Source organism: Mizuhopecten yessoensis, unplaced genomic scaffold (assembly GCF_002113885.1).
Source record: "Mizuhopecten yessoensis strain PY_sf001 unplaced genomic scaffold, ASM211388v2 scaffold4477, whole genome shotgun sequence".
NCBI classification, from domain to species: Eukaryota; Metazoa; Mollusca; class Bivalvia; order Pectinida; family Pectinidae; genus Mizuhopecten; species Mizuhopecten yessoensis.
The window spans coordinates 22,184-75,770 of NW_018405566.1; the positions used below are offsets into that span (position 1 = coordinate 22,184).

At 34.5% G+C, this 53,587-nt stretch overlaps 2 protein-coding genes across 4 annotated transcripts; one reads left to right on the top strand and one right to left on the bottom strand.

The window, feature by feature from the left end:
- The first annotated feature begins 9,715 nt into the window (after positions 1-9,715).
- LOC110449075 (beta-1,3-galactosyl-O-glycosyl-glycoprotein beta-1,6-N-acetylglucosaminyltransferase-like) lies at positions 9,716-14,556 on the top strand. The gene is made up of 4 exons (XM_021495668.1): positions 9,716-9,804; positions 10,747-11,818; positions 12,351-12,577; positions 13,991-14,556. Exons 2-4 carry the CDS (start codon positions 10,986-10,988, stop codon positions 14,275-14,277), a joined length of 1,347 nt encoding a protein of 448 aa, XP_021351343.1. The 5' UTR covers positions 9,716-9,804; positions 10,747-10,985; the 3' UTR covers positions 14,278-14,556.
- Positions 14,557-17,190: 2,634 nt separating this feature from the next.
- Positions 17,191-50,580, bottom strand: LOC110449066. 3 transcript variants are annotated; one of them, XM_021495654.1, is made up of 15 exons: positions 50,425-50,580; positions 36,623-36,874; positions 34,173-34,505; positions 32,769-32,933; positions 31,485-31,634; positions 29,802-29,906; positions 29,149-29,274; positions 27,726-27,747; positions 27,361-27,434; positions 24,142-24,163; positions 22,389-22,509; positions 21,647-21,800; positions 20,127-20,142; positions 19,496-19,560; positions 17,191-18,149 (listed from the first exon to the last, which is right to left on the bottom strand). In XM_021495654.1, exons 1-15 carry the CDS (start codon positions 50,483-50,485, stop codon positions 18,094-18,096), a joined length of 1,722 nt encoding a protein of 573 aa, XP_021351329.1. In that variant the 5' UTR covers positions 50,486-50,580; the 3' UTR covers positions 17,191-18,093. The 3 variants fall into 3 exon arrangements, with proteins under 3 accessions (XP_021351329.1, XP_021351327.1, XP_021351328.1); XM_021495652.1 differs by having other exon boundaries at positions 36,467-36,874; positions 50,425-50,579; XM_021495653.1 differs by lacking the exon at positions 31,485-31,634 and having other exon boundaries at positions 36,467-36,874.
- Between the last annotated feature and the right edge of the window lie 3,007 nt (positions 50,581-53,587).

Genomic DNA, 53,587 nt, shown 5'->3' on the forward strand with positions numbered 1-53,587 from the left:
ACTTGTAAATGCATACATACACTTTATGAAACATTTCAAAAGGATTATTCGTCTCGTGAATGTTCCTTTTTTACAAAAAGGTTTGTCCCGTTGTTTAAGAAGTGTGTTTAGCCTCATTTGTACTCGGCTCCGTACTGGGCACACTTATCTTACACATGTACACTGTACCTTTTAAAACGAAAGATCCACCTTCATGCCACGCATGTGTCACTCAATTTACAGTGGAATATTTTTTAATAGAATGTTCCGAATTCAAACACATTCGTGGTAATTACTTTCGAGTCCCGAATATGAAAACTCTTTTCAGTTCCGTGGACTCGAGGGCATTATTTAACTATTTGAAATAAATCGGTCTATTTTATAGGCTGATTTTTAACCCCACTTACGTTATTTATATATCACATACTCCATATCATCTATTTATTGTCTCTTTTGACACCTTTTTAATTTTTAATTATTTACACGATTATGCGAATGCTTTTAAAAATGTTATTTTTTTTCTGTTTTATCTTTGTTACTCACATGTTTGTTAAAAATAAATAGATAAATCACCGTGGCCCTAAATGACCATAGTTGTCGATGGGCCGTTAAACTAAAACAAACCGGTAATAGATATTTTCTGGTGTCTATACATTATGCCTAGATGACAACAAATATTTGAATATTAGCATCTGTGCAATTAACTTCTGATGATGAATAATTACTGCTAAGGGGATTCAACAAGTTTCAACACGGACTTCGAATATTATTCATTGGTTTTATAGTGCGGTAAGAAGTTACCCGACAGCCCCTTTGCAAACGTTGCATCTCGGTTTGACCACCTGAGTTTATAAACTTGTTTCAAAGCCGTCATGTGATGTTATCGGCGCTATTTTTAACAGGGCTTTCCCGAACAATGTAAGTGATCAAACTGGACATATGGAACGGACTTTGAATATGGAAATATCAAGAAAACATAATTTGCAGCAGAGCAGACAACATGTACATTCAATAACTGACACATTGGTGTTAACGGTTCATTAATGAGAGACATCGAGGTCTCCGTCTTCTAATGTGATCAAAAGATAACGAAAATCAGGTGTATACCTACCTATCTGGTAGTAATAAAAATGCCATTCATTGCATATCCTTTGGTGTTTTAGGCCACACTACTATAGGTATTGTGATGTTTAAATAAAAGTCGCCATCCTAACCAGACAGACGTTATCTACCGTGGTGGTTCCGGACGTATGGAAGAAACAAAACAGCAGATTATTTTAAAAATTTAAAAGAAATCCTAATATCAACAAATACTTACCTGTATACTGAAAAGATTGTTTTCATTAATAAATCGTATAATCCACATATTTAAAAATATATTAAGTAATTTGGCTATCTTTTTTATATCATCTTTTGGAATTGTTTATCATATCACTGTGGGAGATTTGGGACCTTTCTATTTAACCGACCAATCTACCAGCTTCAGCATGGCCTAGTTAAGCATGAACGCATAAAGTACAACGCATAAAACATCGCATATCGCAATATGTCCAAAAAGGTTCCTTTTTACAACAAGCGGTTTAAATCCTCTCATATTGGTAGGTGCTAAACGATTCCGGGTCATATCCGAACTAGTTTTCGCTCTTTACCATTGTCGATAGAAGATATGTATTCTCTGATTTAGTAATTTACATGGATGTCTTAACCGTCTTTGATAAAAGGTTGATTATCTGTACCGACCCTGACGACAATGCTAATGTTGTCGATTAGGTAGGCAAGACATGCTACAGGAGAACGAAACAGCACGGGGGTACTGGGCAATAAAAACAGTTAAACGAAAACGTATTTTACAGAACAATGTGGAGTCTTAGTTGAGAAACATCAATCTTACGACAGTGTAACAGCTAAGGTATATGAACGGAAAATACTGCCTTACTGGCAAGCTAGCTTTTCCTGTGATGCAGTATAACACCCGGGGATCCGCTCACTAGTTCAGCAACGTCGAGCTTGGTCAGTAGTTGGATGAATGATTTTCGTCAGGAGCCAATTACACTAAAACACAACCTCCGGAATACATAAACACATACACGCATTTATTACATAAATGGAGGCATGCCCTTAAGGTAATAGGATTGTGTCGCCATGTGTAGAATTTCTGCAAATTTTGTACTTGTATTGCTTCGAAGTAAAGAAAATGTTCTGCCACAAAAATAATATAGGTTGTCAGAATTTTAAGGATTTTAAATGGAAATTTATGTAAAAAGGAGCTAGTTTTGAAAAAAAATATGAAACACACAATTTTTTGTCAAATAATGTCAATAAAAATGATACTGACATAGATTAGTATTGCATTAATGTATATCAATTTCATCATCAATGATGAAATTGTGTAAAATTAGTTATCTTTAAACTATTAAAAATTGACATTTTATAATAAAACCATATACACATAGTAATTGCATGTATGAGTTATCGTTCTTGAAAAACTTCACAGCAGTGAAATAAGTAGCCGGTTTCCTGAAGTACAGAAACATGGACACATGTGACTCATTGATTAAAAAACTTAATTGATGCCTGGATTGCTTTGAAATACTTAAATATTGAAATAACACACTGTTCTGTCAATAATAAACATATAATATTCATCAGTTTAATATTAAACATTAGAATATGCGGAAATTGTGATACTGTCTCCCTACATTGGATTTTCAACTAGGGATGTACTTCCTATTTCCGTTTAGCAATACACTCCTATGACCTTAAATTGCATTAGCTGTTTGAAGGACGTTTAACAAGATAACGCCAGACGTATCCCTATAAGCCAAACCGATAAAATTCTACTTACGCATTGTTCTTGATAACATTGCAGGAAACTGTCATTACTTGTAGATATCACATAAGTTAAATATATAACTGACAGTTTTTTTTTATAACAAATTATACCAAAAGAAAACAAACAGTAATACAACTTGGGGACAATAATTCCCTAAGGTCGCCATTACCCCAGGCAGTCGGCATACGAACATGACTAACAGAAATTATAATTTTACTCTGCAAAGTAAAAATGTGGCCGTATATGATAAAACAAACTTTTGTTTCCCCTTTAAACATGAACAGGTAAAACGATCTGTATAAAACAGATTACAGGTAACATATGCTAGTATATCAACCACACAATCAAAAACGTTAATAAAAGATTAACATATGTTTCAGGTCATGCGTGTGAGTTCAATATTTACGTATAGTGACGACTTTGAAAAAATAAAAATGGCTTTCACTTAACTGTATCAATGACCAACTTAAAAATATAATCCTTAAAACTCAACAAGCATACTGTTACTGTACCACGTGTGTCTAGTGATAGTAATCGGATCTGTTATTCGATAACACAACTGTTTCATTCTGTTTCCTTTATATCATAGAAGGTGGCTAAGCCTGTTTGTGTGTATTCTTTTGTAGATGATTGTAACCACGCAAACACTCAATAAATGTTGGATGTTGAAAAGAATGTCCGTGTTTTCTATTTGCACTACGCCACCTATTTGTAGACTTGGCTCAAAGTATGAACAGAACCTGAAATTGAACATCATACTTAAACTTACCTATACTCGCTAGGAGGTTATATCATACTGGTGTATATAAGTTTCAGGCTTTGTGGAAATTACACAGCGATAATTTAGTTTGGCCTCCAGAAGTAGCAGATATTGTGAATTTTATATCTTATTTATCACTGGAAAAGTTTGCATGCAGCTCTTTAGGTCATGTCACGGCAGTTGGCTAATATTTATAAAAGTGTATATCGCCAACACAGACTTATTTGGTCGAAAAGATACGACAATGTTTAGGTCATTTAAGCCTTTAAAATATGTCCGATTACTGATTACTCCTTTCATACAGACAATGTTATAAGCACATTGTCAGTAATGTGTAATAATTATTATGAAGTATGTTTATTTCAACTTGCCTATTCCTGGTCTTTCAATCGGGTTTTAGGGTGGGTGAGCTAGTGATTACTGCGGCGGAGCATGGTTTGAAAATGTACCATTAATAGGATAGGCCTGCGAAATCTCTGTCGGTTGGTTTGCAGTCATCAGTATCAGTATTAAGAACTTCGGTAGGTCCCGGCCTAGGAACAGAACCCATTGCCTTTCTCACCTGGCCAAACATTCAGCATTCAAGCTTGTTTGGTTTGGTTTAGTTTGGTTTAGTATTTTTTAACGTCCCATCAACAGCTCATATAAGGACGGCCTCCCCTGTGTACAAGATGCATGTGTGTAGGGTATGCGTGTGTGTTTTGGGAGGCTGCTATATGTTCGTGTTTGTCTCCTTGATACCGCGGAACTGATGCCGACTTCAGAGTGCTACCTCACTGGAACATACTGCCGACGACACCCAGCAAGACACTCCACCCGGTCACATTATACTGACAACGGGCGAACCAGTCGTCCCACTCCTAAATTGTTGAGCGTTAAAGACCGAGCTCATCTATATATAGTGGACCATACTAAAACATTGCAGATCATGTACAACTTTAAACTGCAGCAGAAGTGTTTCACTTGCTCTACTATTATTGAAATGTTAGTCTTAATAACGATATATTTTTACCAAAAGTGTGCTTGTTTATTAAATCCTACTCTGAAGAAATGAGTTTTCTTAATAATCAAAATAGTCCCTTACTGGCTACCATTAGCAGTATAAAAATAAGTAACGATGAACTTGACCCAACAGCCCTGAAACTGAAACTTGTCTGATATTATGGTCCTTAACTAGTGTTTCAAACCGATGGAAATCCTTCAAGGAATGAAGCTGCTACAGCGCAAACAATGATCACTGCAAACCAAAATTGACCCGTAAGATTATAGGAAAGTTTACGATTAAATAAATAAATAAATAAATGTTATACAGATCACAAAAATAAATAATTATGATATTATTGTTACAATTTTGTATTATCATGGTTAATTATACAAAAACTTGAAACGAGATTGTATAATTTCCAATGCTTGTAATCACGGACTTATGCAAGTCCCTTGTGTATCTCTCCTTCTCTCGATATTGTAACGAGGTTAAAGACCTATATAACTATTCAGTTTCTGGTTAATGTGAATAATATGTGTATACGGTTTTATTTTTTGATGTTCAATATGCTACTTGTATTATACTAATTGGGCAATTATCTATTGGGAAGCTATCTATAAACTCGTGAGGCACAGCTGCTGACGGCTACTTTAGTATAAGTCATCATTCTCTTTCATTTGGAGATTTTACAAACTACGCAATGATGGACAAGGGGGAAAATCTCTTACACACACACATTAGAGTATCTGAATACGAGGCGTAGTAATTTGAACCAAATATAGTTCGTAACTTTCACTGATTAAAAACACCACTGTTAAAGATCTTAACATATTTTCTTTGATTTTTGTCTTATACAGATATATTTTACCATATTATAGCATTGATCATATCATGAAATAATGAACACATTATCTAAAGATCTTTCACGGAAGGAGATAAAGTGGTTTTTTTTTTGTTTTTTTGTTTGTTAAATTATTCGTTCCAAAAAGGGTAGTAATTTGAGATTGATATAGTTCATGGTGCTCACTGAAAAAACTTGCCTTTTCGTGAAATTTTAACATTTTTCTTTGATATATTGATCGTTTTCATATGTATTTCATCATTTTATAGCATCTATCATACCATGAAATAATCAAGACAGCAACTAAAGATCTTCCGCGGTAGAAGAAAGTCTGTTGTTTTGGTTTTGATTTGCCCAGGCTTGGCGAGGACCGGTATGAATGCTGTACACAGCATCCAATAAAATCCAAAGAATGAATTCAAGTATACAGGGTCTGTTCCTCGTTGTCGTTAGATTGTCAGTGAATTTCATCAACATATCTGGTGTCCAGCAGCTTCGCTGCATTTGCTTGTTTCATCTGTCAACAAAAGTGTTTTAGTATGTGTTGGGAGAGTTGTCTGTCTTTGTACAGCGAAATATTAACTGATCCGGATATTTGCCAGCTTTGGTTTAGGATTCATACGTTTAAATCAGCAAATCCGCAAATTCCTCTGACGATTTTAATTCCTACCTAAATTATGTTCCGGTTAAATAAAATGTTTGTAATATGTCTTCTATTGCTTGAAATCTACAGATGTTTAACTTTAAAAAGGTATAGTTTTAGTTGAATTAAATATGTGATGGCGGATTTATAAGGTGTCAGAACCTCACCGGTTTGGTTTGTAAAACTTCCTGTTGTCAAAAGCAGAAGCCTGTAGCGCTCTTGTGTACCATTGAAACCTACGTCAGGTACATTGTATGTATCTATGAATCTACACAGTTGACGCTCGTGTTGGACTTCATATTGTAACGATATAAGCTAAAAAGTTAGTAATAACATGTAGTACATGATTAAGTTGTGTTAGTGCTTTTTGATTACTACAGTACGTGCGACAAAAATAAATATCATAAGCTCTAAAGAGCTATTGACCGACACACCGTGTTTTTCAATTTGTGTCTAATTGATAAACAGTCTTGTCTACGATAAATCACAGTCAGCAGTTTTAGACTTTCAACAATTGTATACATTAGGTAATATAATAGAGTCGGCGATATATTGTTTATTAAGGGATATAATACAGTCGTTGCCTGTTTCAAACCGTCAAATAATTCAAATCTACTAAATAGAAATGACAACATACCACTTATAATTGAAGTTTATTTATACCAATAGACACAGGATTACATACCAATAGTACATGTAATGTTTTCCAGAACAGTGACTGTATATGTTGGTGGAGTAACTACTGTGGATACACTATTAGGCAAACATCTTGTATCTGATGAAATAAATGAGTGAGTTAAAACGAAACTTCTTGTGTCTGTTGATGATAAGTTATCGTTTGAACACGACACCTCCTGTCACTTCCGATAACATGTTGTTGTTTCAGCACGTTGCTTTTCTCTCTTTCTGCGTCAGGTGATGAAAACCTCTGACGGAAACCGACAGACGACACTTTACTTAATAACAAAACATACGAAAACATTTTCTCTTTTGTTTCTCAATATCATAACAAAAGACGAACTTAATGACTGAAAGTCTTCCTGGTATATGGATTTTCTTGATTAACCAATCGGAGCTCCTGGAGGCCATTAAAAATATTTCAATAATTATGTAGTTATCCCAATTTCGAAAGTAGTTGGATGAAATTTGTTCAGAAAAATCTTCAGGAAAAAGATGTTCAAAAAGGACGAAAGGAAATAGTTAAAATTGTGTTTGACGTTAGTTCAAACGTTAAAGACAACAAAACGAAGACGTTAAACTCATCATGATAGAAATACACATCGATCAGTACACTGTTAAAGAATTGTTCAAATGAAATGAAAGAATGTCGACCTTTGAACCAACAACGATAGATTTAATGTCACATTTTTTTCTAGAAGGTAAGCCCGATAAGTATCTACAAATGGTATAATTGCAGGAGAACTGTTTAATCAATATTTTTTCTAAAACGTTGCAACGATATTGACAAAGATGATGCGATCGTTTTAACTTGTAAAGAACACCACAGTGTTGTATATGTTATTATTACTATTTATCTAAACAAATGATGCTTTGATTCGTAGTTCCGTAAATTAGAATAATTTTTAAAAACTCATTGCAATGTTAATTATAAAGAAAGCATCATGTGGAGGAGTTATGTCAGAAGGATTTTAAAAGCTGCTGCAGAAATCTTTACTCCTGTAATTACTTCCATTTCTAAGCACGTGCTCCTGAATCAGACTTGTAATAAGAAGAAGGCCCAGGTTTTTTGTATTTTTAAGTTGACCAATCAAATTGATTAGAACAATTTAAACAGGAGGTATTTTATCTTCATTGTCTAAATTATTTGGTAAAAGTTTTAAACAGAAACCTGACGTAGACAACAAAGTAGTTTTATTTATTATCAAACTCAATTTAAATTTTATTTAATTTTGAAATAATTTTACTACTGTACTAGGTTAACTATATGAGCAGACATAGTTTTCAGATTTGATTTACATGTATCTGCTTTTTGTTTTTTCCTCATTATCATTTTTACCTTTTTGCTATATGCTAAGAAATTAACCTGGATTCTAAGGTTACTTGTTAACGGGATTAATGATTACATTATAAATATTTATATAAAGATTTTTTGTTCTCTATTATCTGAACTAATAACATACTAGAGCACGCAATACAGTCAAATTCTGGAAGGAAAGACAAAAGAAAAGAGGTGATAAGGAGTTCAAAAAAACTAACTTAACATGTCAATAACGGTGAAAAGTTATTGAATAATTGAACTGTTCAAAAGCTCCTCCTCTGTACAGCTGAGATACAACTTGGCCCTTATGAATATCAAGGTTATGGATTTGAAACTTCGTATGCACAAGCCTTTCGATTATGAAGAAGTATTTAAAGTGGATAAAGAAAGGACATGTTTTCCACATTTCCAAATAAACATAAATCAGTATTTGCCTCAGGAAGTGACAACACATTTAGCATGATACACTAATTTAAAAGTATAAACAAGCAGATTTCTCCCTTCGTGGTTGCGAAGTCAATAATTAGGTTAATAGGTAATTAAATAAAAAGATTTTTAAATTGGTAAATATATACATATCTAAGTTTACTTTGACCCCAGTTTAGAACTATTGAAATTGGGATAGCATTTAGGTACCGTTGCTATAGATCAAACTGGATGCTTATGCATGCCATTCGGTTGCTATGGAATAACAGATGGATGTAACTTCAAATTAAAATATGATGCTATTTTTTTGTACAAGCCAACATTTGTCTATCTAGTGTATAATAACTAGGGAATGTATTTCTGGTAAAAACAATGGTTGCAAAGGTCAAAAGTTGGTTGCTATGGAAAAAATATAATTTATAACTATTATCTTTCCACAATATTAACAAAAGTTCACTATAAAGTGAAAAAAACGACCACAAGTTATATATTGGGTTGCCAGGGCTGTTGCTAAGCAACGCAATATCGGAATTCTTGGAAACTGCACTTATTGTAAATGTCAAACAAGGTGGGACAAAAAATGGCCCTTAGTGCACCTCCCTCATTTAGTATGTTACCACATATTTTAACCGAAGTCATTTAAAATAAAGAAATAGACATAAAGAAAAAAAGAAAAAGTCTTGCACCTTCTTTCAGTTCGATGACAATACTAGTCTCTAAATGATATATATGGCATTAAAGAACCATAAAGTTATCAGCGATGTGACATGTTTGTTGAGGTCTTTTTCAACAGATGGTTTCCATAACAAATACATCCCGGTTTTTTTGAGAAAACAAAAGCAAAAAGCTGTCAAATTCTGGTTATATTCGCTGCTAATCGTATACTTAATACCCTGGCAAGGAAGAACCTAAAACCAGTAAAAAGTTCGTTTTGATGCTTCAGCCTTAGGTCTGGAACCTTTCTTCCCTATCATGGCAATTTTGACTGGCTTATAGATACCCATCACGCTTAACTTTCATTTCTATCAACTGCAGTTTAATCCGTTAAAATGTCCAAGCGACATAGTGACTGCCATAACGTTCCATTATAAGTACGATAATACGGACATGTTTAATATTAGAGACCTGGTCTCTATATTATCACAGTTCACCGATAACGTAGCGGTGCTTATCATGTATTTACTGTCGGTGTATTTATTGATTAAACTTGTTGAATGAAAGTTAACTCATCGGTGGCCTACACGCACCCCTAGGTTTGACAGGAGACAGATATCGTAAAGGAGACAGGGCACTACTCTCCTTCTGGACCGTCACTTATCGACTCTTGTAAGCTCTAAGGTAACACTCTATTCAAATTGTTTCCGCTTCTATTTATTTTTTTAATAATCCTTATACCAGATGTTGTTTTATTTGATCCTTTTAACACTTTTATTCTAATCTGTTTCAAATTAATTTTCATTTCACATAATCCTTATGCCTAGTTATGTCTTACATAATCGGTACATCAAACTTGTTTCTCCTGTGTAGGTTCGGGAAAGCATTAGGCCTGCTTTATCTAGCTGCACAATATTTTCAGATGTGTTTAATGTGGGGCCTGCGGCAAAATTTGGGTTTTTTACTGAGGAAAGCAAAACCTATCATTGCAACACTCTGGATCTGATCATTTCTCTGTTTTCTTTCTTTACGTCGGTTAACCCATGGAACAAGTTTTAACATGACCTTAGCTATTACGAGACCGTTACCTAAATAAACAGAACATGCTTCGCCTTTTCCTTAGAGTTATTTCTTTTCAACATAACCCTTATAATATTTATTATTTTACGAATTTTTTATATCAACTTTCTTTCACTTTATTCCTGTATCAATGATTGTTTTAAAATCATAGTTTAATTATTTGTTAAATATAATGTTTAACTGATGTTAATATAACTTTCTGTGTAACATGATCTGTTTATCGATTTATTGTTATCCATTATCCATGCATCAACTTCTATTTTCTGTTTTTCAGTGTCAATCACTTTATTATCAGTAACAGTATTAGTATATCAAAACATTATGTTAAATGAGCTTTTAGGTTAATTGGACTTGAAATACTATGAAAGCTAAACCGATTTATACTTGTTTTTTTTTTTTTTTATATCTGATAGCAATTAGTACATATAATTATCTGTTTTTCCAGCTCTATTCACCTTTCCGCACCTAACTATTTTGTACATGTTTTAAATCTACTTTTAATACATCATAATAATGTTACAGCTAGTGAATTTCGTTCTCTTTCAGACAAACAAAGTCAAACAACATTAAACCAGTCCGGGAATAAAATTCCATAAACTAACAAGCTTTTAACGAACACCCATAGCGATCTATATTTCCGGGTAACCGCTGCACAAATTCCATTAAAAATGTGTTACCAATGGTAAGAAAGGCTTAAATCTCGCTGCATGTGTGCATTAAGTTACATATAAGAAATCTGCACAGATGCCTTACCATCGTCAGGACATTAAAGGTATTATATAGAGATGGCGAAATATACAAAAATCAAACGCTACTGTATTTTTGTATTTCTGTTTGCTTTTGCAATGGAATTGCTACAATTCCTTCATACCGAATCATGGATCAAAGTCAAAAGTATATGTCCATCAACCATCTGTTCTAAGCATGGGCTACTGTTGTCTTGGATGGGATCTAATAAATCCGTGACTCATGTGTTAGCTGACGAGCAAGCGAAGCAATCACATGATATTTATCATGACCGTTTCCATTTTGTTTTTCCTGATTTGCCAAGGCAAAGCGTCCTACCAGTAAGTTGTCCGTTGCTCTTTGCTGGTAATAAAACAGAACAAAAGCGTGCAATGTTATTCAAGAGATCGTTACAAACAACATCGTCAATATACTACCAGGAACAGGTACAAAACTGTACAATATTTAAACAGAGTTACATCACGAGTTACCTAACCCGGGAGGAAAAGGAGTTTCCATTGGCATATAGTTTATTAGTATACAAAGACCTAATGCAAGTCGAACGACTTCTAAGGGCAATATACAGGCCACAGAATGTTTATTGTATACATATAGATTTAACAACTGCGGAGGATTTCCGAAAAACATTATCAACGATTGCAGATTGTTTTGATAATGTGTTTATAACAAAACGATCGGTGAATGTAAGATGGGGGACATTTACAGTTCTGGAGCCAGAAATTTTGTGTATGGAGGAACTATGGAAATACAAAACATGGAAGTACTTTATCAACCTGACAGGACAAGAGTTTCCCCTACGAACGAACGGAGAACTTGTCAAGATATTGAAAATATATAATGGCACCAACGACGTTGCTGGTACACTGAAAAGGTATTCTGTTTTCTATTGATATTATTCTAGTCACTACAAATACGCAGTAAAGAAACACCTTTTTCATTACTCAGGCAAGTCGATGCAGAAAGCTGAACACAATTTCACTATACCATATATATAGATATAGATATACTCCCAAACGGTACTTAGCGTCCAGGTAACGAATATCCGGTTCAATTGTGGTTCGAAAAATATTCGGGAAAACAGTGAAATAGTGCCTTCAAACCCCTTATACTATTACAAACTTAAACCTTATGGGTACAACGCTATTGTGTGTAAAATAATCCATCAACATAGTAAAACAGTTGAGGATAATAATTTTAAAGGGAAGGATTCGCATTAGTAAAGTGGCGTCAATGTTTTCTGATATTTACACAGGCAGTGTTACACACAAAAATTGTTAAATAATTGTATTAATAATCGATGAAATAACAACAAGGGTTACATTTTATTTGTCGTATATTATTTTGTTATTCCACCAAAAATTTCTGTTTTTATTTTTGTTTCAAAGTTTCTTTTTACATTTCAGGGCTAATGTACGGAGATGGGCTAAAGCAGGAACGCCCCCTGCTGGTATTACCCCTGGGAAGGGGGGTGTCCATATCACAGTAAACAGACACTTTGTAGATTATATACTTCATAATCAAACTGCACAAGCGTTTTTGAACTGGTGCAGAAATACATCTGTTCCAGACGAGACGTTTTTTGCGTCGTTGAACCACAATGCTCACCTTGGTATCCCAGGATCTGCTAACGGTAAATAGAGAATGTAATTTACATCATACATTTTAGGGTGCATATTGTAGGTATATCAAGGTGTTGGTTAATGTTGAAGTGTATCGAGTGATGTTTACACATCCTGGGACTGGTTTTTCCGATGTAAAAACGCAGACAAAACATATTTGATACGTTTGTTAATACAAAGCGTTTGCTTACGGACATATGGTCCTGGGTTATGTACACAAAGAAAACGTATGAGAAAACAAAATAAATAAAGATTCCAAGTATTGCAATTGATGCAGCAGATTTATTTAAATCGATTCTGTAGGGGTTTAAAACATTAGTCGCCTCTTACGATAACAACAGGTATATTCTTTCCTCAATCCCCGACCTGCAGGGGTGGATCAGGGTTTAAACCTCTGATCATTGTTCGTTTTATTGTCCCTCCAACTAACTGATCTACCTTGTCATCTTCAGTGGACTTTCCCAGTCGTGCAAAAGGTATAACAAAATGCATGTTATATGTAAAACTACAGTGAAAGTATCTATAACATCGATTCCAGTGATACAAGGATCCTTAATGATCTAAATACGGTTCCCAATTTTATATCTGTGAAAAGTAAGTTCGGTGTATTATGCCCATGTAGGTTCAGGGAAAGAAGATACCTGCTGTGTACCACTGCAGTTTGTTGTAAGAGGTAAGGAACGTGGGGTCCCAGCAGAATCGGGGTTATTATACTGTGTCTTTTGCCTGAGGGACATTAAAGAAACCAAAAATAATATGCTGCCCCTATTGTAATACTTGGGTTGTCTGTCCTGTTTAAAATCCATTTCTTTTCGGTGCTGCCTTGGAAATCGTCTTTTAATTACCTTTACTGTTGCGAGGGAGAAACAAACAAAGCTTAGTTGGTTCTAGATTCGAGATATCCAGGCTGTGTTAGGCAGGTTTTAGGGTCGCCATTATGGTCTTATTAAATAGTACTGTCGGTTATATCGCCTTGTGTGTATATGTGCTGAAGGCGGTATATTAATGTATTTGTAAATGAAGGTCGATGTTTTATTACGTTATACGTGTCGTGTTGTTTTGTTGTCACTTCCCTGCCCTCGCTTTGAGGGCGCGGCATTTGTTGATTTTGTGTGCTGTCGATTACGTTGAAGACTTTTACCCTTCCAGAACATCTGGTCCTAATATCCGTGTACGTTTCGACGAATCCCATTGTAAAGCTTTCCTTTTCACATATCTCTCCCCTAGCTTAATCTATTGTGTAGATCGTTTAGCGGTAATCCATATTGTTTTTATCTCTACAAGGTCATGAGTTTGCACCTACTTTGTCCCTGTTATATTTTCCTCTCTTGTTGAATAGGAATACCTTTGAGCAATCGTTAGTTACACAACAATGATCAAAACATTACTGTAGCAGAATTTTAACGTCTCGTTTAAATTTTCAGGTTACGTGGAACCGTATATAAAGAACTCAAGATTCAAAAATTGGGGAACCCAACCTTGTGCTGGAAGGATGGTACGATCAATTTGTATATTTGGCATCGGAGACTTGCCTGTACTTTCCAAAAGAAAGGAATTATTTGCAAATAAGTTTTACATGAACTATCAGACTTTCACATTCGACTGTATGGAGGAGCTTATCTACAACAGAACAAAAGATGGTTATTTCAAAAAGATGGACGTAAATACGACGTATTACGAAAATCTGCAGTTTTTGAAAAATCGCATTTAATGATGAGTGGGAACCGTTGATGACTCCATAATCCAATACGATCCAAAGAAAGAGTGAATCCGACATTTACCGCACATGTTTTGGTGTTTAAGGCCACATTACTACAGGTATTGTGATGTTTTCATTAAAGTGCCAATCCTAATAGTAGACACGCTATCTACTGTGGGGGTATAGAAGAAACAAAACAGCAGATTATCTTAATAATTTAGAAGAAATCCTGACATAAACAAATACTGACTCGTATACTTAAAAGTTTGTTTTCATTAAAAAAAACATATAACAAACATATTGCATAATGTATTATATCATCTTTTGAAAATATTAATGTGGAAGGTTCTGGATATTTATATTTAACCGACGAATCAGCCTATTTCAGCATAAATCAATGCAATAACAACAACGCATAAAGCAGCACATGCTGTTTTGGCGACAAAATCATTGACAGAAAATATTATATCGAACTCTGTCCGAAATCTGTCAAACAAGTTTACACCAAATGGTTTGAAATCCGGGTCATATCCAAACTAGTTTCTCTTTTCACCGATGTTGATAGAAGATATGTATTCTCTGATTAAGTTATTTACATAGCCGTCTAAACCGTCTTTGATAAAGGTTGATTATCTTCTCCGACCCTGACGACGAGGCGATTCGCGTAGGTAGGCAGGACATGATAAAGGCGAAGGAAACACTACGGGGATATCGGGCAATACAACAGATGAAAGAAAACGTGCGTTACAGAACTGGGTGGTGTCTTAGTTGGGAAACATCAATCTTCAGACAGTCCAATTGAATTAACTTTAATACGAAGGGGACTTTACCTAAAATTGAATTTCTTATATTTTCTTCCTAAAATGCATATCTTGTACAAACGTCAAATAAATAGCTTGTTAGACATGTGGAAATGTATACATATAACCCAACCCTTCTCAAACAATATTACTACCGAAGGACAATAAGTATCCGAGGTACCTGTGGATGATAACAAAATATTGTTTTTCCAAAGGACACGAACAAGTAAAAGCATGTGTATAAAAACGATAAAAAGATAAATATATGTTACATATACATATAGTAACGATTTTGTAAAAAAAAACTGCTTTCACTTAATTGTATAAAAAAAGAAATACCAGAATAAAAAGTATCCATAAAAACTCAACAGGTATACCGTTACTGGACCACATGTGTCTAGTGACAGGATAAGGATCTATTGTGAGGTCGGAAGAACAAAATTAATTATGTTTCATTCTGTTTCTTTTATATCATTTGTTGTAAGTGGCTTAGACTGTTTTGTGTGTATTCTTTCATAGATTATTGTTACCACGAACACTCAATAAATGGGGGATGTTGACAACAATTAGCATGTTTTAAATTTACACTACACCAAGTAATTTTGCATATTTGGCTCAAGATACATATACTAACTGAAACTGAACTCTGAAAGTAAACTCAAACTAAACCGTATTAAAATCCGTATTCCCTCCTCTTACGATAAAAAACTTCATGACCGACATGAAGCAATATTGCATCTAATAATTAAAGTTTGTCGGAATTTGTAAAGTTTTTCGAAAATCTTTGTCACATCATATGAAAGTTTCCATTGGTCTGTAGTTGAACATGTTTCATTGTGAGACTGATCAGAACAGCAAGGTTACCTTTCGACAGTATAATACACTCAACAGTACAAACATAGTTGGCTACATACAGATGTGAGATATCACAACGCTTCGCGATTTTCAATGCGCGTACTGTGTGTGAAGGGAGTGTGCCAAATATGCACATCGTGTGCCAACGACAGACATATATCTTTTGCGCATATCTGTGGGGGAATGGACGATCCCCATTCTTGTCAGTTTTACGGCCATTAACATGCGTTGTAAAATTGGGCATTATACAAATTTATCTGAAATTAAATATCTACAATGTAACTTAAGTCATTCGAGTCTTCCGTATTTTACTCATTCCGAAATATTGAGCAACTTAATTTCCCATTTGTCCGGATATCATCGCACAACAGGGTTAACGATTGTTAAATCGCCTTGATATGTGTACAATATGCGGGTGATGTGTGCTCGAAGTATCCACGATTTGTGCACGTTTTTTATGGTGCGTTGTGCACTCACAAACTAAATACAGTCGAATGAAAAACACAGCCGCTACAATTAAAAATAGTCGGCAGTTTAATACATTCAGCGTATTCATACTGTTTGCAATGAAATACAGTCTGCGCGGTATGACAGGGTCTGAATTATAAAACAATCGGTGGTTAAAGACAGTTTACGATATATTACAGCCATATTTATAATATAGTTGATTTTATCACATACCTGTTGAATCTTGTTATAGTAATACAAGCAATTTTCAGACCATGAAATACAACGTTCTGTATTGCACATGTTCAATACGGAATGTTGTATTTACCTACTAGCCGGAACTACTTTTTATGGGAATCCCCTTGTCATGTCGAACTGAAAAGTTCCCGGTATTTGCAAAAAATATCAAAGTTTATAAAAATCTTTGTATCGATCTCTACCAAATACGGAAGGTATGTGATAAAAGCATTTATTGCGCGGACGTATATATTCACTCGTGCGCTCCGCGCTCTCTTGAATATATATTCGTCCGCGCAATAAACTCTTGCTTTCTGATTCGTTAGAAAAACACAAATGTGTGGTCTTGCATATGTATACTACAGTACTACCAAATGATATAAGACAATCAATATTAGTATACAGTCCAGTCTGCTAGATGTCACAGTCATCTGTTTGAGACTTCGACATTTGTATACATTTGGCGGTATAATACAACCGGCGAGATATTATATATTAAGGGATATAATACAGTCGCTGCCTGTTTTAAACTGTCGGCGAATGAAATCCAATTTACTCAATTGAAGAGACAACACACCAGCTATACTTGAAGTGGAAATATTTATTATACCAAGAGACTCATGATTTCATAAAAATAGTAATGTTTTCCAGGACAGAAGTTCTAAATGTATGTGGACTACCTGTTGTGTTCGTATAAACTTCGTGTATCTGATGAAGGTAAATAAGAGTTTTAACACGTCAATTCCGGTATCTAAAGGTGGCAAAATGATGGAACACGACACTTTCTATGGCTGTAGATGATAAATAATTGTTTGAACCCAACTTTCTCTGCAAATAATAATAACAACATGTCCTATGATGAGAAATATGGTTTGAACTCGACACTTCCTGTGACTATTGATGATAAAAGATTGTGCGAATACACTTCATGTGTCTACTTATGATAAATGAGTGTTTGAAGACGACACGTCCAGTGTCTTGTGATTTTAAATACAATTTGATAACGACGCTACTCGTGTCTGCTGATGATATTCTCGAGTTGAAACACGGCACTTTTTGAGTCAGTTGAACACGTATGATCGTTTGAACAAGACATTGCCTTTGACTGTTTATGATAAATATGATTTGAACACGTCACGTCCTGTATTTGTTGAGGACAAATGATCATCATGTGCTGTGACTTTTGATGATCAATAACTGTTTTATCAAGTTACTTCCTATGTCTTGTGATGATTAACTATGGTTCGAACACGAAACTTGCTTGGCCTGATGTTGACAAATATTTGCTGTAAAGCACACTCCTATGTCCAATGTTGATAAGTGCTTGTTGAGCAAGTGAAATACCAATTCACAAATTCAGTCATTTTATATAAATAATTGTTTGAACTTTTGTGCCAGACAAAGGGACATGCTAATTGATCACATTACATATATAAGACCAGTGTGTTTGTAGGGAGTATGAATTGATGTTTGATGACGCTGAGGGGAATCAACTGATTTCTGCCCGTACTTCCACTGGTCTTCGAATATCCACGTATTCTGTTTCTGCAACAAAAGTACGATAGAGACGATATGATGATATTTGTTACCTATATAGATATAAATCTGCTGGGTAATCTTTTGGGGAAAATGAAAAATAAACGGAACAGAAAATCAATGAATTGGAAATAGACCTAACGTACTTGTAAGAACTATTTTGACCTGTTGACCTACACTTTACATATGTTTGTGTACCAGATCATAATATGGGACCAGGGAGTATATTTTAAGACTAGAACAAAGAGGGTTTTGTTATCATTATCATTTTTCTCCCGTTTTTGTGTGTATGTTTTCACAGTGAATGTATAAACGTACATAGCAGTCTATGTATAAAATCAATAAACGCCTTGAATGAGTTTCAATTTCACATAAATCCAATTACTTCACTAGAACTTGTGTTAATGACAGTTTTTGCTTGTTTCACTACAGAGCCTTCTGAATTGACATTCTTTATATCAATACATCTCCAGAAGTAAGATTTTTTTAACGATTTCTAATCACATTACCAAGATTAAATCGGAATATTCGCAAAGACCACATTAGATGACTTAGAGTTTTCTATCGTCTTATTCATCAGGTCCATTGTTTACACTACACTATCACAAAGTCATCACTTCATGACCTGCTTTTAATCTGACGTCATAAGTGAGTGATATTCTATAAAATTATCCGCAATAATATAACAGAACAAATCTTTGTATGCGGTTTTGGAATTATTTGAATCTTCAGGAGGGTTTCGGGGTCAAGTTGAAGTATTTACAATTACAACCTGTACGTGTACATTACACAATACAATTGTGAAACGTTACACATCAATATACGTGTTTAACATGTTTACAAGTTGTATACACATATTACTATCAGTGAAATGTGTTAATATTATACATGTATCAAATCAAGCAATGAATCTTTAAATAAATGATTTTTTTATACTATAACACGGATTGCTAACACTGACAACTTAAAAAGCCCCGGTAGGTAATTATCCCAGTTAATCAGCTGGCGTGATAAAGGACTTTACCACTATTTATTTATTATATTTTTACATATCAAACATATCAATAACAATTCCTTTGTTTAACTCATTCACCCCTACATTTTTAAAATGGACTTGCCCATTATTTTGTTTTGTAAGGTTTCAATGTGACTTTAAGGGTTACTGGGTTAATATGTTTATGCTCCTTATGTCTTTTCGTGAAGTTCTCAGATCAACATAACCAATAGGAAGAAATCGATCATCTGTAAATGTACTTAGTTTGATTCCAGAATCGAGAAAAGGTAAGTTTGAAACAAAGAAACCATAACAGAGTGTTAATGAATTGATTTAAGGAACCGTTAATACAACTACGTACCTGGGACGCGCATGTCCATATATTCACAAGGGCTACCAACGTCTTCTGCAGGTTTATCATCCGTTCTAAAGCAACATTATTTAAACATTTAAATTGTTATTTAAGAATTAAACATAAAGGAAGTCTATAAAAAGTTGCGCATTATTTGTTTCTACAAAGGTTATTACAAAAAACGGATTCCCACAATAGTCACCTCTCATAACATGCAGTAGGATACAGCAGGTCCTGTCCCCATACCAGCACAGAGTTATTTTGTTTCTTTTACAAATTAAGACAATATCATTGAAGGAATTTTATGAAAATAAACCCCATATAAATGCTGAAGAGCATTAGCAGGGAAAGAAAAGTATTATAATAACATAACAATGTCAATTCAAGGATGAAGACAAAAGGTCATTCTATAGAATAACTTGTTGTAGACTGTCTACCAACTACAAGCTTCTTAGCTTTTTCATCAAAAACATATATATAACTAATAAAAACTAATTTGATGCAAAAGATTGTATCATATTTTTGTTTTGTTTTTGTTCCAAAATGCTACGATTTTATTATTGCGTATTTTTCCCAAAAACTCCATGAAAAGCAAGATATATATATGCATGTTACAAATGCTCAAAGAAGAAACACTTACTTTTCTGACTCGCCCTCTACAAAATAATATAATACAAATACGTTTCACATTAATGTAAATCAGGTCGATATCCTAAATCTGTCATCAAATCTATCCTATATTTACTATATTTAACTGTTAAAAATATATAATTATCTCGTAGTTACATGTCCTTTTCCTAGGTGGTGACAAACTTTTCATTATGGCGTCATTCGTGATAAATAGAAGTCGAGGGTGGGGGGAGGTGGGGGTGTATTCACAGATAACGTTACAAGACCTATCTCAATTTATAAGAATCAGTGGTCGTAATAATAAACCAAGGCGAACAAAACCCCAATTAATATAGGAGACGTGTATCACAGTAAATCTAAAAGCTTAGGTAAACAAGATATTTTGAATAGCGTTTACCAATAAGAATCCAATTAACTAGCACACAAGAACAATATGAACCACAATACACGACCCCGTCAACACACAACAACAAATACACGACCCCGTCAACACACAACAACAAATACACGACCCCGTCAACACACAACAACAAATACACGACCCTGTCAACACACAACAACAAATACACAACCCCGTCAACACACAACAACAAATACACGACCCCGTCAACACACAACAACAAATACACGACCCCGTCAACACACAATAACAACATAGGCCACAGTTTTGTCTAAAATGACAGTTTATACCAAATAGTAACCACATAAAGGAAGCCAAGGGCTGTTCAATTCATTGCCAATATTTGTACTGTTCTGAATCATGAATGTGGAAGCTGATATATATCGTAATATATGTGTGAGCAGTTTTTGGTGTGCCCATCTCCATATCATTTCAGAAGATAAACATGGTGACATCAGGTGTTGACAATTGCAGAGCCCGCGGCAGCCATCTTATAATTTGGGTTGATTCGATAATTCACATAAGTTACAAGAGGCAACCAAGGAAACGGTGTAGCATGTTAGGTTAATAATGGACAGGTAGAACTAACAAAGAAGATTGTTGAAGGCAACTGTCAAATCAACATTCATTTAACTGTTATCGAAAACGAGAGGTTGACATTTTGCTTACTTACAATATGTCAATATGTTAATACAATATTAACCAAAGGAATATTTCTATTAAGTATGACTTATACTGGAATAGTCGTCCGAATTATTCTGACGTTTATCGACTTTTTTCATATCGGTCTGTGGTCGATTAACGTCAGAACTCCGGCCCTCTATAATATGCGGGAAATATGCGACCCGCGCCCGGAGCGCACTTCAAACTGATATTTTAGAAACAAATCGTCACTTTCACACACATGTCGCACATGGATCGAAAGATCTATTCTTTATTCTTTATATATTTTCAGAGGTGATAATGTTAATGTTTCCTGGGATCATATTTTAACTTCTTTTTTTATCAAATTCGAATTCAAATTACGCATTTATGACAATTAATTAGTCATACAACATGACCATCAAATATTTTGACGTAAATTCGACACCACACTTTTCTGTGTATGCACATGTATAATTTATATTTACCCGTTTCATCCACTTCCGTTATCGTTATTGAAACCATATCTCCCGATGTTGAGTCTTTGTTTACAATGTCGGGCGTGGGCACTGGGCTTCTATGTTTACGACTAGCAGGCTTCTTTAAGACAGCCGGTTTCGGCTTCTTTGCAGACAGATCCTTCTGAAACATAATCATTGCCAACACTTAATGTTAAACAAACTCACAAATAGCTAAGCATAAAGTCATAATATATATGGAATTGAGTTTGCACGGGTTTTCCTCACCCATTTGGGCTCGAATTTGCTTGAGAGGGTGAGGTTTGCAGTTTTCCCCTCATCCCTTTGTGCTGGAGTTTGCACGATTTTCTCTCACCCTATTGAGCGCTGCTTGCACACCAACTTCACTCCATTGAGCTAAATTTTACGTTCACCCCATTTATCTTAAATTCTACCTTCCCTACGATTGAGCTGGAGTTTTAACCATCCCCAATATGCACGTTTGCTCTGACATATCAATACATAATGTATAATTTGAAAGGTTCAGATGTTAAACCAACGAAAATAATCATCAATATATGACGGGGCAACATGACCTACTCTAATTTGTTTAGATATAAAGCAAGAGAAAGGATTGCATTACTTTCCCTTGAAAAACATACATGATCGTATGGAAAACATAGTTTTTTCGATAAAGGTTGGGAACACTTTTCAACACGTTTTCAACAATCAAAAGCTACTTTGACTTTGAGCTTAACTCGGCAAGACTCACCTCCTGGTCAGTTTTTGGAACAACTAGTGACACATTTCCTTCTCCTGCTGTTACTGAACCGGAACCCGAAGATGTGAAAAGAGCAGATCCACCAGGTATGTCGTCATAAATATTGCCAAAGCTACAAATTGATTCAAATTATTCCGAAAATATCACATTTAGTAATAATGTTTCATTATAGTTGATCAAAGTATATTGTTTAAAAATTCGCTCTCTACAAAATTTAAAAACACCATCGATTGAGTGTCCATCAGTAAAATCAATGACTCTGTGACATAAAATGATCGCTAGAAACACGAAATAAGTAACCTCTTTAAAAATGAAAGTTTAATTCGTAAACGATGCAAAATGTCAGGCAAAGCATATATTGTTACTGCGCCATATGGACACGACGTCTATTTTTTGTTAAAAGAAAGCATGCATATAAGACTAATGTACGTCTTACTGCTGTATTCAGCTGTCCTCGTCAGATTTATAACAATGACAAGCAACAAAAAAAAATAAACGCCTTTTGATACATTTATACAATACCTCAGCACGTGTCAGTGTAACCTTTGGTGTCCCACGGTTTAACTGAGGAATGTTTGACGGCGATGTATGTAATAGTATGGATATTTTGTTATTTGATTTGTAATGCATTAGCTGTATTTCTTAAAAAACAAATCAGTTCCATGTTTTAACAGGTAATCGGATTATTCGGTCGGAGGTTAGATCGGATAATGGATTAGCCATACAATTGAGTAGTTATCCAAGTGTTTAATATAGTTTTTCACTGTAGACGTAATATTACTTCATCGGCCCATAATAATAAATAAAAAAAAAATGGATTGAAAGAATACGTACTCGTTCAGTATACATTGTATCAAATATATTTTTGTGATTATATATGGCCAAAGTAGATACCCGTGGTTTCCAGGATTGTGTAACAACTTATTTAAAATGGTGCAGGTCAATTTTCAATTTTATTAAAAAATTAACTTGAACGCGATTTGCTCATCATTTTGCTCACATATACTGTTGCCCGGTTTCGTGTTGGAAATCCTTCACGGGAAGCTTGTTCATTAACTTAAACCTTGTTATTCGCCGCTATGACAAATGTTATTGCATACAAAAATTTCATTATTCCCAAAAATCCATTTTCACAAAAAAGGACAATTAGGAACCTTAGTGTCAATCTTGAGTAGGATCCCTCCGGCACTTTCTAAGAAATAGCGCTAACAATATTTGATTATCAAAATTCAAGATAGCCGCCAAACGGTCATCTCCGTTTCCAATCAGTCAAATAATTCGATAAGCGTAACAAGGGGACATGAGGATCCTTCATTTGAAATTTGAAGAAAAAACTTAAACTCTTCTTCATAAATAGTGCTAGCAAACTTCAACTCCCAAAATTCAAAATTGATGCCTACCGTCTTGGTTTTCCGACCAGTCCCAAAATTCGATATGATTATTAAAGGGCTATCGGAAACCTTAATGTGAAAGTTGAGAAAGATCCCTTTAGCACTGTCTGAGAGATAGTGCTAACAAGAATTCTTAAAGAACGGAGGAACGACGGAACGCGAACGAAGGATAATTTAGATAGCCCAATATCAGATTGTGGTGGGCTAATAAAAAGGACAACGGTACATATTTGACGCAGAAATGACTGTTCCAGTCTGATGTAATAATTAAATGTATAGTTCTGAGACCAATGTCCACATCACAACAGTTGGAATAGAGGAGAGATAAAAGCATCAGGTATCGTTTGACTTACTTTTCTTTCTTGTTTACGTCATCTGTAATAACAATTTTTAATTATAAACGGATATAGCTGTTAAGTTGTTATGGAGGTAACGATGGTCGCGAGTAAAATAGAAACATCCAATTCGAAGGTTAAAGTAACAAAAGGAACAGAGATGACACAAACAAAACCAAAATGACATGTTAACCGCATTGCTCTTAAAAACTACAACAGAGACCAGATCAATTGCTCAGAAAAGGCAAACGTTTTTAATTCGCGTGTGGCATCCAAGTTGGTAAGAATTATTATATTACCTACCTATATTTCTAACAGTTATTATATATCACCTACCTTTATTTGTAGCAGTAGTTTATATCACATACCTTTATTTGTAGCAGCAGTTATATCACCTACCATTATTTGTGACAGTAGTTTTATCACCTACCTATATTTGTAACAGTAGTTTATCACCTACTTATATTTGTAACAGTAGTTATATCACCTACCTATATTTGTAACAGAAGTTTTATCACCTACCTATATCTGTAACAGTAGTTTTATCACCTACCTATATTTGTAACAGTAGTAATATCACTTACCTATTTTTGTTACAGTAGTTATATCACCTACCTATATTTGTAACAGTAGTTATATCACCTACTTATATTTGTAACAAATAATATATCACCTACCTATATTTGTAACAAATGTTATATCACCTACCTTTATTTGTAACAGTAGTTATATCATCTACCTATACTTTTAACAAATGTTATACCATCTACCTATATTTGTAACAGTAGTTATATCACTTACCTATATCTGTAGCAGTAGTTATATCACCTACCTTTATTTGTAACAAATGTTATAATCACCTACCTATATTTGTAACAGTAGTTATACCACCTACCTATATTTGTAATAGTAGTTATATCACCTACCTATATTTCTAACAAATGTTATAATCACCTACCTATATTTGTAACAGTAGTTATACCACCTACCTATATTTGTAATAGTAGTTATATCACCTACCTATATTTCTAACAAATGTTATAATCACCTACCTATATTTGTAACAGTAGTTATACCACCTACCTATATTTGTAATAGTAGTTATATCACCTACCTATATTTCTAACAAATGTTATAATCACCTACCTATATTTGTAACAAATGTTTTACCACCTACCTATATTTGTAACAACTGTTATATCACCTACTTATATTGGTAACAAATATTATATCACCTACCTATATTTGTAACAGTTTGTTTGATCACCTACCTATATCTGTAGCAGTAGTTATATCACCTACCATTATTTGTAACAAATGATATATATCCTACCTATATTTGTAACAAATGTTATTCCACCTACCTATATTTGTAACAAATGTTTTATCACCTACCGATATTTGTAACAGTAGTTATACCACCTACCTATATTTGTAATAGTAGTTATATCACCTACCTATATTTGTAACAGTTGTTATACCACCAACCTATATTTGTAACAGTAGTTAACCACCTACCTATATTTGTAACAGTTTTTATATCACCTACCTATATTTGTAACAAATGTTATACCACCTACTTATATTTGTAACAGTAGTTATACCACCTACCTATATATGTAGCAGTAGTCATATCACCTACCTATATTTTGTAACAGTAGTTATATTACCTACATATATTTGTAACATTAGTTATACCACCTACCTATATTTGTAACAAATAATATATCACCTACCTATATTTGTAACAGTAGTTATATCACCTACCTATATTTGTAACAAATGTTATATCACCTACCTTTATTTGTAGCAGTTTGTTTTATCACCTACCTATATTTGTAGCAGTTTGTTTTATCACCTACCTATATTTGTAGCAGTTTGTTTTATCACCTACCTATATTTGTAGCAGTTTGTTTTATCACCTACCTATAATTGTAATAAATGTTATATCACCTACCCATATTTGTAACAGTAGTTATATCACCTACCTATATTTGTAACAAATGTTATACCACCTACTTATATTTGTAACAGTAGTTCAACCACCTACCTATATATGTAGCAGTAGTCATATCACCTACCTATATTTTGTAACAGTAGTTATATTACCTACCTATATTTGTAACATTAGTTATACCACCTACCTATATTTGTAACAAATAATATATCATCTACCTATATTTGTAACAGTAGTTATATCACCTACCTATATTTGTGACAAATGTTATACCACCTACATATATTTGTAACAGTAGTTATATCACCTACCTGTATCTGTAATAGTAGTTATACCACCTACCTATATTTCTAACAAATAATATATGACCTACCTATATTTGTAACAAATGTTATATCACCTACCTTTATTTGTAACAGTAGTTATATCACCTACTTATATTTGTAACAGTAGTTATATCACCTACTTATATTTGTAACAGTAGTTATATCACCAACCTATATTTGTAACAGTAGTTATATCACCTACCTATATTTGTAACAGTAGTTCTATCACATACCTATATCTGTAACAAATGTTATATCACCTACCTATATTTGTAACATTAGTTATATCACCTTCCTATATTTGTAACATTAGTTATATCACCTACCTATATTTGTAACAGTAGTTATATCACCTACCTATATTTGTAGCAGTAGTTTTATCACCTACGTATATTTGTAACAGTAGTTTGATCACCTACCTATATTTGTAACAAATAGTATATCACCTACCTATATTTGTAACAAATAATATATCACCTACCTATATTTGTAGCAGTTTGTTTTATCACCTACCTATATTTGTAGCAGTTTGTTTTATCACCTTCCTATATTTGTAACAGTAGTTATATCACCTACCTATATTTGTAACAAATAATATATCACCTTCCTATATTTGTAACAAATGTTATATCACCTACCTATATTTGTAACAAATAATATATCACCTTCCTATATTTGTAGCAGTTTGTTTGATCACCTACCTATATTTGTAGCAGTTTGTTTTATCACCTTCCTATATTTGTAACAGTAGTTATATCACCTACCTATATTTGTAGCAGTTTGTTTTGTCACCTACCTATATTTGTAGCAGTTTGTTTTGTCACCTACCTATATTTGTAGCAGTTTGTTTTGTCACCTACCTATATTTGTAGCAGTTTGTCTTATCACCTTCCTATATTTGTAACAGTAGTTATATCACCTACCTATATTTGTAACAGTTTGTTTATCACCTACCTAAATTTGAACCAATGGAGTTGTAAATACCAGATACCGGGCCTGCAGTTCTCTTTGTTCCTTCTTTACCTTTTCTAAAATAATGATCGTGATATTATATCAATAGTTTTATATCAATATAGACAAACAATTTACTACAATCATGTTTGGGAACCATGCATCCTTTGAAATGAAACAGAATTCAGTTTTTGATGTCTGACCGAAATATTATTTTAATGACATATTACAAATAATCAAATAGTAATCGACGACTCCCATGGTAGCAAAACATTTAATTATGTATCAGAAATCCGACTATGTAGTTGTTTTTTGTAGGTTTTGTATTCAAAGCAGTAAAAACCCTAAACGACCTGCAGCCAACTTACCTTGCATTTCGAAGTCGTTTTTCTGAAACGGAGAACCCAGTTATCATTAGTATTGTACAAAAAGAGTTTGGTTTGGTTTGGTTTGGTTTAACGTCCTATCAACTATTCGTGTAGTGTTTTGGGAGGCTGCAAAATGTTCGCGTTTGTCTCCTTTTGATAGCGTGGAACTGATGCCGACTTTATAGTGCTACCTCACTGAAAAATACTGCCGAAGACACCCAACAAGATGGGGTACCCCACCCGGTCACATTATACTGACAACGGGCGAACCAGTCGTCCAACTCCTAAATTGCTGAGCGTTATGCAGGAGTAGAAACTACCATTTTTCCAGACTCTAGTATGTCTCGGCCAGGGGAAAACCCCCAAAGCCTTCCTCACAGGGGCGAACGCTGAACTAAAGGCCAAAAGTTAGGCATTGTCATGGGAGATTTTAGGTGGAAGGAAGTTGTTTAGAAAGAAGAGAAAAGATAAGATACCAAATTTAGTCGCCTCTTACGATTATGCAATGATAACAATTCTATATTTCATTACGTTTGATTTTTTTTCTAGTAAAATATAGTGTTGAACGCTCAACATTAAAACCAAACGTGAGGTATTAACAAGCAAATCACTAGTAAATAAAATTACTTTAAAAGTAGAGAGAAATATTAATATCCCAGCTATTGCAACGGGTGCAGCAGATTCATTTTGGTCACTTTTGTGTCCCCAAGTAGAGGACACAAAAGCAAAACCCCAATTCTGCATCGGATTCACGCATTAGTCGCCTCTTACGAAACCAATACAGTGGGTAACAGCAGGTGTATTCTTCTCTCGATCCTCGACCTGCAGGGTTGGTGTGTGCTTCATTAATTCATATTATATACCTGTGTCAGGGTTCAATTGTACATAGGATTAAGGTCGCCTTCTAGCTTCGAGCTAGAGGGAATTTCCCTTTAGCTCAGTGGTAAAGCGTCCGACTAGGAACCTGGAGATCGAGGGTTCAATCCCCGGTGGAAGCACACTATTCTCTTTCCTTTTACAAATGGGGCCGTGACCAGGATACCATACCACATACCATTAGTGATCGGTTTGTTTCAGAGGATAAATAGCTACCGATACGAATCATGAAATATGTATCATATTACTAATGCTAAGTTACAGAAAAGATATAACAAGTTATCTAAATTAGCACGATATACATTGATATGAATGTAAACAGACTGAATGAAATGTACAATTTCTAAATGAGTACCTACTGTATCTTAGACGTACCTCAACATGTACTTTTGTTATATGTATTGCTGATTATGCCTTTGAATGAAATTTTAAAAAATTGAAAGAGAAAAATATACAGTATAGGTTTTAAACCATGGTGTCCAAGCCTTTATCAAATATAACGTCAATTAATGAAATATGTTGGAATGTTCAGTAGATCTCTACTCACCGATGGCAGGTGCATCGGTTTTGCTAAAGTTGTCCAAGTCTTCGTACACAGGATCAGACTCTTTGACCTCCGGTGACCGACACGGAGCGGGCAGTCCACAGAGGCTGCTGCCCCGTGATACATTTCCTTTGAAACAAAAGAAACTGTTAATTAACATTTTACTAAGATGAGGGTAAAAAGAAGAATGGTAATATGAATATGGACATATGTATTAAAATACGACAACTGGAAAATCATCTATTTTCGAGAGATTTTTAATTTATTGATCTTGAATAAATAATGTCGATCGACAAATGCATGGATTTTCCTAATTCGATGACCTGGAATCAGGCCAAATCGACTCTTAAGAAGTTTCACCATAACAATATTGACGATATCTTTTCGCGAATTCATATCTTCAATCTTGATTATTTTTAGCAGAACGAAAACGCCAAACAAGAGGGATAAATACAAGTTGTAATAACTTATTAAATAATTTCTGTAAATTAAATAAGTTTTAGATAAAATCCTTTTGAAGAAATCAGCCTGTATTCACAGATATTTTCTAACCGTAAAAGAATTCTGTTGGAAATATTTAAACTAAGGTACTTCATAGAGATATCTACGTTTATTGCTTGAGACTTGTGCATGTGAATTTTCTTTCTTTATGTTACCTTGCTTAAGTCTAATCGCCAAGCCGATTCCAATCATCAGCAGTATAAGGCTGGCTACCACAATCAATGATAAACCAACATGGAAGTACGCTATTCCATTCTCATCTGAAATTATACAGCCACTGCTATTATATTTTTTGATAATGCCGTATAACAACGCTGAAATACAGCATTCCACCCTTATCTGAAATCTTACAGCCACATATATTTTTGTTTTATAATGCCGTATTATATGGAAAAACAGCATTCCATTTTGATCTGAATTCATACAAAATCAATAATTTGATGTTTTAAGATGCGATTAATGCGAAAATCACGTTTAAATGTAAAAAGTTCTTTCTTTCTTTCTTTAAAATAATCGCATGTGAAACAAATGACGCATTATTATGCCAATATTCACATTAAATTCCAGAATAAGTCTTTAGTTTCTTGGGTATGTATATAGTCCAATGTTAGACCAAGAGCTACTCGTAAACCTTTTTGCAATTGTGACACAGCCAAACAAGAAAATCCTGCCTTAGCGATGCGGCATAACACGGGAACGCGATCACTAGTTCAGCAACGTTGAACGTGGTCTGTGGTTGGATGGTTTACCGTCTATACGTTACATTTGGTGACAGCGGTAGGATTTTGTGGTATGTCGTGAAAGGCATGTTAAGGTGGTGGTTAAGGAAGGTAAAATGGTACACAAGGGGGGCTCAAGGGATTTTCAAGGTACAGTCTTGGGACTAGAAATAAAAAAGCAAAAGCAAAAGAATAAGAGGGTAAAACATTGCCTTACTGACAAGCTATTTTTTCCAGTGATGCGGTAAAATCCGGATGAAATGGTACACAGGGAAGACTAACAGAATTCCTAAGACCAAGTCCTTGGACCAGATTTCTAGGAGGGGAATAGAGAAACAGCCAAGGAATCAGAGGAGAAAATAATGCCTTACTGGCAACCTAACATTTTCATGGATACGGTTTAATCCTGGGACGCGGTCATGAGTTCAGCAACATCTCGTGTAGTCAGTGGCTGGATGGGATACGCATGTAAGTTGCTTTTGGTGGCAGTGGTGTGAACCTGTGGTAGCATGTAAGGTCAGCTCTCGGTGGCTAAAGAAGGTATATGGTACACAGGAAGGACTCGCAGGATTTTCTAAGGCCATGTCTTGGGACTAGATTCTCGTAGGGGAAGTGGGTTAACAGCCAAGGAAAAAGGGGGATAACTAATGCCTAACTGGAAAGCGTGCTTTCCAAAGGATGCGGTGTAAACCTTGGACGCGCTCACAAGTTCCACAAGGTCGAGTGTGGTCGTTACCTTGATGGCTGCCGACTTGCACGTTATAACTCAAGGTGACAGTGTCTAAAGTGACGTTCATAACCGATTACATATGCTTTCACGCGATCTTTCTGAGATAGTATAGTCATATAAAAAATAATTGTATAGGTCAACACACTGTCAAATATGCAGGGATATATCAACACACTGTCAGATATACTAGTATATATATACACACTGTTAGATATGCCGGTAGATATACAATGTATAGTAGGCCAACGTTTATTACAAACCACAAGCTACATTGTCGACATGACACCTGAATTTATTTTGATATTGCATCGTTCAATATCAGAGTCAGTTAATTGTTATAAATATATCTCGCGACTTGACACAAATATGAAAACAAAAGTTCTACGAACCTGATGATATGGCAATGTAGATAGATACTGAAGGACTCCTACCTACGGCATTGTAGGCCGTGACAGACACGCTGTAGGCTCTGTTCGCTTGAAGACCTGTGATTCTGCTTGAGAACTGTATATCTGCCTGAGCGTTACCAGACTTTATTCCTTCAACACATAACAGAAACCTATGCAAAAGTACAGAAAAAATGCCCAGTGTCTTCTACACGAAAATATCTCCTGAATATGCCTTGAACATCATTCATATTTCAGAATGTGTATGGTGGATTTGATTTAGTCGTATATGTTTTTGTTCGCGATGAAGCAGAAAATTGTTACCCTTCTGGAACACATGGACCTGTGTTTCTTGTTTTTATCAAGGGTCACTATGTTAATCTTTTCTAATTGTCATATTTATAAGTTAAAATTACTGTTTGGTTCACACTTAAGTGTTTTACTGTCGTTGATTTAATACATAAGATGTTTGACTCTAATTACTTTATAATATTGGGTTATCGAGGTTCTGTCAACAGCCTGTAGCTAGACACACGCTCTTAGTTCATATTTATATTAGCTACATACAGAACATAAGGAAATGGCTCTACATTTATGCAATTGTCTTAAAAATTTAAAATGAATAACAAGGAACACCAACCTTATTGTCATACATGTGATCGACTATTTACAGACAAACACTAAAAAAAATCAAAACACAAACGGATTGGGCAGCAGGCATAGCCTATTTAAGCCCTCTCCAAACACGGTAACAAACAGTGGTAAAAGCATAGACATAGACATTAGAACACATACAAACACATATAAACAGGTTGATATTTATCGAATTAATAATTAAATTAGGGGAAACAACTACTAAATCATATCTTTATCATAATTGAATAAAATGGTTTAAATTCTAACTTTTTTATTTTGATACCAAAAAGTACCTATATACTAATGTCCATGAAAATCGGAGGATATTTAAATTTGGATGATCAAAGGCCATGAAATGGCAGCTATTTTGTTGAAACCGGATATGGACGTTACAGTTTTATGTGTGGTATCATATAGTACCTATATATACCAATTTTCATGAAAATCGGACAATATTTAGATTTTGACATATTTGTTGCCTCCTCATGGCGGCCATTTTGTTTTAAGAATCAGAAACCGGTATGCGCACTGCATAAGAAACGGGGCAAAAACAATAAGTACCCCCTCTTCGTTTAGGGGACATAATAACAACAACGTACAGATTGTGGAATAAGGCATGGTATCGCCATTTTGAATTAGGATTACACTTACCGTCCACTTGTGTGTATGGACCGACGGTCAGTCCGCCAGTGTCTGGCAGGACAAGGATGTTGAAGCTCACGCGGTACACTGACTCTGGCTCCATGTTCCATATCAAACTGACATCCACGTCGCTAATGTACTCCATGGAAATAGCAGTTGTTTTAGTCGGTAAACCTAATGAAATAGCAGCAAGTTTAGCAAGTTAATCTAAGTACAAAATAGAATAGCATGATGATGATGATAGAATAACGATGATGACGATGATGATGATGATGATGATGATGATGATGATGATGATGATGATGATGATGGATAAATAGAATGTTGTTGATGATGATGATGATGATGATGATGCTGCTGATGATGATGATGATGATGATGATGATGATGATGATGATGATGATGATGATGATGCTAGGATGATGATAGATTGATGATGTTGTTGATGATGTTGTTGATGATGATGATGTATTAAGATGATAATGGTGTATTACTATTGATGATGATTGACAAGGCTGAAGATGATATTCAGTCACGATGAGGATGATGATGATGATGATGAAAGATATGACGATGCAAGAGACAAACCATGCAAATGGGAATTGTATGTATGTGGGTGTATATGTGTTTATGTATTTATGTAATAAAAATGTCTTTAAAAATAAACAAATTATAAAAAAAATAATAATAGAATAGCAGTAAGTTTAGCAGATAAGCATTAGTACAACAACAAAATGGTGTTTGGTTTGGCAGGTGGAACTTAGTACAACTATCAAATAGCAGTAAGTATAGCAGGTAAACATTAAAATTATAAATTATAAAAATTGCAGTGTTTCTAGCAGGAAAGCATTAGTACATCAATAAAATTGCAGTGTGTTTAACATGTACATTAGGTAAATCGATACAATAGCAGCAAGTTTAGACGGTATCTTAAGAATTAAACAGTCGTGCGTTAAGCAGGTAAACATACCTGTAGTACAACACAACAATATCAGTAAATTGATAGGTAAACAATAACAACATAGCTGTAGGTTTAGCAGGTAGACCTTAGTACAATAATACAATCGTATAGGTTTGAACGGGAAGACCCTAGTTCCACAAAAGACACAAGTATTAACCTTTTGTTTGACATTTTCTTTAATCGGCCACACTTTACAAGCCGAACACGAAGTTAATACATACAGTAGAATAATATTGTGTTTACAGTGTAATATTGTGTTTACAGTGTAATATTGTGTTTACAGTGTTATATTGTGTTTACAGTGTAATATTGTGTTTACAGTGTTATATTGTTTTTACAGTAAACGTCTCATTCGCCATATGTGGAACCTCTAATAATATATCTTGTAAAAACAAAACGTATGTTGTTTATTGACATCATTCTTTAGTATAAACGACCCGACAAAGACTTACTCAGGACGATAATCTCAAGTAGGTTGGAGTTGACGCTAGAACGGTTGTTGACTGCATTACAACTTATGAAGGAATTCAATGATCCAGAGGACCTCTCCGCCATTATAGTCAAGTTTTGGTAAGTTCGAAACAAGTCTTTGCCAACAGAAACAATAGACAAGGTATCAGCTGACGAGGATATGTCGCCGTTGTCTCTGATCCAGCTGATGGTGGCCTGGGGTCGACTAGGGGACGTCTCACAACGTAAAGTGACATTTTCACCTTCTTTCACTACTAGTTGGTCTCCGATAATATCCCCGGACAAACTTACAAGGTAGACAGACTCCACGGGCTCTGGGATATGAAATAAAAATGAGCAACATTATGTATTTGCAAATCAGTTGTGGCACGACGAACGGTGTATCTGAATAAACACAAACAACAGTATGCATAATACATGTAAGTTTTCGTAATACAAACTATTGATATCACCCCTGCAGATCGAGAGAGAAAAAAGAATGCATGAGGTAACTATGAAGACAAAAACACGTGTAGCAAGCATCGGTGATTGGCTTCTGTGCCTTCCAATTCGGGACACAATGGTGGAAAAAATAATATACTGCCACACTTGGCTTTAGTGTTGAACATTCAGCCAATGACGAGGAATTCTGTCCCCAGTAGTTGTTATTTCATGCTAAAGGGTATTCGCAACAACTGGTTAACCCGTTGTCATTATAATGTGACCAAGCGGAATGCTAAAAGAACCTGCTAAATACATGGTGTTTACACAGAGGTAAACACATTTATACCGAGTGCTGTTTTAGTATACATGGCTAAACTCGAAAAAATATCAGTTCATTCCTTGAATCAAGGATATGCACAAATTTGGTCTGCCCCAAAAAAGCATTAATACTTTCAGGAACAGAAAGTATATCTTGTTTGGTGTCAATAAAAATGTCTTTCTATAGACTTTATTGTTTTGTTCTACAATACTAGAAACATCAACCAAATAAACATACAGGGATGTTTTCTATGGAACCGGGACCCAATTGAGAGAGCAGTTTCTTTGAAACCACTAGTCACTGTAATAGCAATTAACTAATATGGAAATTCTTCTGTACGCTTATATGAAGATGTTTGACTGATAACATTCCTGCACAATAGTTAGTTTCGAATCTTTTGATTTTCAACTTAACGAAATAATACGAAGACATGGTTTTATGATTTGAGATAAAATAACAAATAAGTAAATAAATAAAATTTCAAGCATTTCAAATGAAACAATTTTCATTTGTTCTGTACACTTTTTTGTCACATTTTGGTTTTACTTTGCAATTTTTCAATTATAGTACAAGGAATAGATGGCATACCAGCTTTAGAAGTACCCTCAGAATTACCGAAAATCTTATATAATATATAGATTTTGGCCTATTAGAATAAATAACACAGACCCATAAACTGCCAAAATATAGCTGTCCTGCTACTATTAAAACGAATACAGACCATGTCTTATAGTAACTATTGTTTTTATAAAACACTGGATAACGCATAAATACAAAATAGCGACAGTCTATACTGAAAAAAGGACATGTTTATACTTTGGGCTTCACCAAACACCCTTCGTGTCCTTGGTAAGCACGAAGTTTAGCGTCATGATAGAATACTATGTTAAGATTTCTTACTGATACGGGATCTATAAAGATCGTCTTCACTGGACTCAAAATAATAACAATGTAAACATAGACCAATAAGTAATTGCAGCTTGACATATTACTTTTGTTTTAATTGTCAATTGTTTCAATACACACACAAAAATTGTGTTGACATTGGATATGAAATGTGATACTTTCGGAGGAGTGTGCAATGCTTAAGTAGATCCAGCAGAACTTTATTTCAAATAGTTTGTTTTGACTTCCTTTCTTCTTAATCATTTGCCATTTTCCTATGCTATCCTGTACTAGACATATTGATAGAAAATAGTGCCATATACTTTTTTCCAGTTATGATTAATAAAACAATATTATATTTAAAGTGAAAAAAAACTATAAAGACTAAGTTTATTTTCAACACAAACAGGAATTGAAAACTTATTTGACGAGATTTCGAAAACGTCTGTTTCCTTTATCAGGCAAAGAGTGCATCGAAACAAACTTAGTCATTATCATTCAAACCAAACTTACGAATCCTACTCCAAAGAAAAAATACTATGTCATGTTAATGCAGAAACATAATCAATAAATAAAAGATGTCCAAACCGAATTTTTGTTTTTGTAATTATTCTGATATTTCATAGTAGACCACTGTTTGTAGCTTACCGATGACGTAGATCTTGGTAGAGATGGTAAGTGTAGAACGGGAGCTCCAGTTACCCACTATCACAACACAGTAAATCGTGTCGTCATGTCGAGGCTGTTCAACAGAGAACCGTACCAACGTCTCGTTTACCCAGCATGCCTGCGAAATGTTCCTACCTTCCTGGCACATATCTATTGCTGATAACGTCACGGATCCAAGGGTGTTTTCGCCTGTGCTGCTAGTTGACCACTGCAGCACCGATGCCGGTGATGTGCCGGCCATTATTGTGATGGTCAGTATCAGAGGCTGACCTTTCACGACTGTGGCTTCAGGATGAGGACTGAGAGACAACACAGGTGACGTAGACATGGACGTTGGTGAGGACGATAGGACCGATGTCCATGGTTCATATGTGACGTAACATCCCACTACAAACAAAATAACGTACTGCAGTTATGAAATCTTTAATGTTTTTTAAACAGTTAATATCTTTATAATTCAGAACTACCTGAAAACGTTTGGTCTGTTCAAAACGATATAGTAAACACGTACTGTTCCATCAGACGTTTGTCTTTTACTATTTCGTGTTGGTGTCATGTCCATGTCCGACCTTTATTGACCCCAATGACCTGTTAGTAAATGGGCAGTTAGGAATATAATTATAATAATTTAAATCAAATAATTCGACTTTCTTAAGCCTTTGTACTAGAAAGTAGTTCAAGGTCATGAGCAAGTGTACGAGTCCTTTATTAACATTAGATCAGCGACAGGATAGAACGGCAAACAATTACATCTGATCTTGGCTTTATTGTCTGATGTATAGAAGTCGTCGGATTTTTTTATTTTATTTTTATTAGATCTGAAACGTTATCTTAACAGTACTTAATATTATTTGATAGCCTTTCATCTAAACAAGCAACAACTAAAGGCACATTATGTGACTCCATGCTTCACAGTTCTGTAGAAGTCATTCTTTGGGAGTGTTTAACAGGGTAATAACTGACCTTAAAGACCATGTATGTGTATAAATCTGACAGCCCAAACTGGTTTACAGTTTTCAGCACTTTTGGAATTTGTAGCTTTGCATAGGGGGTGTATGACTAAATTAACCGTGTACTAACTAGTATGTACACGTCGTTCATAAATTTCCCCTGTATACACAATCTGAAAAAACTTTCTTTTCTTTCTCTATGTGACTAGTATTTTATTAATCAGCTGTAATGATATTAAGTTAAACCCAGGTCCTCTAGAACCTAGAATGTTCTCACCTCAATATAAGATCCTTAAGAAACAAGACTGATATTGTTGAAACCGAATTACATGAAAGGGATAATATCTGCCTAACTGAAACACACCTCAACCCTGAAATACCTAATTCTGAACTAATAATTCCATGTTACTCTGAACATCTTTATAGGCTGGATAGAAAACTGGTCCCGTTGTTTGGGTTTTAATCTATCACAAAAATAAAATTTTCGCTAAATGATGATCTTGAACATAATGAATTTGAAATGATATGTGTGGAAATCCATATTGAGGCGCACAAGTTTCTTCTGGCTTGTCCATATAGACCAGAATCACCAGTTACATATTGGGAAATTTTAGATCGAGTCATTAAAAAAGCTGTAAACACTAACTTAGATATAGTGATTACTGGTGATATTAATATGAACATGTTAAATCTTCAACCCCATTCTCACCTTGGTAGACTAATGACAAAATTTAATCTTTCTAGTTTTATCACAGACCCCACCCGTATCACTCCAACTCCATCAACTTCAATTGATATGGTCTTTTCCAACAACAGAAATCTAGTTAGAAAAGCATCTGTGCTTCCTCCTATATGTAGTGACCATTCTCTGATACAATTAAATATTTCCTATGCAGTTTTCAAAAAAAAGCAATATTTTATGCGACACTATAAAACACTTAATTAATTAGTCTATAGCCGTTAAGTATGCAACAGTTAGACCAAACGATAAAAAATGGATGACTAATGATATTAGACTACATATAAGACAACGAAATAGGGCTCATAGGGTTGCAAAATCTAGTAATTCGGCTTTTTTCTGGGAAAATTACAGAAACAAAAGAAATGAAACAATTAGTAAAATATGTGATGCCAAGAAAAGGTATGTTGAAAATTTACACAAAGCATTAACCGACAAAACTATTAGCCCTAACAAGTGGTGGAAAATTGCACAAATGTCCTTAATATAAATAACAAATCTACTTCTACTCCCCCACTAACACACAATAATTCATTGAAATACTTTGTATCAATATCTACCACTTCTGAAAATGCTGAGCCTATACCTGAAACTACTAACGATTTTCCTTATTCCATTAATGATATTGTTATAACCCAACAGGATGTTGAAGATCAGCTATTTCTTTTGAATGCTAATAAACCTGCTGCACCAGATAATATGATTCCCAAAATAATCAAACAATAACATCCATCTAACCTCTTTCCTCTAACTCTTCTATTTAACAAAACACTTGAAACTGGTAGCATTCCCTTCAGCTGGAAGATGGCTAATATTAACGCTATTTATGAAGGTAAAGGATTAGTTAATGAGGTGATTAATTACAGACCTATCTCTGTTACTTCATGTTTGAGTAAAATGTTAGAAAAATCATTTTTAAATATCTATATAATTACCTCATTACTTATAAAATCATTAAAAAATACCAGTCTGGCTTTACATCTAAAGATTCAACTGTAAATCAATTATTGTCTATTTACCAAAACAATGTTAATTGCCTAGATCAAAATAAAGAAATCAGATTTATATTCTGTGACATAAACAAGGCTTTTGATAGAGCTTGACACAATAGACTGCTAAAGGTTATCTCTTAAATTGGTTTTCGTAACTTTTTATCATACAGAAAACAGAGTGCTAACTGAAGGTTATACATCAACCTTTGACCCTGTTCAAGCAGTGGTTCCAAAAGGCTCGGTCCTCGGTCCGTTATTGTCTTTGATATGTATTAATGATATTGTTGATTGTGTTTCCAGTAGAATTGAATTATTTGCAGATGACCTCTCTCTATGGTATATGTGATAATAATCCCATTGAATTGGCACAAAATCTTTCTAATGACTTGACTAATATTAAGCTGTGGGCCATTAAATGGGACATTAAATGTAATCCTTCTAAAACTGAATCTGTAATATCCTCAGGGATCGAGATGCTGGGTGATACTATCCATGACCAGGTTATGTTTTATTTTACTGCCCGCCCTCTTTCTTCTAGTGATACCATCTGATCATGTAACAGTCTAAAACTCGCTTGGGTAATATCTTTGTCTGCTATCTGCTAATTCACTGAATTAGTACTAGCCCAATAGTCTTGTTTCCTGAAGGATGGTATGGACCTTGTATCATACTAGAGTCATTATCAGCAAGAACATTTGTTTGTCGAATGCTTTTTCCTCCATAAGGGCTGTGTTCTGCATACGCAGTATGTGGTTGGAGTTCTACAGTTCTTTCAGTTCTGATTACAATCACACTAAGTATGCTTTGATTCGAGATGGTTTTTTTATCGTGGTTGAGAAAAGCTGCGTCCTTTGTTCAGCTCATTTTCCCACTACTTTAGCTTTGGTTTTTATTGTCGAAGTTGTTTGGCGTCTTTGCTTGATAAAGCTGTTTAAGTGTCATCGTTACTAGACAGCATAGGGGGGAGTTGGGATGACATTCTGGGACCTGCTGGAACAAACTAGGCAGGGATATGTACTTCGCTTCTTGTAGTTCCAGGAGGGGAGGTACAGTGCGTTGCTGAATCTGCGTTGTTGGAGTGTTAATATCTGTGATACTTAAATCGGTGGCTGTATTTAAAATAGAGGAAGCATCAGCGATAGCAGGGTAGGCTGGGGTGTGTGATCTGCTCGAGACACAGATATTGTCTGTGTATTACATGGTTTGGTATGATGTGCCACCACAGGGACAGATATCGGAATGATTCAGTATCTGTAATGCACTTCTGAGACGGAAGGGTTCCTGGTTGTTTAGCCAACAGTCTAGTATCAGGATGTTTGCTGGGGGGAGGGGCTTGAACTGCAATACACTGCACGTTTGTAAAATGTATGTGTTCATTTTGTGAAAATAAATGACCGATAACATATATTGATAACGACATGTCTCAGGTGCTCCATAAAGACAGCTATGTTTTTCCGTTAAAAAGGACCTTGCATGTGGTGTGGTATATGGTGATAACGTAGGCTGTACTGGTGTTAAAATCACTATCATCCTCGAGTACCATGCTGGTGGAGACTTTCCATATTTGCTTGACAAAAAGACAATTACTATCGTTTATTGAGTTCTTATTGTTAATGGAGCGATTTTTGTCTTTAGAGAGAAGTTCTGTAGTAGGGATCTGTAATAATTGTCTTTAGAGAGAAGTTCTGTAGCAGGGATCTGTAATATTCGTCATTAGAGAGAAGTTCTGTAGTAGGGTTCTGTAATATTTGTCTTTAAAGAGAACTTCTGGATTGGGGATCTTTAATATTCGTCTTTAGACAGAATTTCTGTAGTAGGGATCTGTGATATTTGTCTTTAGAGAGAAGATCTGTAGTAGGGATCTGTAATATTCGCCTTTAGAGAGAAGTTCTGTAGGAGGGATCTGTGATATTCGTCTTTAGACAGAAGGTCTGTAGTAGGGATCTGTACTATTCGTCTTTAGAGAGAACTTCTGTAGTAGGGATCTGTGATATTTGTCTTTAGAGAGAAGATCTGTAGTAGTGATCTGTAATATTCGTCTTTAGACAGAAGTTCTGTAGTAGGGATGTGTAATATTTGTCTTTAGAGAAGTTCTGTAGTAGGCATCTGTACTATTCGTCTTTAGAGAGAACTTCTGTAGTAGGGATCTGTAATATTCGCCTTTAGAGAGAAGTTCTGTAGGAGGGATCTGTGATATTCGTCTTTAGACAGAAGTTCTGTAGTAGGGATCTATAATATTTGTCTTTAGAGAAGTTCTGTAGTAGGAATCTGTAATATTTGTCTTTAGAGAAGTTCTGTAGTAGGAATCTGTAATATTTGTCTTTAGAGAAGTTCTGTAGTAGGGTTCTGTAATATTTGTCTTTAAAGAGAAGATCTGTAGTAGGGATCTGTAATATTCGCCTTTAGAGAGAAGTTCTGTTGTAGGGATCTGTAATATTTGTCATTAGAGAGAAGTTCTGTAGTAGGGATCTGAAATAATTGTCTTTAGAGAGAAGTCCTGTAGAAGGGATCTGTAATAATTGTCTTTAGAGAGAAGTTATGTAGTGGTGATCTGTAATATTTGTCTGTAAAGAGAAGATCTGTAGTAGGGATCTGTAATATTTGTCATTAGAGAGAAGTTCTGTAGGAGGGATCTGTGATATTCGTCTTTAGAGAAAAGTTCTGTAGTAGGGATCTGAAATATTCGTCTTTAGAGAGAAGTTCTGTAGTAGGGATCTGTGATATATGTCTTTAGAGAGAAGTTCTGTAGTAGGGATCTGTGATATTCGTCTTTAAAGAGAAGTTCTGTAGTAGGGATCTGTAATATTTGTCTTTAGAGAGAAATTCTGTAGTAGGGATCTGTAATATTTGTCTTTAGAGAGAAGTTCTGTTGTAGGGATCTGTAATATTTGTCTTTAAAGAGAAGTTCTGTAGTAGGGGTCTGTAATATTCGTCTTTAGACAGAAGTTCTGTAGTAGGGATCTGAAATATTCGTCTTTAGAGAGAAGTTATGTAGTGGTGATCTGTAATATTTGTCTTTAGAGAGAGGTTCTGCAGTAGTGATCTGTAATATTCGTCTTTAGACAGAAGTTCTGTAATAGGGATCTGTAATATTCATCTTTAGAGAGAAGTTCTGCAGTAGGGATCTGTGATATTCGTCTTTAGAGAGAAGTTCTGTAGTAGGGATCTGTAATATTTGTCTAGCTCACTTTTCCTGGCTTCTGGCTTTTTATTAAGTGTTGGTCGTTTATTCAACGTGAATGGGGGTCTCTGCTTACTTGTAGTTGTAGCACGCTTACATGTCTATGGTTTGAAACTGTCATGAAGTTTCCTGATTCTAGCTGGACGAGTTAAACACAGGTCAGCCATCTTGAAAGTGAAACTTTTGGTAAAATGGCACGATTAAAAGTCAAATTTGTTAGAATAGGTTAAGGTGTCGGCTATAATGTAAAAATAGTCAAAGCACCATTCGGCAGTTGTATAGACATGACGATAAAGACTACTGATGGAACATTAATACAAGTTAATTATTAAAATGCCAATGAAACAAGCCTACAATGGCAGTTCCGTAAACCCATTAGACATTTTTTTAAATCACGCATCCGTAAATTTAAAAGTCTGAAAAAATACTCAAAACACAGCATAAAAAGTCTTAAGATTTTGATAGCCACCATCTAAGTATCTCAAAAGCCAATGTGGAACCGTAAAACCAATAAAACTGGAATAATATATAACAAGCTATTTTCACCGATGTCGACTGCCATGCGCCGCCTTTCCCATCATTCATCTCCGATGGTTGATGACAATCGGACGGAGCATAAAATATAATCGTATCCGAGGCTTGCCAGGGATTAGGACTTCATGAATATTACTCCGACAGATGATAAGTTTGTCATGCTCTCAAGATAAAGACATATTTGTTAATATAACAATTATTCCAATGTCAATTAAATAACTAAATGTGGCCTCATATATTTACCTACATACATTGTATATACAGATTTGAGGATCACGTAACAAACTGCTCACATAAAATACCATATAATCCTAAGTCTAATAATTTTGACTCAAATTTCTTTCAAAGTAAAACTGTTTTACAATTAACAATATCTACGTATCATTAACAATTGTCCTCCACGCTATAAACACGTGGATAGGTTTAGAGTCACTTGGAGAGTGTTTACAATGTATACAGTCACTTGACCCTAAGGATAAACGTCACGTGACCTTAGGTATGACCTTTGGTACTCGTGAACTCTATTGAACGTCCTTCACTGTACTTAGCTAACGCGCATTCATTCCATCCAGTCGTCTGGCGGTGAAGTGTATACTTGTAATAGATTAAACCTTATAGCAAACGGAAACGTCATCACTTTAAGTGACTGATATAGATGAACAACTCTTAACATATTCATCTTTTCACAAAATAAAAGGCGTGTACATTTTTATCTTTCACTTGTCTTAGTTGAACTGGGTCAAACATAACCGTTCACTGTTGTGTGTCTGTAACCAAAACTATGGACCGTGGTGTTAGAAGAAATCAGACAAACTAACAAAAACCTGTCAATTAATAGGTTTTTTTATTGCCAGTCTTAATGGTGAAAATAAGTTTGTTATATAACGTTTATAGTATACGTATTTAAATTATTGAACAAGTTGATCTTGCATGATTCATTAACCCTTTCACCACTGTAGACCATAATAGACTAATCCAGATCAATGCCTGGTAGAGTCTACTAAAGTTGCATAGGGGTGAAAGGGTTAAAGGCGGTGTTCCTGAAGTGCAGTTTTGACACCCGTTAATTTCTGGATGTTTTTTATGGGTGCTGTAGTGTTTTGAAGTACCCGATGTTACATTGACATGTGGAACAACGAGGTCCAGTTGGATTGCTTGACCAATACTTGCTAATTGGTTAGAGTAAATCACTTTACTCATTCACCCCTCAAAAAAAATGACTCTTCCTATTCCAAAAATGCAATACCCAGACTTTATTGATTTTGTAAATAAATAGTTTTGATATTTTATGTCTAAGCGAGACAAAAACTGACGACTTAGATGTTATTGATTTACCTGGTTTTGTAATTAAAATGAAGAATCGTTTTCAATTTAGAAAAACGAAAGGTGGCGGAACAACACTGGCTTTTAAGTGTGGTTTAGAAAACTGTATAAATACTTTAGAAAGTGACAGCAAGTATGTAAGCTGATTTAAGGTAAATGGTACCGTCTGCCATTGATCTGTGAATTTGCTGTTTGGTATAGTGTATATACCACCTGAAAATTCTAAATACCATTTAGGTGATCCATATTCAGAACTTGAAAATGAGTACCTACATTTCTCAACCAATAGTAATTATGTATGTCTTTTAGGCGATTTTAATGCCCGAACATCAAAGGCAAATGAGTTTATAGATGTACATGTACATGAAATAGAAAGCAATGATGACTTTACAGCTGAGATTCTTAATGACGCACAGAATACTAGTGTTTTTAATGATTTACCTTCCCAAAATATAGATCAAGTTGTGATGATAAAAAGAATAATTCCGGGAACCGACTCCTAGATTTTTGTAAATACAAAGACCTTTTTATTTGTAACGGTCGAACTGGCCGCGACAAAAGTATTGGTAAGCTTACGTGTAAAAACGCTAGTGTGGTTGATTATAATTATGTATTATGTTCATCTAGACTTGTAAAAAATCTACATGAATTTGATATTTTAGACTTTAATTCCTTATTATCTGATGTACTTTGTCCAATTTTATTAACTTTACAATTTAATAACATTTTAAACACCTGTGTAACAAACAACCAAACCCCACAATCTGGAGAAAGAATTAACCAATGGAAAACAGAGAAAACACATGATTACATTAATAATATTGATGATGATGTAGTAAAAGGTATATCTGATATGATTGACAATTGTACAGATCCATATGAATTGAATGTTGACGAAGTTGTTGACAATTGTAGTAATATTTTATTACATGCTGCTAAAAAAAACACTTGGCACAAAACCCTATACTGCTAGTAAGCGTGAGAAGTCAGTCGCCCCCAAAGAAACCACAATAAATATAAAGAATCTGAAAAAGTTTATAAAAGTTAAATGGATAAAAGTATTAAAACGTTCAGACATGATATCAGAAAAAAATTGAAGGTAATGAAAAGTCAAAGGGATTATTGGAAGCTATTGAAATCTGGTGGAGAAAGAAAACCGAAAGGAACAATACCTATAGACGAATTTCTAAATTGTTACAAAGACCTTAATACATGTGATGATGATGATGAAAACGGTACTGATGTGCCTATGGATATTGTTAATACCATTAATGAGTTTTTAAACTGTGATATAACAAAGGAGGAGGTAAAATGAGCTATTAGGTCGTTGAAAAATAACAAAACATGCTCTGATGACAATATTATGAATGAATATATATCAAACATTCTGTTACAAAAATGACTGATTTGTATGTCAAAGTGTTTAATATTATTTTCAATAGTGGGAAATTCCCATCAAAATGGCTGACTATTGTTCCTATTTTTAAAAATAAAGGTTCACCTATGGAACCTAAACATTATAGACCAATTACGATTGTTAGTTGTTAAGGAAAGTTGTTCACTAGTATATTAAATGAAAGACTACAGAAATACACAGAGGAGGTCAGCTTGATATGTGAAAATCAGACCGGGTTTCGTAAAAAAGATTCTACTATTGATAACATTTTTGTACTTTACTCTTTGATAAATTTGACTCAGATGCTGAAAAGTAAATTATATTGTGCATTTTTTGACTTTGAAAATGCCTTTGATAAAATATGGCGCAATGGCTTGTGGAACAAGATGTTAATGAGCGGAATTAATGGGAAAATGTTAACAATTATCTTTAACATGTATCAAGGCATTAAGTCAAATATATCTTTTAATGGTGAATGTTCTGCTTATTTTCCATGTAAAATGGTTTGAGACAAGGAGAATATCTGTCTCCCTTTTTATTTAGTCTGTACTTGAACGATCTAGAAGAGTTCATGGTCCAAAATAACGTTCAGGGTTTGACAAACCTTAGTACTAAATTAGAAAATAATCTACATGTATACATAAAGCTTTTTATTTTACTATATGCTGATGATACACTACTTTTCTCGGACTGTCCAGTTGACTTGCAACTACAATTAAATGGATTCAGTGAACACTGTAAACAGTGGAAATTAAAGGTTAATATAGGAAAAACCAAATGTATAGTGTTTAGTTAAGACGTAAAATCAATAGAAATGTATTTTTATTTAATAATGAGGTGATAGAGTTGGTGGACAATTTTACCAAATTGGGTACGGCATTTAGTCGAACTGGTTCATTCAATGAAACGAAAAAATACAATATTAAAAAGGCTACTATAGCAATGTATGACGTTATAAAGAAAGGCAGACTACATAATTTATCAGTTCATTGTATATATGATTCATTTGACAAGATTGTAAAACCCATACTGTTATATGGTTGTGAAGTTTGGGGTCTTACTGACCTTAAGGTAATTGAACGTGTACATTTAAAGTTCTGTAAATTATTACTAGGGTTGTAAGTAGCACCCCAAATTATATGGTATATGGAGAACTAGGTACTAGTCCACTTGAAATAAAAGAAAAAACAAGAATAATATCATATTGGTCACAATTGACTCATTCTAAAGGAAATAAATTAATATTATATTGTATAAATTTCTTTGCCATCAACATAATGTTGATGATAAACCGGTTCCATATATAAGCTTTATTAAACGTATTTTAAATGAATGTGGTATGAGTTACCTATGGAATGTCCAATATTCTTCAGAATGTAATATCACATGGCTAAAGCATGTTATTAAACAAAGATTGTACGACCAGTATTTACAGAAATGGCAGAGTGATGCACACACTTCATCAAAAGCTACATGTTATAGGATTTAAAAAAAAATTGTCACTTTGAAAATTACTTAGATATTTTAAGTGATACAGATAGAGTTACATTTTGTAAATTTAAGACTACTAATCACAAATTCATTGTTGAAACCGGCAGATGGCATAATATAGAGTAAAATGAAAGAAAATGTCCACACTGTAACAGTCAGCAAATTGGTGACGAATCCATTACTTGATTGAGTGTCCGTCTGGGTTTCGAATTTTATATATAGACAAATATTTTTGGACGAGACCAAATGTAATTAAGTTTTATGAATTGATGAATACTACTAATATAAAAACATTGAAGAAACTTTGTACTAATGTGTATATATTATGAAACAGTACTGTGTACTACCGACTACGAACACTACATTTACTATATATTATATTGTAAAAATGTTTCTCTATACATTGTATTGTGAAAGAGAATAAAGTTGAATTGAAAAATTCAAAATTTGGAATAGTTCATTATGAAAACAAAGGGAAATGGCTTAAGCCTTTGGTTAGAAAAAAATGTCAACTAAGTAGTATTGCTATTAATGTAAAAGAAAAACCTTTGTATGGTTTGGACCTTCTTTGGCCCCCGATTCTGTCGAAATTCAAAATCTTTTATTGAAATTTAAAGTGACTTTTTAAAATCTGTTCACTTAACTATTATGAAAACATTTATTTATGGTTTCGATAATGGTTGTGAACTGTTGACGCTTTAGTCCCAATATGGCCTTTTTGTGTCGAGGGGCCTTTACGCCTGAACATACAAACAATGCAAGTTGAAATTATCAAAATAAATAAAGGGTCGGAGTAGCTAGTATTAAGTCAATTTTGTTAGATTTTCAGCAAGTTTTTTTTCTCTTTCTGCTACAGAGTAAACTCTTAAACAAACTTCCTACTTCGCCAAAGTTATAATCAAGGAAATAGTGTTTTTTTTAAATTGAATTTTGATGGACGAAAGAACCTAAGCTAAACACATACAAATGTACATAGCCATTAATCAAAAAATATAATTTCCGAATCACGACAGCTAGACTATAAGGTAAATTTAAATGAGAAAAACGATACAAATTATATAATTATTTCCTTATGGTTAAATGTTTTTACACTAACTCCCTTTGTATAAAAATGGCAATAAGATACAAACAAAGTAACAACATGTTGTTTTTAAAGTTTTAACTTTTTAAGTTTTATTTATACACTCATGACATATGTTGTTTATACAATCTGAGTCCCAACCGAGGCCGTTTAAACCTTCATAGAGTCGGAGCCTTCATCGCGTACCTGTACTCACTCCGCCATGTTTTCTCCCTTTTTTAGATTATGCACATTTACTTATTAACGAGTTCTGTCTCTGGAATACTTATTGGCGTCAATGTTGGTGATTGATTCAGCGAACATTTTCTTCAAGGTTTCTTTTCGGGATTCAATTGTAGACGGCGTGCCGTCTTTAAGCAAGAGGCCAAGGGCTACGTACTTTTCTGAGCATATGACTGAAGTGATTGAAACTGCTGGATCCTGTTGTCAGGTCCCGGAAACAAGAGACCTTGCATCAATTCTGTTATACAATTTAACAATGACAATTTTTTTTTCTCAAAACTGTAGAAATGTGTCTGTAAGACACGGATGCCCCGTTCCCAGTTTGGCCGTATTGGGTAAATTGGATGTAAAAATGCAATAAAGTTGATTGATTGATATATATATATAGTCCGCCTTTGCGTATTGCAGAGTTATCTTCTCTTGGGAGCAGGTATTGATTGTTACGTCATTGGTTTGTGTGAGAAAATTACGTCGTTTTCTCAAAAATTGATGACGTTACTCTCACAAACCAATGACGTAACAAACAATACCTGCTCACAAGAGAAGATAACTCTGCAATACGCAAAGACGGAATATATATATATCAATAAATCAACTTTATTGCATTTTTACATCCAATTTACAAGGATCGAACTGCAAACATCAAACAAACATTGATACTTTATAATGGACAGCAAAAACTACATACTTATTCATTCTGCAAGCCTGCCTTCCTCAGTTCAAATGACTATATATATATACCTCTCTGGACTAAGGATAGACGTTAGTCTCTGGACTCACGTATACACACACACAGTGTAGTGGGTGCTACAAGCTACGTTACACACGCTGAGAGTTGGCGTGTGTGCTATTTTTAGCATGTCAAAATTCACATATTAATTAATTACAAGAGTATTTATTAACTTTGAGTACATTTTCAAAAAAATAGAAAAACAATTGAATCAAACTTGCAATCATCGGGCATCACAATATTCTCCCACAAATACATAGATATATCACTGGTGCGATTACAAGCAAAACATCGACAGAATGTTAGAGCCATGGCTATAGCCTCTTGGCTATAAATAGCCCAGAGAACTACAAACGAAAAATGTACATTTTTAGGCTATCACTGCTAAGTTCTATACGTATTATCAGCTAAGATGGTTATAAACGATGAGAAGGGCTATGTATAAGTACAATAGTACTTGTTTCCCAATCATCAGAATGAAATGTCTATGTTATTGTACATGTTTATTGACATGAATAAAATATGGTTTAAACTAAAAAACGAAAATGAAAATATTAATCCAAAGGTTTTTTTCTGAAAATCAAAAAAAAAATACCGAAAAATACCGAAAATGATTCATTACATTTTTTTAAGTTCATCTGAAAAGTATACGAAGAATGAAATCAGTTCTACCGACTGACAGACTGACAGAAATGTTGTATTTAATTTCCTCATAAATCGAGATTATTACAAAACTAAAAAAGTTAAAAGCTTGAAACATTATCCTTCTTTTATATGACATTGTATGTTTTATTGTCATTGAAACACAAGATAAACAATCACAGGGTGTCAATTAAAAGGGACAATTAGAATAGAAATCAATTCACTGCGGAACGAAAAACGCCGAGATAGACATCAAAACAACAGGACACATTTGACAGGAACGAGTGTTGATAATGTATAATAAGCTAAAGTAAGCTGACAAATATTGATCATTGTAAAAAATGACAACTGTTTTATTTTTGTGTCTTCTAAGTCGATTAACTTTGGCTGGAAATTGATCTAATTTTATGTACATTTTACCTGTCTTATATGTAGATCAATATGTGACACTTGAATAAAATTATTTTATTATTATTATATTATAACACATCATAGAGTCATAGTAAAACCTTCGGAGGCGAATCGAAGGGCCATGTAAATGTACTCCATAGTAAATTAAATTACATCACAATAAATTAGAGTAATACGAGTTTAGGTTTAAATAAATCAGAAAAAACATCTATAAATATGAAATAAGAGAACTGAGATGGACATACCGTGTGGGGGAGCCAGAGCCAGGAAGAACACGCCCAGGGTTACCTTTAAATTCCAAAACATCACGTTCCAAGCTATGTCGCTGTCAGTATAAGTACACGTTATAGGTTGTGTCAGTGCGACTGTCACGTGACTATATGGTTTAAGTCGAACGTCGGTACAACTTCCTCATCTATGTATTATTTCCGCTTAAAACATCAATTCAAGCTTGAACACTGACCCCCCTCGACTTTGAGTCTAATAGAAGGTCAAAGCTACACAAATATCTTCTACTTGTTAAATGTTACTATGAAAGGAAAAACAACAGGAATAAACATTTCTCATCAACATAAATTTATCTTTTTTCTTAACATACCTTATTTATGTTGATGAGAAATGTCTATTCCTGTTGTTTTTCCTTTTATATCGAATTATAATTCCGATTTCACCTCGTCTACTGAGGCTGTATCCACAGGTACTAGCCTCGTCTTTCAATACACCTGTAATGTAATCAAGGATGCTAACTCTGTAATAACCGTTCATAATATTACGCCGGTAGCAGTCTAGATCGACAGGAAGAATTTGATGTATGATTTGCCATATATCATGCAGTATAATTTTCGGTATACTTCATGAAACATCGAAAAATGGTATCACTGTGCTGTATCATTGTTTCAAGCTTACTTAAGGGACATCAAAGTGGAAACTTACATTCCCGGTAAAGCTTTAGCTTTGATAAAGCATTTATGAAGAATAATAATAGCTCGCGGTAATCGCATGAAAAACAAGAGAAATATTCAACAAAAATTATCAACAACAGTCTATGAGTGTAAAAACAATTCCAATATGGCCAGACCAGGGCCCGCATTCATAAAACCGTTCTCATGGTTAAGCATCATTTTGTGCTCAATCCTGATTTCTTTTTCCGGTCATGAATTATTATAAAAGATGCTATTCGTCAATGATTTGTGAGGGGGGAAAATGAGACTAAAAAATGAATACTGTTTTCAATGTTTACAATTGACTTTCTGGTCATTTAACATGACTTGAGTGAGTTACAAGAAAAGTGGTTTGAGCACAGAATCCATGCTTGAGTATGAGAATACGGACACAGGACTCGGACCCTAGACCTCAGACTGTTACATTGTCGCTCTAACTGACCGAGCTGCCCTGGTCAATGGAAGTGTCCTAGCCCGACTGTGCTAATGCTATTTTCAAAACGAAATCAAGGGACGAAAAAACAGATGGCAGAAGAACAGGTATCCTCAAATAATTCTCGATCAAATTATTGTTCATATAAGCTTGGTGTCTGTGGTTACCTACGCGACGTGACAGGTAACCTCAAATAATTTTCGGTCAAATTATTTTTCATATAAGCTTGGTATCCGTAACAGCAGTATACAAGTAACATTTCCTCTATGTAATGAATAAAAACAATCACGTCATCAGCTCGAGATTAAATTCCTACATTTTAACTTTATATGTACTGAATGAAAAATATTATTAGATTGTAAATGTAAATTAGACTGACTATTTTTTTCTGTTTCGTTGTTACAGTATATATTTATAGGTGATCGGAAATAAAATAGGTGAGTGAAACTATCGACTGTTAACCACATGATGTTGGGCCGCTCTTAGAACAGAGAAATTACTAGGAACAAGGAAGTATAAACTACAAATATCCCAAATCTTACATGCCTTGTAGATTTAAATGGTTTTAAGAAGAGGACGCTAAGGAAACCCCCAATTCTGCAGGTGGGCCCACATAAGTTTTACAAGGACATTTGAACTATAGTAAATGACTAGAAGGAATCAAGAGGCGTTTGTAGTCTATTTTCTTAACTATTTTGATTTATTTAATTGTCGCCTTAACGTGTCATAAAGATCATATGTTACAACATTGGCGACTGTCACGGTACCGTATCGGTTCTATTAATCGCCCAGTCCTTTTTATCACCAGACCATGTCCACTTCAAACCATATTTCCGATTTTTTAAAGCACCTTTATTACCCTTCTTTCCGAAAGGGGCTAATTTGCACCGACGTGCTGAACTAATCTTCAAGTGTATGTACTTGTAAACCACACTTAACCTGATTGTTTCCGATTTACTTAGAAATATTTGGATCTTTACTGAATCGTTTGTAGAATGTTAGGTCTAGCCGCACACGATCTTTTTCATTTCTGTCGTAAAATAAAATAACTGCCCAGAAGGGTTACATTACTGGAACAATACGGTAATTCATTCATCATTCGTTTGAGGAACAAAAACATTCTACAGAATTTGATAAAATCCAGGGATTTTTTCTTGTCATTAGAAATAGTAACTTAATTACGTTACATGATCAGGAAGCCTTTAGAGCGACATAGCAATGTCAATATATAAGGAAGAAAACACGTCCCTGTTAGAGAGAACAAACAAACTTTCCCAGTGTAACGTAACAAGACTGGATTGATCGCCGGCGACCACCTCGCTCAATATGGTTAGATATCTAAAAGAGTTCGAAGGGTCCCGGGTTCTAACCCTGGTCTGGCCTGGTCTCGTTCAACCAGACTCTTGCTGTCTTTGCAAGCTACGCGCACCGAACTGATCAAGCGTCTGTTTGAGCGAGACTAGGTCTGTCCTTGCATTTTTCTGCTGTTACAGTGGTGACCATGACCAAACTTTGCCTCAAGTACTGGGTGTACACTTGGCAAGGGGGGTTATTAGACCTGGGCAGTACATGTATGTAAGAAAGTAGGGAGGAATGTAGCGGAACTAGACTGGATCGACCTCCAACAACCAGAAGCTCAATTGGTAGAGCGTCCACACAGAGTTCAGAGGAAACTTTCAAACCTCAATCCAAGGTGCCTACAAGCCAAATATCATAACCTTATAATCAGTTGCTTAAATGAGATACACATACAAGAAGTATGAAATGAGGTTTCGTAACACGACAACAGCCTTACACTGCTTTTCAGTGAAGTTTAACTATTGATGATAAAAGAGTCTCAGACTACTCTTAACATCGAACATTACACAGCAATCAAACTAAATTTTCTAAATCTTTCATAAATGTAAATGAAATGTCCTGTTTTTGAAACGTTTCTTAATTTTGTGTTTGTGGATATCAAAAGCTTATTTTGTTTTTGTAGAATACAATTATAAAAACGTACACGTAAACATGAAGAATTAGGAAAATGTATTT

What these genes read in the sequence shown, in the direction of transcription:
- LOC110449066 (XM_021495652.1), bottom strand. Translation starts at nt 50,485, where the DNA reads ATGTTTTGGAATTTAAAGGTAACCCTGGGCGTGTTCTTCCTGGCTCTG. An exon ending in GGCTCTGGCTCCCCCACACG is followed by an intron (nt 36,875 to 50,424) that starts GTATGTCCATCT and finishes TTTTGTTTGTAG; the next exon opens with TGGGATGTTACGTCACATAT. An exon ending in ACTTGAGATTATCGTCCTGA is followed by an intron (nt 32,934 to 34,172) that starts GTAAGTCTTTGT and finishes CTATTTCATTAG; the next exon opens with GTTTACCGACTAAAACAACT.
- LOC110449075 (XM_021495668.1), top strand. Translation starts at nt 10,986, where the DNA reads ATGGCGAAATATACAAAAATCAAACGCTACTGTATTTTTGTATTTCTG. An exon ending in GTTGCTGGTACACTGAAAAG is followed by an intron (nt 11,819 to 12,350) that starts GTATTCTGTTTT and finishes TTTACATTTCAG; the next exon opens with GGCTAATGTACGGAGATGGG. An exon ending in TATCCCAGGATCTGCTAACG is followed by an intron (nt 12,578 to 13,990) that starts GTAAATAGAGAA and finishes TTAAATTTTCAG; the next exon opens with GTTACGTGGAACCGTATATA.